At 45.1% G+C, this 65,242-nt stretch overlaps 4 protein-coding genes and 4 long non-coding RNA genes across 16 annotated transcripts in view; 3 read left to right on the forward strand and 5 right to left on the reverse strand.

The window, feature by feature from the left end:
* The first annotated feature begins 881 nt into the window (after nucleotides 1-881).
* LOC130527246 (uncharacterized) lies at nucleotides 882-2,359 on the forward strand. The gene is made up of 2 exons (XR_008950960.1): nucleotides 882-1,249; nucleotides 1,504-2,359. It is a non-coding gene; the product is annotated as an uncharacterized LOC130527246 (long non-coding RNA).
* An 8,827-nt stretch (nucleotides 2,360-11,186) lies between these two features.
* On the reverse strand, nucleotides 11,187-18,421 carry LOC130527213 (centrosome-associated protein CEP250-like). Of its 4 annotated transcripts, none has more exons than XM_057035479.1 (7): nucleotides 17,979-18,419; nucleotides 14,826-14,954; nucleotides 14,576-14,725; nucleotides 12,800-12,952; nucleotides 11,995-12,051; nucleotides 11,874-11,933; nucleotides 11,187-11,803 (listed from the first exon to the last, which is right to left on the reverse strand). In XM_057035479.1, exons 1-7 carry the CDS (start codon nucleotides 18,039-18,041, stop codon nucleotides 11,579-11,581), a joined length of 837 nt encoding a protein of 278 aa, XP_056891459.1. In that variant the 5' UTR covers nucleotides 18,042-18,419; the 3' UTR covers nucleotides 11,187-11,578. The 4 variants fall into 4 exon arrangements, with proteins under 4 accessions (XP_056891459.1, XP_056891452.1, XP_056891477.1 ...); XM_057035472.1 differs by having other exon boundaries at nucleotides 11,874-11,936; nucleotides 17,979-18,417; XM_057035497.1 differs by lacking the exon at nucleotides 12,800-12,952 and having other exon boundaries at nucleotides 17,979-18,421.
* Nucleotides 18,422-24,767: 6,346 nt separating this feature from the next.
* On the reverse strand, nucleotides 24,768-35,443 carry LOC130527207 (thrombospondin-type laminin G domain and EAR repeat-containing protein-like). The gene is made up of 9 exons (XM_057035457.1): nucleotides 34,782-35,443; nucleotides 33,163-33,245; nucleotides 33,057-33,092; nucleotides 31,182-31,246; nucleotides 30,925-31,086; nucleotides 30,553-30,785; nucleotides 29,762-29,852; nucleotides 29,532-29,679; nucleotides 24,768-25,247 (listed from the first exon to the last, which is right to left on the reverse strand). The coding sequence occupies exons 2-9, from the start codon at nucleotides 33,173-33,175 to the stop codon at nucleotides 24,973-24,975; spliced, it is 1,023 nt and encodes a 340-aa protein (XP_056891437.1). The 5' UTR covers nucleotides 33,176-33,245; nucleotides 34,782-35,443; the 3' UTR covers nucleotides 24,768-24,972.
* Nucleotides 35,444-39,210: 3,767 nt separating this feature from the next.
* On the reverse strand, nucleotides 39,211-40,468 carry LOC130529049 (uncharacterized). The gene is made up of 2 exons (XR_008951481.1): nucleotides 39,813-40,468; nucleotides 39,211-39,382 (listed from the first exon to the last, which is right to left on the reverse strand). It is a non-coding gene; the product is annotated as an uncharacterized LOC130529049 (long non-coding RNA).
* A 4,835-nt stretch (nucleotides 40,469-45,303) lies between these two features.
* On the reverse strand, nucleotides 45,304-58,665 carry ube2g2 (ubiquitin-conjugating enzyme E2G 2 (UBC7 homolog, yeast)). Its single transcript, XM_057052760.1, has 6 exons — nucleotides 58,516-58,665; nucleotides 57,988-58,023; nucleotides 54,775-54,820; nucleotides 53,952-54,070; nucleotides 51,479-51,619; nucleotides 45,304-45,777 (listed from the first exon to the last, which is right to left on the reverse strand). Exons 1-6 carry the CDS (start codon nucleotides 58,556-58,558, stop codon nucleotides 45,665-45,667), a joined length of 498 nt encoding a protein of 165 aa, XP_056908740.1. The 5' UTR covers nucleotides 58,559-58,665; the 3' UTR covers nucleotides 45,304-45,664.
* LOC130536676 (uncharacterized) lies at nucleotides 49,190-49,874 on the forward strand. The gene is made up of 2 exons (XR_008953431.1): nucleotides 49,190-49,310; nucleotides 49,592-49,874. It is a non-coding gene; the product is annotated as an uncharacterized LOC130536676 (long non-coding RNA).
* A 3,298-nt stretch (nucleotides 58,666-61,963) lies between the features above and the next one.
* On the forward strand, nucleotides 61,964-63,020 carry LOC130536665 (uncharacterized). Of its 5 annotated transcripts, none has more exons than XR_008953426.1 (6): nucleotides 61,964-62,045; nucleotides 62,191-62,307; nucleotides 62,450-62,582; nucleotides 62,637-62,800; nucleotides 62,856-62,888; nucleotides 62,933-63,020. It is a non-coding gene; the product is annotated as an uncharacterized LOC130536665 (long non-coding RNA). The 5 variants fall into 5 exon arrangements; XR_008953430.1 differs by having other exon boundaries at nucleotides 62,191-62,294; nucleotides 62,533-62,582; XR_008953429.1 differs by having other exon boundaries at nucleotides 62,191-62,281.
* Nucleotides 63,021-63,875: 855 nt separating this feature from the next.
* The window catches only part of mylkb (myosin light chain kinase b), a 20,831-nt gene continuing 19,464 nt past the window's right edge, over nucleotides 63,876-65,242 (reverse strand). For both annotated transcript variants that reach the window (XM_057052754.1, XM_057052745.1), the window contains 4 exons: nucleotides 64,821-64,911; nucleotides 64,612-64,740; nucleotides 64,413-64,525; nucleotides 63,876-64,309 (listed from right to left, as the gene is read on the reverse strand). In XM_057052754.1, the coding sequence (XP_056908734.1) occupies nucleotides 64,175-64,309; nucleotides 64,413-64,525; nucleotides 64,612-64,740; nucleotides 64,821-64,911 (468 nt within the window). In that variant the 3' untranslated portion in view covers nucleotides 63,876-64,174. The remainder of the gene's footprint in view (nucleotides 64,310-64,412; nucleotides 64,526-64,611; nucleotides 64,741-64,820; nucleotides 64,912-65,242) is intronic.

A 65,242-nucleotide genomic window follows, 5' to 3' on the forward strand; every position in this document is an offset into this window, starting at 1 on the left:
AATATATTACAGTTTTTCTCAATTGGTTTGGTACATTTCTCACATCAGAATTGAAATTCTCAAAAGTTCTTGTTCAATTGTCACATCATCATGCCATTTGTGCAGATGAAAAAGGCAGTTTCTCATTGCATTGAACAAATTGCAAATGCTTTTGTCCATCCATGCAAATGATTGTGTACAATTCTCAGTTTTTTCGTACATTATCAATTGCTTTTGTCATGCTAATCAAAATGCTTTGTTATAGGAATCTATCAAATAGTCTCTTTCCCCAAAACATTTAGGCTATAGTTCATCATATAAGTCTTCACATGCAAAATGATTTACCAAGCCATCATAACATGTCAAGCATATATACATTTCCATAAGACATTTGTCTGTAAATATGATCTAAATTGGTAAATTCCTCCCAGGTGAATCTAGACTTTCTCTAATGAAAAGAGTTGATCAACCAATGATCGACAGTTTTCTGAATGAGCTCAAGGGAGCATCTCATGAACAATCTACTGGGGAGTATATAGGTAACCAGAGCACAATAGAAAGTTACAATGTCTGACAATGGAAGGACAACAGCCAAGAAGAAGGAGAGGAAGAGGGGTGAGGCTGCGTGGTGGAGGAGTAGGAAGAGGAAGAGGCAGAAGAGGCGGACACATGCGTGTTCCTGATGAAATCAGAGCAACACTTGTAGACCATGTTTTGAATCATGGGCTGACTATGGCTGAAGCGGGGAGAAGGGTGCAGCCAAATGTTGGCAGAACAACTGTGTCCTCAATTATTCAAACTTTCCGCAGAGAGAACAGGTGTGTAATCTAACAGTATGTGCTGAATTACATGGAGTTTACTGTATTTACATGTCAATACAGTAATGCCCCATAGAAAATTACAGTAGCCTATTCCACTGATGCTCTATACAATGCCATTGTGTCTTCCTCAAATTTGTTTTGGTTGACATTTCTATTTCCCACATAGGACTGCAAGACAAGTACACAGGGGTGGTAGAGGGCGGATTTTCACACCACAGCAGGAGATGGCTATCTGCAACATTGTTGTGGAAAACAACGCCATTACACTAAGAGAGATACAGACTACTATTTTGCAGGACAACGACACATTTGCAAACATCCAAACAGTCAGTATCTCTACCATTGATAGAGTGCTAAAAAAACAACACATGCGCATGAAACAGCTATACACTGTCCCATTTGAAAGAAATGGTGAGAGGGTGAAGGAGCTGCGCTACCACTTTGTCCAGGTACAACTTTTATTCCAAAACCATATATAGATATGTCCTCGTTTGTAAGTCGCTTTGGGTTTACAGTAAAAGGTGTCTGCCAAATGCAATGTAATGTAAAGATGTACACTACACTACTGTAAGTGTGGCATTTGCACACATGCTATGGCTGTAGAAAAGAAGATGCAATATGTCATATACGTTTGATCTAACTTCTTTTGCAAATGCATGTAATGCAGTAATTCCAAAAATAACATTTTGTCTTCTGTATTTAGCGCATGATGGAACTGGAAGCTAGTGAGCCACCCTGTCACTTCATTTACATGGACGAGGCTGGCTTCAATCTGACAAAGCGCAGAAGACGGGGTCGAAACCTTATTGGACATCGAGCCACCATTGATGTGCCAGGCCAAAGGGGTGGCAACATAACTATGTGTGCCGCAATATCAGATAACGGTGTGCTGACACACATTCCACTGATGGGTCCATACAACTCTGAACGTCTAATAGCATTCCTAGACACTTTGTTCAGGGATCATATCCTAGGTGGCCCAGCCGAGAATATGGCCCAGCCCAAATATGCCATAATATGGGACAATGTAAGCTTCCACAAGTCAAACCTAGTAAGGCAGTGGTACGCAAACCATAACAGAATGGTGATGGAGTTCTTACCACCATACTCCCCATTCCTCAACCCTATTGAGGAATTTTTCTCAGCCTGGAGGTGGAAGGTGTATGACCGAGAGCCACACACACAAGTGACCCTTCTGGCTGCAATGGATGCAGCATGCCAAGACATTACTGCAGATTCCTGCAGAGCATGGATTAGGCATGCAAGAAGATACTATCCACGCTGCCTTGCACGGGAGGACATCAGGTGTGACGTGGATGAGAATTTGTGGCCTAACAGACAGGAACGGGAAGAAGCTGAAGATCAGGATTGAGATTAGAATTTGGGGAGTTGTTCATATTTTTTTGTTTACCTACTGTATGACCTATGTTTATATTTTTGACCTATGTTTACTTACGTATTGTATTTCACCTTTGTTATGTGCAGTGCTGTCTTTTTTTTTTCTTTACGCACTGCAATGTCAATGTTTGCCAATAAAGAAGTCATTCTGTAAATGTGAATCTTGTCTTTTCCAATCAATCTTACACATATACATTATATGAGGTCAAATGTACAACACTTGTCATCACACCTAAACCACATTTTACATCAACATGTCCCTCCAAAGTGCACTATTCAATTGCCAACATGACTAATGAATTTGACTGTCTTATCCGTACACAATGACACAATGATTAAACATTCTGATGGCACTGACAAGTATATTGACACAAAAACTTGCTTTTGAGGGATGGACTAAGGATTTTGAGCAAGAGACTGGCTTTTGCAGGTGATCCACGGTGTTTTGCTATTTGTTCAAACTGTTTTGAGAAATGCACTTGATCTTCTGCAAATTGCAAGAATGATTGGAAAAATGTACCAAAGTGATTGAGAAAAACTGTAAAACGGAGAGACACACGGAACTACGGACGGAAACCATGGGACAGCGGGAGAAAGCCCAACCGATAGTAGGATATGCATCGCGGAGGGGAACGCTCCCTACCACAAACGGGCCAACATCGGAAAATGACACACCAGAAACCTCGCCATATGCAGGACAACCACGAGAAGTTGAGGAGGAGCCCACGACAACGTGGGTAACAACCCCTTTTACAAGCCCCACGAGGGAAGGCATGCGGACGGTAATGCAGAAGCACTGCAGACATCCCGGTGGGGCGTACTACATCCCGTTAACCCCAGAAGGAACGAGCAGCGACACTACACCTGAAACACCACGATTGAAACCAGGACGATGAAACATTTAAAGACAAGGGGGTCGTAAACCTCTCCACCCATTTTCGGCCAAACCAACAACAATTAGCCCTCTTAAACAGGGGACTCTCTTTTGTCCCAACGACAACCGCGTCTAGGGCAACACGACAGGCAATAGCAGTAGACCTGTACAAATATCATAGACGCCTCAAATTGACCTCGTATTTTGGACCACAACCCCCACGGGAGATCAAGCCCTTTGTGGGACCATCCACATGGGAACCTGATATCTCCAAACTACCACCACAGTTACTGGAATTGATGAGTGAGGATGGAAAGACACTCGGTAACCTAAGATACATACCAGAAAGCCCCAATTTACCACCGGGGGAAGAGCAGGCACTGAAGGAACTGAGAAAAAACCAAGAAATAGTTATTAAACCTGCGGACAAAGGCAGCGCCATAGTTCTAATGGACTTACGGGACTATGTCACAGAAGCACTGCGCCAACTCCATGACAGACAATATTACATTCAATTAGCAAAATCGATGTACAGGCAAACGGCAGAAATGATAGCAACGGAACTGGAAGGTTTGTATAAATCAAAAATCATAACAAAAGATCAACATAAATACCTACTGGGACCAAAACCACCCCGCCCCAGGTACCTCCTCCCTAAAATACACAAACCACAGGCAAAATGGACAATCCCGGATCGCATCCCACCTGGCCGACCTATAGTTTCAGATTGTGGGAGTGAAAGCTATGGGATAGCGGAATACCTGGAACACTTTCTAACCCCCCTGTCAACACAACACACGAGTTACATAAAGAACACGCAACATTTCCTGGCCAAAATTAGAACACTGAAACTACACGAACCTTGCTTTCTTTTCACAATGGATGTATGCAACCTGTATACAAACATTGAAATCCCACTGGGACTGAGTGCCATCCGAAGAATGCTAGACCGCCATCCGGACCCCAACCGACCAGATGATTGCCTTATGAGACTGCTTGAAATAAGCCTCACGAGAAATGACTTTGTTTTTCAGAAACAATTTTATTTACAAATTAAGGGAACAGCTATGGGAAAACGGTTTGCACCGGCATATGCAAACATATACAATGCAGAATGGGAAGAGGAGATCTTCAAGAAATGCAAACAACGCCCCCTTATATATCTGAGGTACCTTGATGACATCTGGGGCATCTGGTCGCACTCCAAAACGGGCTTTGACGACTTTGTAGAGACGATGAATCAACACCACACCTCAATCAAAGTGGAAGCCACCCTAAAGGACAAGGAGATAGATTTTCTGGATATAACAACTTTCAAAGGTCCGAACTTCCTGCAGACAGGTACACTTGACACAAAAATGTTTTTCAAACAGACAGATTCACACGCACTCCTCCATAAACAAAGTTTTCACCCTAAACATGTGTTAAAGGGGATTGTTAAATCCCAATTATTAAGGTTCTCCCGCATTTGTACACACAAACAGGACTGTGACGATGCGAGGAAAGTTCTTTTCACAGCCCTCAGGAGGAGGGGCTACTCAAGAGGCTTCCTCCGTAAAATCAATCAGTCCGTGGAGATGACTACAACGAGGGAGAACCTTGAAACAAAACAGGATCTCCCTCTTGTGGTCACTTACTCCACTTTTGGAACACGGGCAACCCGCACACTACGGGAGAATTTCAGGAGAATCCTGAAAAACACAATGTTAGACAGATTATTTAGGGTGATCCCGGCCTACAGAGGAAACCCAAACCTCAAACAACTTCTGGTACGGGCGAAATTACCAGAAAGAACCGGTAGAAGTCTCCTAGGTTCACGAAGATATTCATCAATTACGGACCCAATTACAAACCACGGCTTTCAGTTACCAAAACATATCCCACTAACACAAACTAATTGCATTTACATTGTCAAGTGCACCAAATGTGGGAAGGCTTATGTAGGGGAGACAGGCAACGCGGTAAACACCAGACTCACCCAACATAGGTATACAATTAGGAAGAACGAGGGCCGATCATCACATTTAATCACCCATTTTCAGGACCACGGCATAGAACATTTTACCGGCTACCCACTGGAACATGATCCAACATGGACTCCAGCACAGAGACGGAAGAGGGAGAGGTGCTGGATCCACAAGCTTCATAGCTACTTCCCAGTGGGTCTCAACAAATGGCGCCCAGTGTAATTATCCTGGAAAGCAACAGGAATATGGAAGGACCAAACGGAGAGAGACACGTTATCCCCACAGATCTTTGGAATTGAGACATTGGGTTTAAACTGTGGCCCACAAGGACTGGGAAGGAGGGGTTCGGAAGGGTTTGTTTCGGTTTACGTTTGTATATAATACATATTTTAACTTTACTAACATGTTTAGAGATGTTTTCGATCCCCATACGTGGGTTGACTTGCTTTGTGGAATTCTGTAATTAAAAAAGTGATTACTGCGTGTACGAGATAGCAAGGGTAGTTCTATAGAGGTGGTTTGTACATTTGATAACATCTATAAGTTCCTATTGGGTGATTTTACAAGCACGGATCTGTATATACTGTAAAAGACACGAGTTAAGGCATGGTTCTGTTGATTTGCAATGAATAAAATATTAATAATAATAAAAAAGAGGAAAATTCAGTACCAATGAATCTTGTGTTGAAGGAAGATAATGATGGAGGATTGATCCTTACCACTCCTCGGTTAAAAAGTCTGGGGCAGGGTTTTCCATGACGACTCCTTCCGATAACTTTTCAACACATAGGACTGTTCCGACACTGATAATAAAAGAAAACAGATAAATAAATAAAATTGTTTTTTTTAAAAAAAAAAAAAAAAAAAGGGGAGACCACAGGTGCGTGATGATGAACTCTCAGGCCTTGCAGAGACAGAGGGTGTAGCTAGCTAACCATACTTACGGGTGCGACTCATTTCCGGAACTGCTCTCAGCAACTTAAAATACACACCCGAGAGTCCCAATTTACCACAGGAAGAGGAGCAGGCACTGAAAGAGCTGAGGAAAAACCATGAAATAGTCATTAAACCTGCGGACAAAGGGAGTGCCATAGTATTAATGGACCTACGGGATTATGTTATGGAAGCACTGCGCCAGCTCCAGGACAAACAATATTACATTCAACTAACAAAACCAATGTACAGGGAAACGGCGGAAATGATCGCAACGGAACTGGAAGGTTTGTATAAATCAAAAATAATAACAAAGGATCAACAAAAGTACCTACTCGGACCAAAACCACCCCGCCCCAGGTATTTCTACCTCCTCCCAAAAATACACAAACCGCGGACAAAATGGACGATTCCGGATCGCATCCCACCTGGCCGACCTATAGTTTCAGATTGTGGGAGTGAAAGCTATGGGACAGCGGAATATATGGAGCACTTTCTAACCCCCCTGTCGACACAACATATGAGCTACATAAAGAACACCCAACACTTCCTGTCCAAAATTAGAGCACTGAAACTGGAGGAATCTTGCTTTCTTTTCACCATGGACTTTTGCAGCCTATACACAAATATTGAAATCCCGCTGGGGCTGGGGGCTATCCGGAGAATACTGGGACGCCATCCAGACCCCAACCGACCGGATGACTGCCTGATGAGACTTCTGGAAATCAGCCTTACGAGGAATGATTTTGTCTTTCAGAACAAGTTTTATTTACAGGTCAAGGGAACAGCGATGGGGAAACGGTTTGCGCCAGCGTATGCAAATATATACATGGCGGAATGGGAGGAGGTGGTCTTCAAAAAATGCAAGCAACTGCCCCTAATATACCTGAGGTACTTGGACGACATCTGGGGCATCTGGACACACTTAAGGAAGGACTTTGACGGCTTTGTGCAGATCACGAATGAGCACCACACCTCAATCAAAGTGGAGGCAACCCCAAATGACACAGAGATAGACTTTCTGGACATAACAATTTTCAAAGGCCCGAACCTCCTGCAGACTGGAACATTGGACACAAGGATGTTTTTCAAACCGACGGACTCACACTCGCTCCTCCACAAACAAAGTTTCCGCCCGAAACATGTGTTTAGGGGAATTGTTAAATCACATTTAAGGACAGGTTTAGTTGAGCATTTTCGGGGCCACGGCATAAAATTTTTTACCGGCCATCTACTGGAGCATGATCCAGAATGGACTTTAATACAGAGACGGAAGAGAGAGAAATACTGGATTTACAAGCTCCATAGCTACTACCCAGAGGGACTCGACGAGCGACACCCGGGGATCCCGCCACAACCGAAGAAATAACCCTCAAAACGAATTCAAAGGGAGAGGGAAGGAACAAGCAAAACTTAACCCCCAGGACCTTCGGAATAAAGAAGTTGCCTATAATCTGAATATCACGAAGGCTGGGAAAATAATAATAATAATAATTTGGATTTGTATATACTGTAGGGTGCACAAAGGAAGGCTTGGTTATCATGGGGGGTCACGAGTAAAGTATGACTAACAAGAGGAAAATTCAATAGGTGGCATAGGGAGGTGGGACCCTCTAGGTCCCCACGCCACCTGGGGAAGAGCTGAGGAAAAACTATGAAATAGTCCCGCACCCCCTAGGTGGGACCCTCTTCCTGTGGGCTCACCACCTGTAGGAGGGGCCAAGGGGGTCGGGTGCATTTCAGGAAACCTCCCCCCGCCACACACACACACACACACACACACATCCAGCTTTCTCCTACCCTGTCCTCTTCTCCTGTCTTATGTGGCTCATGTTGGCAAGTGGGAATTGGACTAGGAACTAATATGCGTCGGCCAGTGCCTTGCCCTGGTCTCTCATAAAAAGCTATACTGACAGTGCTCTGCATAGTGAGAGACATAGGGTATATACATCATTCACCTCACCCTAACCCTAAGAAACTCAGGTGACTTCTTGCATTGTCCACTGCACCATGCACAAATGCGGGAGTCAAATTACGATCCTCTTTTAAACTTTAGCAGAACTAGCACTACAACACTATCTTCATCAGTGGGCTTTGTTCTCAAGCCTCCTATTCTAATAAGATCGTTCAGTGTTTCATTTTCATTGAATGTCTTTGGTTGTTTGTGATTTCCTTCCATTAGTTTACTTTAGTTTACTTCCTTTTGATCACTGCTTCTCCACATCGAAAGGAGTCAGCTGGGGTGGCTGGGGCATCTGGCTAGGATGCCTTCTGGACACCCTTTAGAGGTGTTCTGGACATGTCCCACCGGGAGGCGGCCTTGTGGCTGGCCCAGGACTAGGTGGAGAGATTACATCTCTCGCCTGGCTTGGGAGCGGCTGGGGGTCCCCCCAGAGGAGCTGATGGAAGTGGCCAGGGAGAGGGCTATCTGGGCATCCCTCCTGAAGCTGCTGCCCCCGCGACCCGGATTCGGATAAGCGGGAGAAAACAAAACAAGACGAGATTTCAGTTTTAAAGTAAGATAAACTAGAGAGAAGAGAACCGGTATTTCGGTTCATCTGTATGTTCAAAAGTGAATTGACAATAAAAGTATCTTGTCTTTATCACACACACACACACACACACACAACATTCCATTTTAAGTTTTTTTTTGTTGTATTCCATGTTTTGCTGGAGTGAATTTGTAAATTAACCTGTGACTTTTGTTGTTTTTCCATTCATTTTCTGTGGGAGAGAGACACCTGGGACTTTTGAGGAGGAGGCGTAACAACCCCCCGCCTGCACCAGTGAACATCCTGGGAACAGATGTTGACGTGGTGGAGTCCTACAAATACCTGGGTGTTCACCTAAACAATAACCTGGACTGGTCACACAACACAGACGCCCTTGTCAAGAAGGGCAATAGCAGACTGTTCCTGCTCAGGAGGCTGAGGTCTTTTGGGGTGCAGGGACCACTCCTGAGGACTTTCTATTACTCTGTGGTGGGATCAGCCATCTTCTACGGGATAGTCTGCTGGTCCAGTAGCATCACGGACAGGGACAGGAAGAGGATGGACAGACTGGTGAGAAGGGCCAGCTCTGTCCTGGGATGTCCCCTGGACTCGGTGGAGGTGGTGGGAAACGGGAGGATGATGGCTAAGCTGTCATCCATGTTGAACAACACGTCCCACCCCCTACAGGACACCCTGACAGCACTGGGCAGCTCCTTCAGTGAGTGGCTGCTCCACCCTCGCTGGGTGAAGGAGAGGTATTGCAGATCTTTCCTGCCGGCTGCTGTCAGACTGCACAATAAACATAACACCCGCTAGCACAATCTGAATATTATATATTCTGATATGTATATTGTATTCACCCTCTGTACTATGTACAGGTACACAGAGGCCGAGTATCCATTTATCTGGATTATTGTAAATATACAGTACATCCTCTTTGTATATTCCAAATCCTGTTCTATTTGATTTTATCTTATTTTTCTCTGCGTGCTCTTGCTGTTGTTGCACTGTAAATTTCCCCGTGTGGGACAATAAAGGATCTGAATCTGAGATACACTATATTTCCAAAGGTATTTGGCCACCTGCCTTGACTCACATATGAACTTAAGTGCCATCCCATTTCTAACCCCTAGGGTTCAATATGATGTCGGCCCACCTTTTGCAGCTATTACAGCTTCAACTCTTCTGGGAAGGCTGTCCACAAGGTTGCGGAGTGTGTTTATAGGAATTTTTGCCCATTCATCCAAAAGCGCATTGGTGAGGTCAAACACCGATGTTTGTCAAGAAGGCCTGGCTCTCAGTCTCCACTCTAATTCATCCCAAAGGTGTTCTATCGGGTTCAGGTCAGGACTCTGTGCAGGCCAGTCAAGTTCATCCACACCAGACTCTGTCATCCATGTTTTTATGGACCTTGCTTTGTGCACTGGTGCACAGTCAAGTTGGAAGAGGAAGGGGCCCGCTCCAAACTATTCCCACAAGGTTGGGAGCATGGAATTGTCCAAAATGTTTTGGTATCCTGGAGCATTCAAAGTTCCTTTCACTGGAACTAAGGGGCCAAGCCCAACTCCTGAAAGACAACCCCACACCATAATTCCTCCTCCACCAAATTTCACACTAGGCACAATGCAGTCCGAAATGTACCGTTCTCCTGGCAACCTCCAAACCCAGATTCATCACTCCAGAGAACGCATCTCCACTGCTCTAGAGTCCAGTGGCAATGTGCTTTACACCACTGCATCCGACGCATTGCATTGGACTTGGTGGTGTATGGCTTAGATCAGGGGTTGGCAACCCAAAATGTTGAAAGAGCCATATTGGACCAAAAAAACAAGAAACAAATCTGTCTGGAGCCACAAAAGATTAAAAGCCCTATATAGGGCTTATAATGAAGGTAACACATGCTGGAAGTGTCTTTCCAAATGATAAGTAGGCTACAAATACATAATGAGCATCCTGAAGAGAATGATGCACCACGTGGCCACTCTGCTGTACGATGGCTCTTTAAGTAAATCTTCCATTATGAGATGTTGAAATTAAATATTTATTATACACATTTATACAGCATTGGAAAACTTTAAGAATGTTTGTCACGTTTTTCCTCCTACAGAAATTATATTAAAACAATTTCCATTTTCATATTTTTGAAAAAGCTCCAGGGAGCCACTAGGGCGGCGCTAAAGAGCCGCATGCGGCTCCAGAGCCACGGGTTGCCGACCCCTGGCTTAGATGCAGCTGTTCGGCCATGGAAACCCATTCCATGAAGCTCTCTGCGTACTGTACGTGGGCTAATTTGAAGGTCACATGAAGTTTGGAGCTCTGTAGCAACTGACTGTGTAGAAAGTCGGCGACCTCTTTGCACTATGCGCTATGAGTTGCTGTTGTTCCCAAACTCTTCCATTTTCTTATAATAAAGCCGACAGTTGACTTTGGAATATTTAGGAGCAAGGAAATTTCACGGCTGGATTTGTTGCACAGGGGCATCCTATGACAGTTCCACGCTGGAAATCACTGAGCTCCTGAGAGCGACGCATTCTTTCCCCAAATGTTTGTAGAAACAGTCTCCAGGCCTAAGGGCTTGATTTTATACACCTGTGGCCGGGCCAAGTGATTAGGACACCTGATTCTGATCATTTGGATTGGTGGTCAAATACTTTTGGCAATATAGTGTATGTGCCAAACTTTTTGACAAAAAAGAAAACAAGATAATAATCTATGCGCCTAGGAGAATCACAATACCGGGCACTTTATTGAATCAGTAATCATAGTTTTACTAAATAAAAAGCAAAATACAGGTGACTTTTTTACAACTCTGAATGAGGAAAAAATGCATCTTTCTTGACAACAGAAATACACACCAAAACAGTAGCAAAAATAGAAAAATCAATTTGTTGTGAACATTAAAATATGTAGCACATAAAACCAATAAAGAAACTGACCTCTGAATGTGTAATTTTAACATTTAAAACCAACCAAGATGCCTTTGCGGTTAAGAAGGGAAATACATAAAAGAATCATTAAAAAAATACTTAAATACATTACAGATTACCCTTTTGATGATTTTTGGACCCAAAATGCCTGTGAACACGTCCGGTATTGCATTACGATCTCCTTGCATTATGGTTGGCTGAAACACATCTGAAACTCCTCCCTTAGACTACAGTCTAATCGTTGCGTCTCAGACTCGAGGACAGATGGGATTGGACATTGTGTGACGACAGTCAACGAATTAGTGAGATTATGATGAAGCGCAAGTAGTGATAAACTGTTTTGGGAGGATTGCTGGATAAACTCCACCCTCTCCTGGTGGGCCTCAGTGAATAAATGGCGTAGCTGAATTATCTGAGGGGACAAGACAAAGATATTATAAGTATCTGAATGACAACTGATGCGTGAACAACCAGGGTCTCACCTGGTCCTCCAGCTCGCTCACTTTTCGTCTTAGCACGTCTTCTTCCACAGTGCCTGCAAACTTCTGAGCAAAGACACACTTAATAACCCCTAACCCTTACTCGAACCTATCAGAAACTTACCTGAAATCTTTTTATCTCCATCAGCTGCTTTCTAAATCTTAATCGCTCTTCGTCCACCTATAATGGGAAAAATATGTATAAATCTATCGTCTGTCAATTATCCAGAGTTGGGTTGCGGGGCCATTAGCATAAGTAGAGAGGGCCCACTGGGTGGCATAGTCCTTCCAGTGTGTCTGGGGCCTTCCCCAGAACCTTCTCCAGGTGGGTTGTGCCTGAAAATGTTCTCAGACTCACTATTTCCCAACTCTTCTTCTAAAGAGTCTTCCATTGAGGTCAGGTGTTGCTGACTATTGTACAGTGAACCACAATGCCTGTCAGCTCTTCCTGGAGGTCTTTTGTAGTCATATGATCATTAGGTTAGGGTTAGAGGAGAATTTAATAGCATTACTTGACCATTTTCTGAACCAGCAACAATGCTAACAGGCTAAGGGAGGTCTGATAGTTTATCTGAAAGCTCAACTCTACTGGGGTTTCCTTTCTTTGGCAGATTACTGCATTACATTTTAAAACTGTACAAAACAAAATAATAGACTGATAGTTTGAAATACTGAAAGGATTGTTTCATGTTAATGTTTGCCATGCATGGGGATCCAAACTTTTGTTGAGGATCCTTTCCTATTCTGTTACATTCAAAATATAAAATATGGGAACAAGAACATGAGTTTCAGAATTTAAATGGAATGAGTCGCCTGTGACTTTTGGAGATGATTCAATATTTCACTTGCTGTTAACTGTTAAGGATTAATGGAAGTTTTGAACTGACTGCAGTATGTGTGCATGTACTCACATGGGTGTGTATATATACCTTTCTCAGTGTGTCTCTTAATGCGTGTCTTTCCCTCTTCAGGTTTTCATTCTGATTTTCCAGTTGCGAGTTTTTCCTTTTTAATTGTTTCTTTTGCAGCTCCAGCTGTGCTGCCAAATGCTGCAGAACCACCAGTCTGTCGGTCATATTGTGCTGAAATAGTGTTTCACAATGGAATTACATAATGTACGAATGGAGAGATCAAAAGTCATTGCATTTCAGATTGATGAGATGTCCCTAGGAGATCAAATGCAGTGTAATGTAGCAAGCAAATGAAAAATCATTGTTTCATGAGCAGGCAACTGCCTGAAGGTAGTGAGCATCCTAGGCTTAAGGGTGGATAAAAATCAATCAGTCAATCTTTATTTATATACCATCTATTAAAATCAAAATTGTCTCTAGGCGCTTTAGAGAATCCAATGGGCCTGGCCCCCAGCAAGCAACAGTGGCAAAACCTGTCTGGATTTCAGCCTTCATGGATTGGACTTGCCCATCAGAGGAGGTCAAATCCAGTCCTCGAGGGTTGAATTTAAACCGGGATTTGCATCCAAACCGCTTTCACCAAGATAAATGGAACCCCAGGTGAACGTGTTTACCTGTAGGACAGAAGGCCTGGCTTGGATCCAGCCATCGATGCCCACCCCTGATCTAGAGTGATCATGTGATCTAGTCTATCCCTGAGAGGTTCAGGACCAAATACCATGGCCTCAGTTTTTCCTGAGTTAAGGAGGAGAAAATTTGAAGACATCCAGGACTTTATGTCTTTAAGACAGGTCTGGAGCTTCACTAACTTCTCTGTCTCCTCTGGTTTCATGGATAAATAAAGCTGAGTGTCAACAGCATAACAATGAACATTTATCCCATGCTGCCGAATAATGTTCCCTAAGGGAAGCATGTACGAGGTGAAGAGGATTGGTCCAAGTCCAGAACCTTGAGGAACTCCATGGCTAACCCTACTGTATGAGGAGGGAACACCATGGACATGAGCAAACTGGGATCTATCAGATAAATATGATCTAAACCAGTCTAGTGCTGTCCCTTTAATCCCAAACATATATTCTGGTCACCCGTAACAGGATGTTATGATCAACTATATATGATCACATCAGTCAAATGATCAAACAAGAAGAAATGACATCAGCTTAGACAACAGTCAGTGTGAAGGGAGATGCATGGCCTCCCCCTTACAGTATCCATCCAGTTGTTTAGGTTAAGTAGCTACACGTAGCAAAAATACAGGCTGGATCAGATGGAAGGCTCAAGTAAAATAAGACAGGCTAAGCTAGAGCTAGCTGGTCTCAGCTGTGGCAGGTGGAAGGCCCAGCTAAGGCTATCTAGCTAATTCTGCTACCTGGTTGATTTGCAGATAGCGGAATGCCCGTTTTCAGCATAAGAAGATAGATTAGATTTTAAAGTCAATAAAAGCAGCCAGACATGCTTTATTTTGAAGTTTGAAAATGTAAACCTTTGGTTGAATATTTATTTTAGAAAGTAACCGAAACATAATTCGTATCGACAAGCGTATCAACAAGAGGATGGAGCTGGTGGCAATCTGGGGTTATCTGCTTTGACTCCTCCTATATCATGATTATATTTTTGTGCTATTGTTTTAGCAAACCTTAAGTTATGTATAAATGAGCATCAACAAATGTGCCAAAATATAAACTGGATCTTTTCATTTTGTTTTTTTCTTAACTGGTGAATTACAGATGGAAGTATGTTAACATTCTCTACATTTTCTAATTGTAGAGAAAAAGCCAATCAGTACAGATTTACCTGGTCTGGGATAGTCTTCATTTTCACACTTTGTTCCATTTGGTGTGGTCTTTCCATTTGGCCAATCGTATCTGCCTCATTTTGATCCACAGGCAAGGAGAGAGGATCCCTGTCTTTCTCCAGGACCTCTGTCTTCTGAGTGAGAGATCCCTTCAGAAACACCGGCAACAACTCTGAGTCACCTAACAATATTGGTATGCTCGTGTATTTAAGAAGTGTATCTGTGTGTAGCCCAGCAGCACATCTGTACCTGCAGAACTTTCATTTTGGTCATTTCATCCAGTGAAACTCTCAGAGCTTCTTTTACTTGCAGAAGCTCCCGCTCCTTGTTCTTAAGCTCCTGTCTTATTCCCTTCCTCTTTGGACTCAGATTTGATACCTAAAAAATAGAAGACCTCAGTGCGTTTAGCACATTCCTCACAATTACATTACTTTCTGGAGTACTATTCTGATAAACATGAATAAATGTGTAAATAAAACATAATACATTTTCAACTGAAGTTACATGTGTGTTGCCACCAAGATTACATTTCGACTATTTAAAGGAACCCAGCAGCTGGCCCCTGAACAAGCAACACTGGCAGGAAAAATACATTTTTAATCAAGGCATATATGGGGTGACCCTCCTGCTGATAATGGACAGCCATGTAAAGGAAGAGAAGAACGGAAAATAGAGCATGGGGAAAATGTCATGAAACTGACTCATGATTTAACAAAAACTATTTTTCACATAGGGGTCAAATAGATTTGGTTTGTTCCCATAATAATTATTCCCTTAATAAATTTAATCCAAACTACAGTCCGTTTTGTTTTGCCTTCTTCCCCTTTATCCAGGACCGGGTGACAGGGGCAGCAGCCAAAGCAGAGATGCCCAGACTTCCCTCCCCCTAAACACTTCCTCCAGCTCTTCAGGGAGTATTCTGAGGTGCTACCGGGCCAGCCAAGAGACATAGCCTCTCCAATATGTCCTAGGTGTGCCTTGGGGCATGCTCCCTGTGACACAGGCCGGGAAGAGCTCTCTAGGGAACACCCGAAACATACCTGAGCCACCTCAGCTGATTCCCCTTGATGCAAAGAAGCAGCGGCTCTACTCCGAGCTACTTGAACTCCGCTTGAGGCCAGACGTCTCCACCAACCTGGAGAGGTCAAACCACCCTTTTCCAGTCAAGAAGCATGACCTCGGATTTGGAGTTGATAATTCTCATCCCAGCTGCTTTGCACTTGAATGCAAACTGCATTGGTATATACTGGAGATCCTGGTTTGATGAAGCCAACAGGATAACAAACTCTGCAAAAAACTGGACTCCCTCCAGCCCCTTGCAATACCTAGAGATTCTGTCCATAAAGCTTATGAACAGAACTGGTGACAAATGGCAGCCCTGGCAAAGTCCAACATGTGCCAGAAACAGGTCTGACTTACTGCTGGCAATACGAACCAAGCTCCTGCTCTGGTGGTCCAAACACCAAACTCCCTTAACAGGGGGCAGCGAATCCCATACTTACGGGGCACCCCCCACAGAATACTCCAAGTGACACGCTCCAATGCTTTTTCACATGCTGACTGGTTGGGTAAACTCCCATGAACCCTCAAGTGCCCCTGTGGAGGCTGACTGATAGTCATTCTCAATGGCTTCCCCGAACTCCTCTCGGACAAGCTTTGCCTCTAGCACAGCCCAACCACGCTGCAACCTGGTACCAGGCAGGCCAAGCAGTCTGGGGAGTTCAACCATTTGGGGAGTTCCACGGCCCAACATGGCCCGATAGAACTCCTTCTTCAGCGAGTCGCAGAGAACATTGTCCACTCCGACTCAATGGGTCTCATTCAGGGAATGTTAGTAAATTGGCAAACAAATTTACACAAAAAAGCCTACTCCATTAAAAACCTACACTGGATTAAAGAACAAGTGAAACTGTGTTTGGGTCGGACTGTGTTCAGATCTGATCATAAACACGTGTGCAGATCATGAATGCCAAACGATCGTAACATGACAGCGCGCTCCTGGTAATCGGCTAATTTCCCATGAATTGGCAATGAGCACCATAAAAGGCGTAGACGTTGACGTGTCCGGTGTACTTGTCAGTCATGGCACAAGCAAAACGAGAGAGAACAAAAGTTGCTGAACTTACTGAAGTAGAACAAATTTTTCTGAAGCGGAGAGAGAGATTATTTTAAGTGAAGTTGAGTTAAAAAAACACATTTTATTGTCATCTCCAGAGTGGTGAAGGGTTCCGCCCCTCTCATTTAACTGGGTTCCAGAACCCATGCTGTGCGTGGAGGTGAGTACAACTATCTCTGGCCCAGGGGTGCTCCATATGCTGATCACGACCTACCAGTCGATCACCAAGATACTATTGGTAGATTGCATGACAAGAAAAAAAAAGTAGACATCAGCCTATCGTCCATCCCGTCACTTGATTGATCTACAGGGCAACCAGTCACATGGCCAGTTTGTTACTGCTAATTTTACCCTTTTGGTTTTTTTCTCTTAAACTTAAGAAAGGGTATCAAATGAGTGGGGGAGCTGGACCAAGTAAGAAGAATAAAACTTATCACTTTCATACAGAATGGGAGGAGGACTTTTTTCACGATGATATTTCCAAAGACCGTTTGCCTCATCTGCCAGTCTACCATCACAATACCAAAGAAGGGAAATGTGGAGTGGCATTTTTGGACTGTTCATGGAAAATACAAAAACAAAATCCCGCAAAAAGCAAGCTGAGAAAGAGAAAGGGGAAGGACCTAAAGTCCCAGTTGTTCTTCACAATGGCAAAAAATGTACATAGTTAATTATGTTCTGTTGTGCAACATATGTGGTTATGCAATGTACATCAAGATAAGTTGAAAGAATCCTCAATAGTTTTCTCAATAAATAATAAATTGCTCCATCCAGGATCATTTCCAATGCCTGTTGAGTGTTGATTCTCTGCATCTTCGTTCCTTGGAGAGGAGCTTCTTTCACCACAAAATTCTTGAGGGAACTGAAGCGATAGTCCATGTGCACTGAGGTATTTATCCATCAAACAATTGTCTGGTTGCAGTCACATGAGTCGTTATGGTCACATGGGACATTTACATGTTCACATTTTAGAATAGAATGTGTTTTTATTCCTCATTCTCACATTCACACAGAAGTAAGGTGTGACCCCCTCACCCCACACTGCCACTAACAGCCTCATTACCATAACAAAATGAGTGATTAGTGTATTCGGGAAAAGCGGTCGGGCCAAATGGCCCCTATGTGGGTCTTCTAGGTAGACAGAAAAATGCTGGGACTTCTAGTGTTAAATGTTTGTAATAGTGTATAAGACAGCCAGAACCAGGAGAGGGAAGGGAATTCTGACCCAAACTGATATAATAATCCTGCAAATACTCCAAAAACATACTGTCAAGAAGGTTTCTGACCTGTTGCTCGACGGTTTCTTTTTTCATGAAAGCAAAAAGAACACAAAACGATCTATGCAGCATTTTACTTTAAAAATTACATTTCGCCGAACATTTAAATTTTTCGTCGAAAACAAAACCCGGAAACACATCTGTCACGTGACTACGCTATTACTTCTTCCTTTTTCGGGGTTAATAAACAACTTCGAGGTGATTTACTGCCCCCGTCTGGACAGGAGTGAGGAATAGAAAATGTTATCGACTAAATTCTTTTAGCGACTAATTTCTTTTACCGACGAAATTCTTTTACCGACTAAATTCTTTCCTCCAGCCCCGTTTTTTTCAAGGAAATTTGTTTCTCTGCAAACCTACTATGCCAACAATCACCATGTGTAGCGAAATTTTCCTTTCCTAAGAGGAGTTTAGGGATCTCCGAGTCAAAAGGCTTTTATCCGATTAACTGACACACAAGCACGGATACGCGCGCACGCACATAGTGTTGAACCCAACAGTCACACATGGGGAAAGGAATTCACGATTAAACCCTTTTCTATTTTATTAATGTCAAAGACAGGAAGAAAATCAAATGACTAAAACTGAAACAACAAAGTGCCACCTGAAGGTACTTTAGTAATTTTTTTCCCCTCAAACACAGTAAAGAAATTACCTCAGAAGATAATTCTTAAATAATCAGGAAATATATTTGCTTGTTCTATTAAAATTAAACATAACATATCACTAAAGCTGTAAAGCTCTGTAAAGAATAGAGGCTGCACCACAATTTTAATAAGTAAAAGAGTTCTAAGCATTGGAAGGTGAGTAAACATAAAAAAAAAACAAATTGATGTCAAAATAAGGACACAGACTACATAAAATACATTAAGATAAAATACATTAAGTAAAAACATATGTGTTGGTATCAGAATTTTCCCTTGACATGTTTTCCCTTTTTCCCATTGATGTACAATAGTTGTATGGTTGTATGCCAGGTCAACAGGAAAAGATCAACTTCCTGAACAAATATTAGTCTTTCAATGAACATTAGGAAAGATTATAATAATCTGTAATAACATTCGACTATAGCAGAGCACTGAAGATGTTCTGAAAAGAAGAAACGTGATTGAGCGCTTTTCCTTCAATAGGTTTTGAGTTTAAAGACTTTACTGAGCCTTGAGGTGGCACTAGAGTACATTAGGAAGAAACCTTCTTCAGTCCTGAATTCTTCCCAGTCTTTGCAGCCAAATGTTGGGAGACTGTGGACTGGAACAAATCCCTCATAGCCCTGCCACCTGAAAACACATGTACAGTAAAATGATATTGATGGTGTTTTGGTCATTAGGACGAGAGCCCGAGGCAGACCCACGACTCATTTAACATGCACACATCTCCCATCTAGACACTGAAATCCTGAGGGTTCTTCTGGAGGAGCTGAGGGAGGTGACTGGGGAGAGGGGGTCAAGACCACCCTACTAAAATGCCTGGCACCATGATGCAAAGCCAGATAAATAAGATAATAGAACCCAAGGAAACTAAGAATAGATGCTACTAATGGCTGACTGGTAGGTCGTCCTACCTGTAGATGACACTATTGGGAGCGTAGGATTTTCCATCATGAGAGTTGGCCACGACCAAAAAGTTCTCTTCTCCAATTGTAAAGAATTCCCAATCCACAGCACTAAATACAACATTAGAATTCTCTCACAATCTTCAAATATTGACGTTACTTCTGTTAACATCTGGGGTACTTTATGAACAGCAACCTTGAAGATTTAAGGGGAGGATAGCTATCTATCTATCTATCTATCTATATATGTATAAATATATACAGTCTTGTACAAAAGTATAAATACCTTGTGTTCTATTATCATGTATGACCTGTGACATCACACTGCTAACGCTGTTTAATTTATCAATCTACCAAACCTTTTGCATTTATGACATAATTATAATGACCATAGATATATTTCTAATGCCAATGTGGATCTATGGCCATCTATTGCACATTTGTCTGCCCCAGGGAGAAGGATCCCTCATTTGTTCCTCTCCATCAGCTTCCTTTTCCTTAAAAGGGTGTTCTTGTTTGTCCCGACCCAGGTGGAGGGTCTATGGACTGAGAGTGTGAATGTTATTTTATATATACCTCGTCTATGGTTGGCTACCACCAAAAAACTGTGGTTGTGGATCTTAAAAGCTTCCCAGTCCAGGGCCGAATATGTCTCCAGTGTTTGGTGATGCAGGAATCTGTGTTGTTGAAGATTCCACTGATAGATAACGGAAAGTTGAGGCTCCACCTCCCTGGAATTCGCCACCACTATGAATACCTGAGCAAGAGCAAAAATCCGTTATTAAAATATTGGACTGTACTCCGACAATCCACTGAACTTCGAGCTGCTTTTTCCCTTGCAGAGTCACAGGGGGTTGCATGCCTCGTCCCAAGGACTGGCTCCAGGAAGGGGCCCCGGTGACCCTCATCCAGGCAAGGGAAACTTGGAACCAATATTGTTTCTTGTCATTAGGCGGTCCTGGGCTACACTTTGTCTAGTCTCTCACCTTGGACCTGTTTGCCATGGGTGGCCCTACTAGGGGCATAAAACCCCAGACAACGGAGCTCCTAGGATCATTGGGACACGCAAACCCTCCACCACAATAAGGTGGTAGCCCAGAAGGGTTCTCAGCATCCTGTACAATCAAAATAGTTTCTAGGTGATTTACAACAATCCAGGGCATGGCCCCCAACAAGCAACAGTGGCAAGGACAAACTCCCTTTTCACAGGAAGAAATCTTGAGCAGGAACAGGCTTTTATGGGGGACCCTCCTGCTGATGGCTGGCTGGGTAGAGAGAGAGGAGAGGAAAGGGAGGGGTAGAAAGGTAGAAGAAGAGAATAGGGTGGTAGGGATATCATGGAAGTAGATTATTTACATTGTGTTTTTAAAACTAGAGAGATACAGAGAGAGGTAGAGGATGGGGGAGAGAAGCACAAAAAACTCCACAAGAAATTGTGTTAATGACATCCTCGCTGATCGAGAGGAGAGGAGAGACAGTGATGAACGAGGAGGGTGACAGAAACACATCAGGTGATCAAGTTTCTGTACCTCAGCCTATAGCACACAAGAATAATGGCTGTAACTACATAATCACTAACTACTTTCCCAAAGAGAAAGCCAAAGCCACTGCCCCCATGGACCTTACTCCATCAAAGGCAGTCCCCTCCTCCTCCCCCCCTCCACTCACCATCAGTCCCCCCCCCATCACTTACCACCAGTTCCCCCCTCCTCCCCCCCCTTCATTCACCATCAGTGAGCAGGATGTGCGCAGGCAGTTCGCCAGGCTGAACCCGCGCAAGGCCCCTGGCCCGGACGGCGTGTCTCCCTCCACCCTGAGGCACTGCGCAGAGGAGCTGACTCCTGTCTTCACAGACATCTTCAACTCCTCCCTGGAGTCGTGCCAGGTGCCAGCCTGCCTCAAAACCTCAACCATCGTCCCTGTCCCCAAGAAGCCACGGATCACTGGGCTTAACGACTACAGACCTGTGGCGCTCACCTCTGTAGTCATGAAGTCCTTAGAGCGCCTGATCCTGCCACACCTCAAGTCCATCACCACCCCCCTCCTGGATCCACTGCAGTTCGCCTACAGAGCCAACAGATCTGTGGACGACGCGGTCAACCTGGCCCTTCACTCCATCCTGCAGCATCTGGACTCCCCGGGAACCTACGCCAGGATCCTGTTCGTGGACTTCAGCTCTGCGTTCAACACCATCCGCCCCGCTCTGCTACAGGACAAGCTGTCCCAGCTTAGTGTGCCTGCCTCCCTCTGCAGGTGGATCACTCACTTCCTGACGGATCGGAGGCAGTATGTGCGGCTGGGGAAGACTGTCTCCGACTCCGTCACCATCAGCACCGGATCACCCCAGGGCTGTGTACTTTCCCCCCTCCTCTTCTCCCTGTACACAAACTGCTGCACCTCAAGCCACCAGTCTGTCAAACTGATCAAGTTTGCGGATGACACCACCCTCATCGGTCTCATCTCCAATGGCGATGAGACTGCCTACAGGAGGGAGGTGGCTCGACTGGTGTCCTGGTGCGGACACAACAACCTGCAGCTGAACGCTCAGAAGACAGTGGAGATGATTGTGGACTTCAGGAAAGTTACAGCCCCTTTGCCCCCCCTTGCCCTTATGGACTCCCCCGTCACCATCACGGACTCCTTCCGCTTCCTGGGCACCACCATCACCCGGGACCTTAAGTGGGAGCCAACCATCAGCTCCCTCATCAAGAAGGCCCAGCAAAGGATGTTCTTCCTACGGAAGCTGAGGAAGCTCAATCTGCCTCCCAGGATGTTGGCGCAGTTTTATACGGCCATCATCGAGTCCATCCTCACCTCCTCCATCACCGTGTGGTATGCTGGTGCCACCGTCAGGGACAGACTGAGGCTGCAGCGCGTCGTGCGCGCTGCCGAGAAGGTGATCGGCTGCAGGCTCCCATCCATCCAGGACCTGTATATCTCCAGGACCCGGAGGTGTGCAGGTCGGATCACGGCCGACCCTTCCCACCCTGGTCACGGACTGTTTTCCCCCCTCCCCTCAGGCAGGAGACTACGGTCCATTCGGACCAGAACCTCCCGCTACACTAACAGCTTCTTCCCCTCTGCCATCAGGCTGCTGAACACCAAGTGACTTATCACTTAAGCACCATGTACAGCAGCCAGTCGGACTCACTAACAATACACTACTCCTCATGGACCTGCACTATTTCTCACACTCACTATTTATGTAAATACTGTATATAAGTCTTATTTTATTTTATTTTATTTATCTTATTCTAGTGTGGTGTTGATGTCTAATGTTATGTTGAATGTCGCAGCGGCACACCACGACAAATTCCTAGTTTGTGTAATACTGTGTATTACATGTACAATGGCAATAAACCCTCTTCTGATTCTGATTCTGATTCTGAAGAGGAAGGTTTAAAGTCTAACCCTGAGAGGTCCAGGACCAAACACCATGACCTCAGTTTTTCCTGGGTTAAGGAGGAGGAAATTTGAAGACATCCAGGACTTTATGTCTTTAAGACAGGTCTGGAGCTTCACTAACTTCTCTGTCTCCTCTGGATTCATGGATAAAGCTGAGTGTCATCAGCATAACAATGAACATTGATCCCATGCTGCCGAATAATGTTCCCTAAGGGAAGCATGTACAATGTGAAGAGGATTGGTCCAAGTCCAGAACCTTGAGGAACTCCATGGCTAACCCTACTGTATGAGGAGGGAACACCATGGACATGAGCAAACTGGGATCTATCAGATAAATATGATCTAAACCAGTCTAGTGCTGTCCCTTTAATCCCAATCACATGTTCCAGTCTCTGTAACAGGATGCTGTGATCAACTGGATCAAAAGCAGCACTGAGGTCCAGCAGAACCAGCATAGAGACCAGTCCATGATCTGAAGCTATGAGAAGATCATTAGTGACTTTAAGAAGTGCTGTTTCTGTGCTGTGGTGAGCTCTAAAGCCTGACTGAAACATCTCAAACAGGCTGTTCCTCTGCAGGTGCTCCAGTAAGTCACCAAACTTTAGAGATCAAAGGAAGGTTGGATATTGGCCTATAGTTTGCTAACAGATTAGAAGTTAATTCTTCCATCAGTATTACAAAGGCGTGACATTATGTTTAGGACAGGTCTCTCAAAAAACAATTTTTCTACACATTTTTCTTGCAAACCCGTGCAAAGCTTTTCTTACAAATTTGTCATTTAAATTGTGCCATAATGTTGCTATTTGCATCACCATTATAGTTATCATAACAAGGGTTTTTAATGGCTGTAGAAAATAATGGCAAATATATTACATATGAATAGAAATGAAAAATATCTAAAAACATAAAACTGTACCTTGCTGTTAATGGTAAAGTGTTTCCAGGCTCGAGCCTCACGAGTGCTGATGTTCTGGTATAGCTGGAAAGAGCCATTTCTCCATTTGTAAACAGCTGAGCCATACCAAGAGCCCCTGCAGAAGGAGGAATGATGGTTAAAATGGAAGCATGACAAGGTTGCTTACATTGGAGTTTAAGGTTGGAGAACCTGTTGGCGGTAGCCATAAAGAGGCCTTCGAATGGGATGGAAAAAACCTCAATGTCAAACGTTTCTGAACTGGTGTAGAGGTCTTGGTAGTCCTCCACGTAGTCAAGACGTTCAGTTTCTGCTCAAGAAACATCAGCATGCAAAGAATTCTCTTCAGTTTCACATGAATTTTTATTCATAATTTTCCCCTTAATTTGGCTTCAACAGTCTAGATACTATATGTCCATAATTGCTTATATATGTGGTATCCCTCTGGGCTGTTTTACATGGGAGAACATAGATAAGATAAAGGTAAACACTATTTGTCCCATGCACAATCATACGCGTGACAATGCAAAGTGAAATGTATTTTGTACCTTTAGCAAAAAGGAAATAAAAAGGAGCAGTACACATACAGTATATAGGGTTAGGGCTGTATAGGCAGGCCCAGATTAAGAGGACAAGGACCCCTGAGAGGGGTAATGTAATCTAGTGGCAGACTACAAGTATAACAGCTGCTTTCCAATTTGACCAAGGCACTGGTCCAAAACATCACTTTTTAAATTCCAAATGTGGGCAGAAATACGTTAAAGGTGTATGCATAAAACAAGTTAAGGTCTTAGTTAGCTTTGCTTGGTGAATCTGTCTCCTTTTGTATCACATTAAAATTTAATATTAGTCAAAAACATAATGTGTTGAACACATCCAGCTCTATGTTCCTGGCTGGATTCGTTCCTCAGCCAAAATGAAAAAAATAAAAACTAAAACCCAACACAATTGGAAGAGATACACTCCCAGAGATCTTCAGTTAGCAGATAGATCCAGTGTGACTCCAATAGTGACTTTGTTCAATGTGTATATCTACAGCAACTGCTGCTTGATTGGCTGTATAAATAAGGGTAAAATTAGTAAAATGTGATCAATATGTGGAGCTCATGAATGACATCGTCTTTAAGCAGCATTCAAATAAAAGTGTCATATTCTTCCTGCTGCTGAGACTTCGTGATTGACGATGTTTGCTGTAACCTGGAAATGTATGAAAAACTTGAAAAGGAATTAAAATGACTATTAAATATATGCTGAGAATGAATCTTCTGGTCCTCACTCTGAAGCAACGTTGTCCACATTAGACCGTCACAGATATGCAAGTCTTTCCTCAGACCATTAAACCACAGCTGGCCCATTTCCTGTCCAGAACAGGGTGGAGGACTTCCCAGAGTCACTCTGGCCTCAGCTTCTACAAAAAAATAAAATAAAAAAATAAGACTTGAAGTGAAACATCAAGACCACAGTGAACTATAAAAGAAAATATCTGTTCCCAATATTCAGAAAATGTAACAAGCCTGTAACAAACATTTTAACAAATAGAAGAGAATTTTTTGTCATAAAACACCAACTTTTCAAGGTCACTGCTTGTGCTGTTGACCAGTAGTGGCTCTGCACGTTTTTTTGTTATCCTATTTTCTTGATTTCAACTTTGTACTCATTAAGCTGGAAGCTTTAAAAGGTTGAGCTCATTGAAATTTTTTTGCTTTAACCTTCGTTCATCTTTCTTTCATTGATTCATGTGACGAGCTGCTAGATTACTCGGATGTACTCGGATGACACAGTCATAGTCGGGTGTGTGGAGAATGGACAGGAGGATGAATACAGGGACCTTGTGGAGAGTTTTGTCAGGTGGAGCAGGGAGAACCTTCTGCAGCTCAACGTGACCAAGACGAAGGAGATGGTGGTGGATTTCAGTAAAAGCAAGTCACCTCCCTCCCCAGTCTGCATCAGTGGGAAGGATGTGGAAACAGTCTCATCTTACAGGTTCCTGGGTGTTCAGCTGGACAATAAACTGGAGTGGTCCACAAACACCGATGCTGTCTACAAGAAGGCCATGAGCAGACTCTATTTCCTCAGGAGACTCAGGTCCTTCAGTGTTTGCAGCAGGATGCTCCACATGTTCTACCAGTCTGTCATGGCTAGCACCATCTTCTTTGCTGTAGTGTCCTGGGGTGCAGGCATTAAAGCAAAGGATGCCAACAGACTCAACACACTCATTAAAAAGGCAGGGCCTGTTGTTGGATTTAAACTTGCAAACTTAGACGAGGTGGTGAGGGACAGGATGGTGTTGAAACTGCGGACAATCATGGACAGTCCCTCCCACCCCCTCCATAACACAGTGGACAAACTGAGGAGCAGCTTCAGCAGCTTCAGCAGCAGACTCCTGCAGCCTCGCTGCTCCAAGGAACGGTACAGGAAGTCCTTCCTGCCGTCCGCCATCAGACTGTATAACTCATCCTAACCCAGCCAATAACAATAATGGTGTAATGTTTATGTTGTAATTTTATTTCTATTTTATTCTATATTTATGTATATATGCTTAGAATGCTTATAATATGTATATATTAAATTATGTATATATATTATATATGCTTATAATATATGCTGTATATATGCTTATAACGTTCTAATCTTATCTGTATTTATTTATTCTGTTTCTATACTTTGCATCGGTTGCTATTATAATTCAATTTCCCCACGGGGATGAATAAAGTACATCTTAATCTTAATCTTAATTATGCCTGAGATCTAGTCACATGGATGCTGCCATGGTCCTGATCCCGGACACATGGAAGCTGCTGCAACACCGATGCCTCTGCTTGCTTCCAGCTCCGCCCACACTTGACTTGCTAGCCAACAAGATTTGCAAACCAGAGTCACACATAGGCACAAAACAAAGAAGCAACAAATGATAGGCATTGAGCTCCTGGCTGTGTCTCCGTCCAGTTCACATCCATCCCAGAGCAAAGTCCAACACAGCAAAACGACATAATCATAACCACCGTTAACACCCTTTAATTGATAGGGCATTTCAACCACTGCAAATCCAGAAAACCCCCTGAAAAGCCCCGCTCAGTATATTAAATGCAGCAGCTGCCTGGGGACGTGACAGGACAGACGCTACTGTACCATCGTCTATGCCTACTGGACTGCCACTCTCCCCAGGTTCTGCTGATCTCCAGCCTGCTTCCAGCCTTGCCCTGGCTCCCTCTTTCTGTCTGCCATAACCTCATCCTGTTCTCCAGTATAAACGTTGCTCAGTAAAGAGACATGAAAACTGATTCATTTTTCCCGCATCTGCAGTTGGGCTTCAGGTTGTACCGGGTTCGGATTCCTTGACATAACATCACCACCGCCATTGATCCTGTCCACATCACTGACATGAGTACTGGCATTGTCTCCATGCTGTGGAACCACTCCACCATCATCCCCATCCCCAAGAAAAGCCCTCCCAAGACCCTGAACCATCTCTGCCCAGTGGCCTTCACCTCCCATGTGACTCTCCCCCTGGACTGCTTCACAGCTTCACTCCCTCTGATCTGCATATCAGGCATATCAATATCGATATCATCCATACCTGAAGCTTCTCAACATGAAGAAAAGTCCTCTATTTGTAAACTACCCCAAGAGGCTCCACCAGAACTTCATTTTGGTTGACCACCTCATTCTCTGGATCCTGGACTTCACCAGTGAAAAATGGGTCACCAGTGAAAAATGTGACGGAGTGCACATACCCGGAGACCATCTTTGATGACCATCTGAGGTTCTCCTCCTACACCGAGGTGATCTTGAAGAAATGCAACAAGATGATTCACCATCTGAGGAAATTGATCTTCATCAGCAGCAAGATCCTTCTGACCTTCTTCTACACATTCATCGAATCAGTCTTACTGTGCTCAATGATTCCACTCCTTCCACCTGCAGGTGGATTTCAAGCAAAGTGGACTTTCCACTCCTTGAGTGAGCAACAGGTTTGTAACATGGCTGCCCAGAACACAAAGGACCCCTCACATGAAGTTGCCCTGGGCGTGACACCAGGTTCTGAGGTGGAAAGGAGCTGCAGAGTGGAAGAGAGAGCCAAGAGTGGCCAGCAGAGAGCTCCCCCAAACATGAGGAGAGATGTTGGGCAGCTTTAACACGAATAAAATAAGTCTGAATGAATAAATTCAATAAATGGGGAGAAAGAAAATAGAGATCCATAGCAGCCATGCAGTAGAAGCAGCAAAAGCTTAATAGCAGAAGATATAATTACATTTATTGTGTTTTGTTTTAAGTGATTTATGTGTTTAAAAGGGTGATAAACAAACAAATAAAACAAATAAAGTGTGCTAATGTTAATTGTTCAGAATGCTCAGAAAAGAAGTGTGTGATTTTGTAAAACAATGGCCTAGAAGATGGAACTGGGCCTCAGATGGAAGAATAAAATTGGAGCTTGTGGCATCTCATCGGACGGGTTTTGATTTTCACAACAGGAAACTTGATGATGGAGGACCGAAGCTGCTAAGCTATCACAACTTATTCTGAGCATCATCGTGACAGCAAGAGTCTGTCAGGCAGCAAGAAAGAGGCCTGGGAGTTATGTGGTCATGGCAGCCTGTTAGAAATGGTGTTACAATCCACCTACTTCATACATGCTTGATGAATGAAACTCGGCCACTGCCATGTTTTGCCTTGTTGTGCCCTGAATCAGCATTGTGCATCAGGTTTAACACCTCTTTGACATCATTCTTCTCGGTTACTTCAGCCCATTTGCAACTGCAAATATAACCCTATTAGCTCCTTGAGCCACAGCAGCAAAACCTTTTTTCTAGCAGGAATCAAGAGCACTTGGGGATCTAAAAGCCTTTGTCTAGCTGAGATTACCAGACGTGACTGAAGCAGGTACTCAGTTTTTCTCAAAGCTGTTTTGAGGTCTGATCAAAGAAAGCAGGAGAAGCAGCTGGATGAAGACAGGCAGCAGCTCGCTGAACCTTCTCCACAGCAGGTTAAAAAGGCCTCAGAGCATGAGTATATCCTCTCTTAGGTCCGATTGAGGAGCTGGATGCTTACTCCTGACACAGGAGGGGATCTAAAAGCCTTAGTCTAGCTGATTACACTTAACGGTGATTCACGAGAGAAACTCCCCAATGACAGACCTTCAGTGTCGTAGTAGCCTTAAAATCCATTGCAGGCTTAGAGGACAAGAAGTCTCAAATCCCACCAAATTAGCGATTTTTACTCGTGTCTCTCTCTGCCTTTCTGTGCTTGTTTTACAGATTAGAAATCAAACTATTTGCACACCAATTAGTGATAGTGACAATTCTTCTGCTACAAAACCAATTCCTAACCTCTGAGCCATGAGGAGCCACATGTGCACAAGTACGTGCGCACACACCCGCACGCACCCCCACACGTGTACACAAGCTGAAATGACCAAATCACAATTTCCATAGCAACAGTGTGCTCCTCATGTGTAGTGATGATAAAACATAGAGGAGTCTGTCACACACTTGGTTGATTAGCGTTAGGGTTAGCATTAGCGTGGCGGGAAAATCTGCAGGAGACATTTATTCATCTGAAGCCACTCATTCCTCTGCAGATTTGTCAATAGTTTGTAAAATATGTGATCTTTTAAATTACTCTTTCCATCACCAATGTCAGATACAAAACACCCTTTCTTCAGTCCATACATGTATTTAAGATGTATCCTTACCATATGAGTAAACATGTCCATGGTAGCTTGGGTAGATAGATTTTAGGACATGTGGTATAGAGAGTTCAGCAAGGCTGGGGTCAGAGTTCACACAGAGTTTAACAGTGGCATCTGAACCAGGAAGTAGAACCAGCTGTCGCAGTAAACCCTTATGAGGAAAAAGGCATCAGAAAGCAGATTTTGTAGATCCAAAGTCATGAAGCCGTTTCTAATCAAGATAAAGTACTCACAGAGAAACGTCCCTTTGCTCTCCCTCTGCTTCCAATAAAGAACCGAGACCCCCTGGTGCTCAGAGCACTGGGAAACGACTGGCCCTGTTTACTGGGAGAAAACCATCTGCTATTATTCACAGTTTGAAGTGGTCTGAAAGCAAGATCTTCAGTTGTGGATATTATTTATTAATCCGTTTATATTGTGTGTATATTGGATCAGGCAGAATTAAAAGTGTGAACTTCGGTTCAGTTAATGTTCACAGTTATACTGGTTGAACAACTCTGATGTTCAACTTTAAATTGGCTTCTTTTCCTGATTTAAAAAAACAAACATGAACGTATCAATTTTGTGCAAGATTGAGAATTAGGGTTAGGGTTAAGGTTAAGGTTAGGGTTAGGGTTAGGGTCAGGGTTAGGGTTAGGGTCAGGATTAGGATTAGGATTAGGGTTAGAGATTGGGTTAGGGGTTAGGTTAGGGTTAGGGTTAGGGTTAGGTTAGGTTAGGTTAGGTTAGGTTAGGGTTAGGGTTAGGGTTGGGTTAGGGTTAGGGTCAGGGTCAGGGTCAGGGTTAGGTTAGGTTTAGGTTGGGGTTGGGTTAGGGTTAAGGTTTAGCTGAGATTGATGTGTGTTGATCCTAGACATGCAGAGTCACTGTACAAAAATGATCCGAGTCCCAGTGGGAACTGATCAGAGCAGATTAGATTTGTTTGAAGGTTATGTGTTACTGAATAATGCTCAATTAAAGAAATATAGTCGACTCAGCTGAACTAGACTGGTTAATGATTTTGACCCAGTAGAATTGGACTCACAGCTCGACAGGAAGTCCACAGTCAATGGTCAGGGTTGTATAAGGACCTGTAACGGCCAGTGTGACCGTGTGCCAAGAGTCATCATCCAACCCAACATCTTTAAAGTTCAGCCGTCTCTGCACACCACCACCACCAGTTGTGACCAGGAGGTGGATCTGATTTCCTGACACACATAATCCTAAAAGTGGTAAACGTGATTCTTCATTTACCACAGAGAAGATGAACTCTTTCTCCTTGAAATGGGGAGGAGAACAGGTATATTCAATTTTAGACCTCATTGGAGGAGAACAAAGCAGACTAGACGGAGACACAACACCTTTTTCTTAATGGGAAAGAGGTTTAATAGGTCAGATTGAACTTTGACTAATTCACCTTTCGTCTCAATCTTGGTGTTTTTAGTGTGACAACCAGTGAAAACTCAGCAGGGAAGAAATCACAGTTGGTGAAGATTTGGGATGCAGGAAAACTGAGTGATGTCATCGTGGCTTCAGACAGTCGGAGCCCCCTGGATCCTGTGGACTGGACGACCTGCAACTGACCAGACACTTCTTTCTTTGATATCGACTAGAAGCAAGTATGGTTTCATTAGTGACTTCTTTCAAGCCCCTCAATTCCTCTGAATTCCCTACCTGTGTAGACGGGCCTTGGACCGGATTAGGGAGCGCTTTGGTCAGGAGATCCAAAGGCGTCAAGTCTGAGAGAGATGACAGAGGTGAGATATGGATACAAGACCCAAGTGGTAGCAGTAGTACTAGTACTAGTAGCAGCAGTAGTAGCAGTACTAGTAGTAGTAGCAGCAGCAGTAGTAGTAGTAGTAGTAGCAGTAGTAGTAATACTAGTACTAGTAGCAGTAGTAGTAGCAGTAGTAGCAGGAGCAGTACCAGTAGTAGTAGTACCTAACCCTACCCTAACCCTACCCTGACCCTAACCTAACCCTGACCCTAACCCTAACCCTAATCCTACCCTGACCCTAACCTAACCCTGACCCTAACCCTAACCCTAACCCTACCCTAACCTTGACCCTAACCCTGACCCTAACCCTGACCCTGACGGTGCTCACAGGGTCCAACAACAGCCAAGTACTGACCAAAATGAGATCTTCATATTTTGGTGAAAGGAAAAGGGAAACAAAGAATCTTACATAATTTGAGATTCTACCCACTTGTTTCATTGCTTCCAGTGTTGAATAGTATAACAGAGTTTTTATCCAATCATATTTCAGCTGTTGTGTTGTCAAGTTCTATGAAATCTACCTGAACTCCAGATTTTTGGTTTCTGGTCTTGATGCCTGCATGTCATTGGATCAGCACTCAGGAGAACACAAAGGTGCCAGTTTACTAAAGATTTAAGCTAAATCTGGAGATCTGTTAGCGCCCAACAAGTGTCACTGTATTTTTAAACCTGATGAGCAGATTTGGTTGCAGATATCTCTGAGTCATTCAGAAATGAAACAATGAAGCAGTATTATTATCATATTATAATACTGACGACTCAGGTGTCAGGACTCGGTGAATTGTGACGTGGATCGGAACGTTGAGGAACAAGAGAGCAGCATAAATCCAAACAAGCATGTTTGTGCTGCCTCCAGGATTTTCTCCCGTCTTTTATTTTGTGTTAAAAATGATCCTCCGTCATTCCCACTTTTGTGTGTCTTCTACTATTTTGCGTGTTGTGTTTTCCAGTTGTTGCCAGTTGTTTCTTCTTGGTTTTTGTCAGATCTTGTGTGATCACACTAAATTCCTGGCTCGGAGATCATCACACATGGTCCGATCAGAACCGTTCAAAGACTGATTCTGGTCCACCAAACCAGAATTTTGATTTTTTACTCAGTTGTGTTTGGTTCAATTCTACATTTTTGACGTCAAGACTGTAAACCAAAAATCTATAGTCACAAATGTAATCATTCAAATCTATATTATTTACTGAGGTTTGATGTTTCCAGGAATTCCATTTTAAGTTTATGATGAATTAATGTTGTTTAAATGGAAGGAGGCAAAAGTGTCCTCACAAACTGATCTCAGACAGGAAAAAGAAACATGAAAAGATCATGACTGTTTCCATCTACTGGAAACATCACACACACACACACACACACACACACACACACACACACACACACACACACACACACACACACACACTTTAACAGGTTTGATAGAACATACTTCACAAGTAAAACATTCACATTACAGGCCAAGTTTACCATTCAAAGACCCAAATATGTGAGTGAACACATACTTTCATGTTACCGGTTAAATTACCTTATGAATTTCACAGTTAGAAAATACAGAAATTATGTCACATTTTCTACACAAACACCAACTTGTTTACAAGGAGTCTCCAAAATTCTCTGCCAGAATCATAAATTGAATCGACCAACAACCTCTGGAATTTTGCAGACACCAAATATGAGCAGAGTTTCATGGTGTATGGATTTAATATTTAATATAAACTGTGAATTTGTGACTAACATGGTAAAGCTCCTTAAACATGTGTCACCATACCTGTGCAGGGTCTCCAGTTCTGACTTTGGACTCTCGCTGCAAGCAGCACCCAAACAAATATCAGAGTCCGATAAGCCAGCATGGTGTCTTAGAATGGTCAACTCACCAATCTGTTTCATAACCTTCTTCCTTCAGTGAACATTCAGATGGAATTTGGAAAATATCAGTCCACAGATGTGTTGCCTAAACCTAAAGAACAGAAAACAAAATCAAGTTTAAAACCAAATCTGACTCGAAAAATCACATCAAATTTGATGTGATTTCAAAGTTGATCACATTTTCATGTTAGACATCAGCAGGGCAAGGTAAGCTAACACATTAGCAGTCGAGGCCCTGGGGCCTGGACCACACAACAAGCCATTAATATATGAGGACAGGGAATGTTCTTCAGGCCCCTCAGGCTCCCGATCAATTAGGCAGCAACCCAAAGAGATGGTGGTAGAATGGAACCAGGGTTTACCATTATATAGGACAAGAGCAAATGTCATTTGGTCCTGACAAATTTAGTCAAATGCTAAGGAAATGCAATCATGACTGAAGGAATCCAAATATCTCCTGGGAACATTGCAGATATCAAAGTCAGCTTGGAATCTCACAGGCAAATGCCAAGAGTGTACAAGATAATTCAATAAGAAGAGTCTACAAAAGAGTCCAAAAGATAATTCAGCCAAATACATCCAAAGAGGAAGCCTAGTCTTGTGAATGGAAACAACAGGGTCAACGTAATAAAGACTTTGTCATTCATTGACTACTGTGCTGGTGACAAGTGGGAGGGGCAAGGCTGTGATGAAGGAACATGAAAGCCAACCAAAACACCTAACCTCAAGGTAGCAGCTAAAACAGCAGAATCCCTCTAAGGAATAACAGCCAACCCTAACCCGAACCCTTACCCTAACCCGAACCCGAACCCTAACCCTAATCCTAACCCTTAACCCTAACCCTTAACCCTAACCCGAACCCGAACCCTAACCCTAATCCTAACCCTTAACCCTAACCCTAACCCTTAACCCTAATCCTTAACCCTAACCCTAACCCTAACCCTAACCCTAATCCTAACCCTTAACCCTAACCCTAACCCTAATCCTAACCCTTAACCCTAATCCTAACCCTAACCCTTAACCCTAACATGGTGTACACTATGCCAAGTTTGGATTGGAAAGTCCCAACGATGACATTCCTCTAATGGTGACGAAGGATTGTGCCGAGATCATGTGGGACCTACAAACAGGTAACAGTAAACCAGCTGACATTGTGATGGTGGCTAAAAATGAACTAGCAGGGTGAGATGAAGCAGATGGAGAGGGGGTGGGGAGTGAAGACAACAGTGATCCTTGCAATTTATTGATTTTACTGTTGTACAGTCTTCTTGAGTCATGAAAGGCACTTCTAAATAAAATGTATTCATATCGCTATTATCTCCGTAGTTATCAGAGTACTTGGGGTGTTGACCCCCCCAGAGCGGGAGGATTGGCTCCAGCAGATCCCAGGGACAATACCTAAGCATGGAGGAACAACAAGACCGCCAGACGAGTGGCAGATTTTCTGTCTATATGTGTATGTATAGAATGTATATGCCCATACATATAATAGAACAAAACATCATCATCAAACTCATTATTATTAGAACTAGCAACGTTCAGCTTTCTAAAATAATCTAATGAAAGCAAACCTGAGTCAGAAGGTTATGAAGACATCTGGCCCAGGAAGACATTTTAGAAGGCTTACCTGTGAAGGTTCTACAGGTGGAGATCTGTCGTAATCCAGAGGGAAACTCCCGTCCTCCTTGGGGCGTTCAGAAATCAAAGTTCGATTTACATTACAGCTGATGATGTCTGACCTTCTCCTAAATGAAAAACACTCTTTCAAAACAGAACAAAAAAATTTTCTCTCTTCACAATCACTTGTTTTGTCCTTTCCAGGATGGAGAAATCCATTCTTTGAATATGAGAAGGTCAGAAATAAAGAGAGAGGAGGTGGAAAGAGACAAAGAAAGAGGGGTGGAGAGCTCAGGCACTGAGATTGGCCGGTTCATGCTATAGGGTTAGCTATGAGTGGGAGGGTTCGGATTAGCTATGAGTGGGAGGGTTAGGGTTCAGGTTAGCTATGAGTGGGAGGGTTAGGGTTCAGGTTAGCTATGAGTGGGAGGGTTAGGGTTAAGGTTAGCTATGAGTGCGAGGGTTAGGGTTAGCTATGAGTGGGAGGGTTAGCTATGAGTGGGAGGGTTAGGGTTAGCTATGAGTGGGAGGGTTAGCTATGAGTGGGAGGGTTAGGGTTAGCTATGAGTGGGAGGGTTAGGGTTCAGGTTAGCTATGAGTGGGAGGGTGAGGGTTCAGGTTAGCTATGAGTGGGAGGGTTAGGGTTCAGGTTAGCTATGAGTGGGAGGGTTAGGGTTAAGGTTAGCTATGAGTGGGAGGTTAGGGTTAGCTATGAGTGGAAGGGTTAGCTATGAGTGGGAGGGTTAGAGTTAGCTATGAGTGGGAGGGTTAGGGTTAGCTATGACTAGGAGGGTTAGCTATGAGTGGGAGGGTTAGGGTTAGCTATGACTAGGAGGGTTAGCTATGAGTGGGAGGGTTAGCTATGAGTGGGAGGGTTAGCTATGAGTGTGAGGGTTAGGGTTAAGGTTAGCTATGAGTGCGAGGGTTAGGGTTAGCTATGAGTGGAAGGGTTAGCTATGAGTGGGAGGGTTAGAGTTAGCTATGAGTGGGAGGGTTAGGGTTAGCTATGACTAGGAGGGTTAGCTATGAGTGGGAGGGTTAGGGTTAGCTATGAGTGGGAGGGTAGGGTTAGCTATGACTAGGAGGGTTAGCTATGAGTGGGAGGGTTAGCTATGAGTGGGAGGGTTAGGGTTAGCTATGACTGGGAGGGTTAGGGTTAGCTATGAGTGGGAGGGTTAGGGTTAGCTATGACTGGGAGGGTTAGCTATGAGTGGGAGGGTTAGCTATGAGTGGGAGGGTTAGGGTTAGCTATGACTGGGAGGGTTAGCTATGAGTGGGAGGGTTAGCTATGAATGGGAGGGTTAGGGTTAGCTATGAGTGGGAGCGTTAGGGTTCAGGTTAGCTATGAGTGGGAGGGTTAGGATTAGCTATGAGTGGGAAGGTTAGCTATGAGTGGGAGGAGACACGGCAACAGAGCGAAAAGAGGGACAGTATGAGAAGCCAACATTTTCTTGATCAACCTAATATTAATAGAATTCTCAAATATAGCTGCAGTACATTTTTTGTTGACATCACATTCATACTTTTCTTTGTGGAAACCTCAAACTGTTCGGTTAGTGTGTCAAATACAAGGCTTCACAATCAATATGTCAAAGTATAACATCAAATGTTTCCTTACATTTTCCGTCTCATCTGCATTTATGTGGATGTGACTGTGAGTCCATTCAAATGTAACAAATGTTTTACACAAGAATAAAGTTAAAACAATATTTTCAGCTTGGACTGTTTGAAAGGATCTGTTGATCCTCGTAGGTTTTTTAGCTCGATTGAGATGCAGAAGCCTTTAAACAGTGAGCAACATCAATCAGGAAGATGAAAACAGATGAAGGGAAAGATTAAAGACAAGAAGTGACTGATCTTCGCTCCGTCTATCCCTCAGGAATTTCCCAGTTAAACCAGAGCCCCATATTTTACCTGTTGGCCCCACCTTGTTTTTCTCACCTGATGTCCTCAGGATCAAGTTGACTGATTTGAGAATAAAGAGAGGTTTAGACAAAAAAACATCAATCATCTGTAAAACAAGATGCATTTAAAAACAATATAACAAGAAGAATATAAATTTAAAAACCAATAGATTAGCTGTGAAGGCTAAAAGCTACAGAACAGGCTGAGTTCTGTAAAAAGAAAAAAAAGAGTTATTTTTAAAAAACTTTATTAAATAAAAACTTTTTTAAATAAAAAGTTTAAAAACTTTAGATGGAAAACTACTTTTTTTTTTACACTGCAAACCCAAAAAGAACAGAAGCACATGGAATCACTGTGGGAGAGGGTTCGAGGGAGGAAGCTGCCCTGGACATGTGCCCTGAGCATTGAGGGCACCTTGAAATGGAAAAACCCCAGAAAGCTCCGGCTCCCAACCCTAACCCTAACCCTAACCCTAACCCTAACCCTAACCCTAACCCTAACCCTCACCCTCACCCTCTAACCCTCTAACCCTCACCCTCTAACCATAACCCTCACCCTCTAACCCTAACCCTCTAACCCTAATCCTCACCCTCTAACCCTAACCCTCTAACCCTAACCTAATCCTCACCCTCTAACCCTAACCATCACCCTCTAACCCTAACCCTCTAACCCTAATCCTCACCCTCTAACCCTAACCCTCACCCTCTAACCATAACCCTCTAACCCTAACCCTCTAACCCTCACCCTCTAACCCTAACCCTTTAACCCTGTGACGGGTGCAATTAGGACCCAAAAGCAGCACTCTGGAAAACTGGACCATGGTAGTGACTTTTATTAACACACGGGCAAACAGGAACTCAGGCAGACAAGGAAACACAGGAAATAGTCCGTTCTTCAGGCTCAGCGTCCGCACAAAGTCTATGGGTTGCAGGCTGGGGAGTGGGTCGAGCAGAGATGGAATGCAGAACCAAGGGGGAAGGACATAAATCCTCGGAACTGTGCAGTTCCACTGACAGCGGGCAGGAGTGACAGAAAGGGTCTTACAGGAGAGGAGGCTGATGATGTAGCGGAGCAGACTGGGGACGAGCAGCAGCGAAGTCGGGGACAGGTGGCGAAGTCAGGACCAGGTGAGCAGACAGGAACCAGAAACGCTGAGGCAGAAGTCGTAGTCAGGGGCAGAAAGCAGGTAGGTTGTCCGGGGAACAGGCGAGGCAGGCAGAACGGAGACAGGCAGGGTCGATAACGGGGAATCTGGCAGGGAAACAACGCTGGAAAGTCTCGCATCAAGGCAGAAGAACAATCTGGCAAAGACTGAGAGTGCAGGGGAGGCTTATAAGCAGGGCTGATTGGGAATGAGCTGCAGCTGTGCTGCAGGTGAGTGGAGTTGAGCTGACGGGGTGGGAGTGGCTGGCAGGTAGAGTGGAAAATTACTGGGGCAGAGGGACAGGAGGGAACTGGGGAAATGGGGCTGTGACTAACCCTAACCCTAACCCTAACCCTCCAAACCCTAACCCTCTAACCCTAACCCTCCAAACCCTAACCCTCTAACCCTAACCCTAGTAACCCTAATCCTAACCCCAGAAAACTCCAGCTCCCAAGCCTAACCCTAACTCTAGTAACCCTAACCCTAGTAACCCTAACCCTAACCCCAGAAAGCTCTGGCTCCTAACCCTAACCTTAACCCTAACCCTAGTAACCCTAACCCTAACCCCAGAAAGCTCTGGCTCCTAACCCTAACCTTAACCCTAACCCTAGTAACCCTAACCCTAGTAACCCTAACCCTAACCCCAGAAAGCTCTGGCTCCTAACCCTAACCTTAACCCTAACCCTAACTCTAGTAACCCTAACCCTAGTAACCCTAAGCCTAACCCCAGAAAGCTCCGGCTCCCAACCCTAACCCTAACTCTAGTAACCCTAACCCTAGTAACCCTAACCCTAACCCCAGAAAGCTCTGGCTCCTAACCCTAACCTTAACCCTAGCCCTAACACGTGTGTAAGCGTTAAACACTGAGATACTGCTGCCGCCGATGAGTGTTTGCTCATTCAGAAGATGATTTATTCCCAAGTTAGGACTTTCCAGTTTGGCACTGTGGTCACTTTAACCTCACTTTGACTATTTTTAACAACATTACCACAGCACAGTAAAGAAAACATCCTGATATTAATGTAGCAAGAACAATTTCCTCAGTTGCGGGGGATGACTGGCAGCTTTTGGATCAGCCTGTTGGATCTGATCCAGTAAAGGTTCACACCTGGATGATTTGGGTTCAGCTGAGGGTTCGACATGTATCACATCAGAGCAACTCTATCGTTGAATGTCTCCACCTTCCACCACTAGACACCTAATTACAGCAATAAACCCACCTTGATCCAGACAGTAAAAGATTAAGTTACCCAGATAAGAGCTCTGTGTCCCCTGGTTCAGAACTGAAGACGCCTTCTGGAGAGAAGGGGAAACGTCTTCAAGAAAAAGCCCCAACAAGTCCAGCTGATGTAATTTAATGTAAGTTAGTGTAGCTATGTTATTACAGTCAATCAATCAATCAATCAATCTTTATTTATATAGCATCTTATACAATCAAAATTGTTTCAAGGTGCTTTCCAGAATCCCAGGGCCTGACCCCAGACAAGCAACAGTGGCAGGAAAAACTCCCCTTTAACAGGAAGAAACCTGGAGCAGGACCAGGCTCATGTAGGGGGACCCTCCTGCTGATGGCCGGCTGGGTAGAGAGGAGAGGAGAGGAGAGGAGAGGAGAGGAGAGGAGAGGAGAGGAGAGGAGAGGAGAGGAGAGGAGAGGAGAGGAGGGGAGGGGTAGAGGAGAGGAGAGGAGAGGAGAGGAGGGGAGGAGGAGAGGAGAGGAGAGGAGGAGGAGAGGAGAGGAGAGGAGAGGAGAGGAAACCATGACCCAGTGGGGTGACAGAGGCCTGTCAGGTGATCATGTTTCCGGACCCCGGCAGCCTCGGCCTATAACAGCACAGCTAAGATGTGACCTAACGATTAGACGACCCCCTAAGTATGATAATCTGTCTGTCTATGATAGTAACTGGAACTACAGAATTAGTAACAATAAGCTTTTTCAAAGAGGAAGGTTTTAAGTCTGATCTTAAAAGTAGCGATGGAGTCAGCCTCCCGTACCTGGACAGGGAGCTGGTTCCATAGCAGGGGGGCCTGGACAGGGAGCTGGATCCATAGCAGGGGGCCTGGACAGGGAGCTGGTTCCATAGCAGGGGGGCCTGGACAGAGAGCTGGTTCCATAGCAGGGGGGCCTGGACAGGGAGCTGGTTCCATAGCAGGGGGGCCTGGACAGGGAGCTGGTTCCATAGCAGGGGGCCTGGACAGGGAGCTGGTTCCATAGCAGGGGGGCCTGGACAGAGAGCTGGTTCCATAGCAGGGAGGCCTGGACAGGGAGCTGGTTCCATAGCAGGGGGGCCTGGTAGCTAAATGCTCGGCCCCCCATTCTACTCCTAAAGACTCTGGGAACCACAAGTAGACCAGCATTCTGAGAGCGGAGCGGTCTATTGGGCTGGTAAGGTGTCACGAGCTCCTCCAGGTAGGATGGAGCTAGGCCTCTGAGGACCTGGTAAGTCAGGAGGAGGGTTTTAAGGCAGCCAATGAAGAGATGCCAGTACAGGAGTCATGTGACCTCTGTGGTCAATACCTGTCAGAACTCTGGCTGCAGCATTTTGGATCAACTGGAGGCTTCTTAAAGAGTTGTTTGGACACCCTGATAATAAAGAGTTACAATAGTCCAGCCTGGAAGTAACAAATGCATGGACTAACTTTTCAGCATCATGGTGGGTCAGCAGCTTCCTGATCTTTGTGATGTTCCCCAAGTGAAAAAAGGCACTTCTAGAGACTAATTTAATGTGTGAGTTGAAGGAGAGATTTGGGTCAAAAGTTACTCCTAGATTCCTCACAGAGAGACTAGATGTTGAGATACCATCTAGAGTGATCATGTGATCTAATCTATCCCTGAGAGGTTCAGGACCAAACACCATGACCTCAGTTTTCCCCGGGTTAAGGAGGAGGACATTTGAAGACATCCAGGAGTTTTGGGTAGCGGCCGGAGGCAGGGACCTTGGTGGTCTGATCCCCAGCTGCATAAACTGGCTCTAGGGACATGGAATGTCACCTCTCTGGTGGGAAAGGAGCCTGAGTTGGTGCGCGAGGTTGAGAAGTTCCGACTAGATATAGTTGGCCTCACCTCGACGCACAGCAAGGGCTCTGGAACCAGTCTTCTCGAGAGGGGTTGGACTCTCTACCACTCTGGAGTTGCCGATGGTGAGAAGCGACGGGCAGGGGTGGCAATTCTCGTTGCTCTTTAGCTCGGTGCCTGTATATTGGAGTTTACCCCGGTGGATGAGAGGGTAGCCTCCCTTCGCCTTCGGTGGGGGGACGGATCCTGACTGTTGTCTGTGCCTATGGTCCAAACAGCAGTTCAGCGTATCCACCTTTTTGGAGTCCTTAGAGGGAGTGCTGGAGAGTGCTCCTTCTGGGGGCTCCCTCGTCCTCCTGGGTGACTTCAATGCTCACGTTGGCAATGACAGTGTGACCTGGAGAGGTGTGATTGGGAAGAACGGCCCCCCTGATCTGAACCCGAGTGGTGTTTTGTTATTGGACTTCTGTGCTCGTCTCAGATTGTCCATGACGACCACCTTGTTCAGACATAAAGGCGTCCACATGTGCACTTGGCACCAGGACGCCTTAGGCCCCAGATCGATGATCGACTTTGTGGCTGTGTCATCGGATTTGCGGCCGCATGTTCTGGACACTCGGGTGAAGAGAGGGGCGGAGCTGTCAACTGATCACCACCTGGTGGTGAGTTGGCTCCGATGGTGGGGAAGGATGCCGGACAGACCCGACCGACCCAAACGTATTGTGAGGGTCTGCTGGGAACGCCTGGGAGAGTCCCCTGTCAGAAGGAGCTTCAACTCACGCCTCCGGGAGAGCTTTGACCATGTCCCGGGGGAGGCGGGGGACATTGAGTCCGAGCGGACCATGTTCCGTGCCTCCATTGTTGAGGCGGCTGACTGGTGCTGTGGCCGCAAGGGTGGTGGTGCCTGTCGTGGCGGCAATACCCGAACCCGCTGGTGGACACCAGCGGTGAGGGATGCCGTCAAGCTGAAGAAGGAGTCGTATTGGGCCTTACTGGCCTGTGGGACTCCTGAGGCAGCAGATAGGTACCGGCGTGCCAAGCGGAGTGCAGCTACGGCCGTTGCCGAGGCAAAGACCCGGGCGCGGGAAGAGTTCGGTGAGGCCATGGAGAACGACTTTCGGATGGCCTCGAAAAGGTTCTGGACCACCATCCGGCATCTGAGGAGGGGGAAGCAGTGCACTGTCAACACTGTGTATATTGGTGATGGTGTGCTGCTGACCTCAACTCGGGATGTTGTGGATCGGTGGAAGGAATACTTCGAGGACCTCCTCAATCCCACCAACAGGCCTTCCAGTGAGGAAGTAGGGCCTGGGGACCTGGAGATGGGCTCTCATATCTCCGGGGCTGAAGTTGCCGAGGTAGTCAAAAAACTCCTCGGTGGCAAGGCCCCGGGGGTGGATGAGATCCGCCCGGAGTTCCTTAAGGCTCTGGATGTTGTAGGGCTGTCGTGGTTGACTCGACTCTGCAACATTGCGTGGACATCGGGGGCGGTGCCGCTGGATTGGCAGACCGGGGTGGTAGTCCCTCTTTTTAAGAAGGGGGATCGGAGGGTGTGTTCCAACTATAGGGGGATCACACTCCTCAGCCTCCCTGGTAAGGTCTATTCAGGGGTACTGGAGAGGAGGGTCCGCCGGACAGTCGAACCTCGGATTCAGGAGGAGCAATGTGGTTTTCGTCCTGGGCGTGGAACAGTGGACCAGTTCTACACCCTCAGCAGGGTCTTCGAGAGTGCATGGAAGTTTGCCCAACCAGTCCACATGTGTTTTGTGGACTTGGAGAAGGCATTCAACCGTGTCCCTCGGGGGGTCCTGTGGGGGGTTCTCGAGAGCATGGGGTGTCGGGCCCGCTGATACGGGCCGTCCGCTCCCTGTACGATCGGTGCCAGAGTTTGGTCCGCAGTGCTGGCAGTAAGTCGAACTCGTTTCCGGTGAGGGTTGGTCTCTGCCAGGGCTGCCCTTTGTCACCGATTCTGTTCATAATTTTTATGGACAGAATTTCTAGGTGCAGTCGTGGTGTTGAGGGGGTCCGGTTTGGTGACCTCAGGATCGGGTCTCTGCTTTTTCCGGATGATGTGGTCCTGTTGGCGTCATCGGCCCGTGACCTCCAACTATCACTGGATCGGTTCACTGCCGCATGTGAAGAGGCTGGGATGAAAATCAGCGCCTCCAAATCCGAGGCCATGGTTCTCAACCGGAAAAAGGTGGAGTGCCTTCTCCGGGTCAAGGAGGAGATCCTGCCCCAAGTGGAGGAGTTCAAGTACCTCGGGGTCTTGTTCACGAGTGAGGGAAGAATGGAGCGGGAGATCGACAGGCGGATCGGTGTGGCGTCCACAGTAATGCGGACTCTGCACCGGTCCGTAGTGGTGAAGAGAGAGCTGAGCCGAAAGGCTGAAATGAGCTTCCTCCGTAGGGTGGCTGGGCTCTCCCTTGGAGAGGGTGAGAAGCTCTGCCATCCGGGAGGAGCTCGGAGTAGAGCCGCTGCTCCTCCACGTTGAGAGGAGCCAGATGAGGTGGCTTGGGCATCTAGTTAGGATGCCCCCTGGACGCCTACCTGGTGAGGTGTTCAGGGCATGTCCCTCCCGTAGGAGACCCCCGGGAAGACCCAGGACACGTTGGAGAGACTATGTCTCTCGACTGGCCTGGGAACGCCTGGGGATCCCTCCGGATGAGCTAGAGGAAGTAGCTGGGGAGAGGGAAGTCTGGGCTTCTCTTCTTAGGCTGCTGCCCCCGCGACCCGACCCCGGATAAGCGGTAGAGAATGGATGGATGGATGGATGGATGGAGTCCGCCAAGGAAGAAGAGGCCTTCAGACTGATGCACGTCAGTGTAGCTTGACTGAACTCTTAACATGTCTGGGATCCATCCATCCCTCCCTCCCTCCCTCCCTCCCTCCATCCATCCATCCACTCATCCATCCATCCATCCACTCATCCATCCATCCATCCATCCATCCATCCACTCATCCATCCATTCATCCATCCCTCCATCCACCCACCCATCCATCCCTCATCCATCCATCCATCCACCCACCCATCCATCCATCCACTCATCCATCCATCTATCCATCATCCATCCATCCCTCCACTCATCCATCTATCCACTCATCCATCCAGCTATCCATCACCCACCCACCCACCAATCATCCATCCATCATCCTTCCACCCATCCATCCATCCATCCATCCATCTTCCGGGGTCAGGTCGCGGGGGCAGCAGCCTAAGGAGAGAAGCCCAGACTTCCCTCTCCCCAGCTACTTCTTCCAGCTCATCCGGAGGGATCCCCAGGCGTTCCCAGACCAGTTGAGAGACATAGTCTCTCCAACGTGTCCTGGGTCTTCCCGGGGGTCTCCTACCGGAGGGACATGCCCTGAACTCCTCACCAGGGAGGCGTCCAGGGGGCATCCTGACTAGATGCCCAAGCCACCCCATCTGGCTCCTCTCAACGCAGAGGAGCAACGGCTCTACTCCGAGCTCCTCCCGGATGGCAGAGCTTCTCACCCTCTCTAAGGGAGAGCCCAGCCACCCTACGGAGGAAGCTCATTTCAGCCGTCTCACATATTTACAGGAGTGATGTCCAAGTTCATCTTTCCTCTTCCCCTTTACTCATCTGTTCATCAGCAGGAGAGTTCTCCCACATGAGCCTGGTCCTGCTCACGTTTCTTCTTGTTCAAAGGGAATCCAGGATGTCCTCCAAAGTTCCTCATTTGTCTTTGTAAAAATCTTTAATTACTAAAGATTACACCTTCTTCTAATGTGATGGTGTCACACACACTCACATAATAACACGTGTGAACACACAGCCATGATGGTTGAGTCTCTTTGATAATGCAAACAGGTCCAGGCATGAAAACAGGTCGACCGACACCTTCCACAGAGGTGACTGCAACACGCTCGGGCCTGAGCCGAAGAGCCACTAATCCACAGGCTGTTGCTCGGTTTCCGAGGTAATAGCTAGCATTGAATTTTATTGATTTTTGGGTAAAGGAATTCTCACCTAAATTTAAATGATAAACTGTCCAGCGTGAAAAGTGTGAAGCTCACAGCCTCTGAGCTTCAGGAGCAAACCAACAGACCAGCAACAGACAGCAGATCAGTCAGAAAGACTCCAGACAACAGAAACATAACAGCTTTGATACGGTTAGGGGTTAACCCTTATTAGGGTTAGGTGAAGGGTTAACCCTTATTAGGGTTAGGTGAAGGGCTAACCCTTAACAGGGTTAGGTTAAGGGTTAACCCTTATTAGGGTTAGGTGAAGGGCTAACCCTTATTAGGGTTAGGTGAAGGGTTAACCCTTATTTGGGTTAGGTGAAGGGCTAACCCTTATTAGGGTTAGGTTAAGGGCTAACCCTTATTAGGGTTAGGTGAAGGGTTAACCCTTATTAGGGTTAAGGGTTAACCCTTATTAGTCCATTTTCCCAGGAAGTATGAGCAGCATGTAGAACAAAAATGACCAGAACTTATGAACAAACACCTCAATGTTTTTGTGTCTTTATTGTGAAAAAGATCACAAGAAACGAACATATTCACATCATGTAACAGGAAGTGGTATTCCAGTAGTGATGAGGATCCAGGTCAAAGGTCGCCTTACTCTAACGGCAGCATAAATCTGATGAGTTTCATGATCATAATGATAATATCTTTATCCTTCTCACTAATTGGTTGCTATCAGTGTCAGAACGATCATACTCACAACCTGATCCAATTACTTGTGTTTGCTTCCATGGCAACGAGGACTAATCAAGCATCTTCATTAAGCTCACATATGTTGATAGATGCGAAGTGACAGCAGAAAAGCTGGTGAGAATAACGCAGCTGCAGCTTCAACCAGCATCTCTAGAGTCCCAAAGACTTGCGTACGATCTTGTGTGCTCGCTTGTTAAACTGGTCTCTGTCCTCTCGCCACATTTTTGAGGCATCAACATTTGCACCACTTTCGTCATTTGGCTCTGAGAAGAAAAAAGAGAGGGAAGAAAGATCAATAGTCAATACAGTAGTTAGCATTAGCGACCAATACCAGCACCGAGATTGGGTTTGAATGGAACTCTGTAGGTATGTTATTACAGTCAGTGGTGTTATTACAGTCAGTGGTGTTGTTACAGTCAGTGGTGTTGTTACAGTCAGTGGTGTGGTTACAGTCAGTGGTGTTATTACAGTCAGTGGTGTTGTTACAGTCAGTGATGTTACAGTCAGTGGTGTGGTTACAGTCAGTGATATTGTTACAGTCAGTGATGTTGTTACAATCAGTGATGTTACAGTCAGTGGTGTGGTTACAGTCAGTGATATTGTTACAGTCAGTGATGTTGTTACAGTCAGTGATGTTACAGTCAGTGGTGTGGTTACAGTCAGTGATGTTGTTACAGTCATTGATGTTATTACAGTCAGTGTGGTTACAGTCAGTGGTGTGGTTACAGTCAGTGGTGTGGTTACAGTCAGTGGTGTGGTTACAGTCAGTGATGTTGTTACAGTCAGTGGTGTTGTTACAGTCAGTGTGTTGTTACAGTCAGTGGTGTGGTTACAGTCAGTGGTGTTATTACAGTCAGTGGTGTTGTTACAGTCAGTGATGTTACAGTCAGTGGTGTGGTTACAGTCAGTGATATTGTTACAGTCAGTGATGTTGTTACAATCAGTGATGTTACAGTCAGTGGTGTGGTTACAGTCAGTGATATTGTTACAGTCAGTGATGTTGTTACAGTCAGTGATGTTACAGTCAGTGGTGTGGTTACAGTCAGTGATGTTGTTACAGTCAGTGATGTTGTTACAGTTACTGATGTTACAGTCAGTGGTGTGGTTACAGTCAGTGATGTTGTTACAGTCAGTGGTGTTGTTACAGTCAGTGATGTTGTTACAGTCAGTGGTGTTACAGTCAGTGATGTTGTTACAGTACAGTCAGTGGTGTTGTTACAGTCACTGATGTTATTACAGTCAGTGGTGTTGTGTTACAGTCAGTGGTGTTGTTACAGTCAGTGGTGTTGTTACAGTCAGTGGTGTTATTACAGTCAGTGGTGTTATTACAGTCAGTGATGTTACAGTCAGTGGTGTTATTACAGTCAGTGATGTTATTACAGTCAGTGGTGTTGTTACAGTCAGTGGTGTTGTTACAGTCAGTGGTGTTGTTACAGTCAGTGGTGTTATTACAGTCAGTGGTGTTATTACAGTCAGTGGTGTTGTTACAGTCAGTGGTGTTGTTACAGTCAGTGGTGTTTTTACAGTCAGTGGTGTTTTTACAGTCAGTGGTGTTGTTACAGTCAGTGGTGTGTGTTACAGTCAGTGGTGTTATTACAGTCAGTGGTGTTATTACAGTCAGTGGTGTTGTTACAGTTAGTAGAGGACAAACATGTCCCTTTGATCATTGGATTCATGTGATTTACATCAGGGAAAATAAACAAGCATAAAACTAAAAAGTAAACATGATCCTCCATTGGAAACACTCTAAATGATGTCCGGCCTCTTGATTGTTCTGTTCCGTTTGTAGCGTCCTCTGCTCCTCTGACAGAAGCAGCTCTTCCTCAGAGGTCAGGTTTAGACGTGATTTTACCAAGGTCAGAGGTCACATGCTAGTCAGAGTCGTATGGATCCCCGAGACAGAAATACAGGACCACATCATCATTAGGAATCGTATAGCTTAACCTCTTTCCCACAGTTAAACAGACCTACCGTATTAACCGGACTATAAGCCACTACTTTTTTCCCCATGCTTCGAACCCTGCGGCTTATTTCTTCGCTAATGGCCATCAGGGGGCGCCGGCGGTACAAAAACAAGAGGTGCAAGAGGTCAATGCAAGACTTTCTTTTGGAGTAAAACTCCACACAAAACTCTGCAGGACACACAAAACATTTTTACCAGTGTCATCATGGAAAGTACACAAAGAAAAGCAATGTCGCAGATTTTAAGGTGACAACAATCGATCTGTCAATCCAGGAAGGCGTTAGAGCGGCTGCACGGAAGCTTGGCGTGAACAAATCCATGGTGAGACACGGAGACACCAGCGGGAAGAACTGATTCAAAAAACAACAGAAGCTTTCAGAGGTCACATGAGCAGATGGCCTGAACCTTGAGGACTGGATCAGTGCAGTGAGCAGCCGGCCGAGGGGCCACCAGGCAGATCTGATCGGAAGGGTTAAACAATCACCAGAGAAGTGTTTCACACCGTAGTGTTTTAGATTTAGGAGACGAAAGGATCCGTCATCAGGGCGCAGACGGCCCTCCCTCAGCAACGCCCTCCCATTGCAACCCTGACCAAGCTTAACCCTCTAACCCTAACCAACCCTAACCCTGACCAACCTTAACCCTCTAACCCTAACCAACCCTAACCCTCTAACCAACCCTAACCCTCTAACCTGAACCAGCCCTAACCCTAACCAACCCTAACCCAAACCAACTCTAACCCTCTGACCTGAACCAACCCTAACTCTAACCCGAACCAACCCTAACCCTCTAACTCGAACCAACCCTTACTCTAACCAACCCTAACCCTCTAACCCGAACCAACCCTAACCCTCTAACCCAAACCAACCCTAACTCTAACCCTAAGCAACCCTAACCCGAAGCAACCCTAACCCTCTAACCCTAAGCAACCCTAACCCTCTAACCCAAACCAACCCTAACTCTAACCCTAATCAACCCTAACCCTCTAACCCAAACCAACCCTAACCCTAACCCGAAGCAACCCTAACCCTCTAACCCAAACCAACCCTAACTCTAACCCTAAGCAACCCTAACCCTCTAACCCAAACCAACCCTAACTCTTACCCTAACCCTCTAACCCAAAGCACCCTAACCCTCTAACCAACCCTAACCCTGACCAAGCTTAACCCTCTAACCCTAACTCTAACCTAACCCTCTAACCAAACCAACCCTAACTCTAACCCTAACCCTCTAACCCAAACCAACCCTAACTCTAACCCTAACCCTCTAACCAAAGCAACCCTAACCCTAACCCGAAGCAACCCTAACCCTCTAACCCTAACCAACCCTAACTCTAACCCTAACCCTCTAACCCAAACCAACCCTAACCCTAACCAACCCTAACTCTAACCTAACCCTCTAACCAAACCAACCCTAACTCTAACCCTAACCCTCTAACCCAACCAACCCTAACTCTAACCCTAACCCTCTAACCCAAACCAACCCTAACTCTAACCCGAAGCAACCCTAACCCTCTAACCCAAACCAACCCTAACTCTAACCCTAAGCAACCCTAACCCTCCCCAGTAGAGGAAATTGTTGCAAATTCCTGAATAACACATCTAGGTTAAGATAATGTGCTTCACAGTATCTTGAGCTTTTTCCCACCCTGTTTCTGAAACCCTGATCAGTGCTAGAAATGACTTTCTCACATTAGAGTCTTTAATCAAGAGATCAATGGGCCAGATTCACGAAGCGTTCTTACGAACAAATTTGTTCTTAAGTCCCACTTACGAACAGTTGACGAAGATTGTGGCATTCACCAATTTCTTCTTATCCTGGATTTATTCGTAGGTAAGAACAAATCCTACGAACACTCAGGAGTACTCTTACGCACATTTCAGTGCCGACATGTTGGCATGGTTGGGTTTTCTTCTCTTGTGCAGTTCAATAAAATTCAATATTACAATGATAATTCTGTCATATTTATTTATTTGTTTATTTCCTATTTTTGGTGATTTACGGAGAATTTTAAAATTACGTAAATGTGCCAATGACTTAACATTAATCAACCAAATTGGAAACCATGCCAAAACTGTCTTTTTATTTGATTTTATCTTGATTTATTTTATTAGGGGATCGAGGATATGCCCTGGCTCCCTGGTTGTTGACACCACTGACCAACCCTCAGACTCCACAGGAGTTTTATTCAATCAGATGCATGCGCGCAGTCGCTCCACCATTGAACGCACCATCGGCATGTTAAAGGGCCCCTGGATGTGTTTGGACCCAGAGCCACGACCCCGTGAGGATGTGCGTCCTGACGCAATGATGGGGCCAGACTGCAGGCACGCGGTTCACGTTCGAGCGCGATTAATTGCCCGTTTGTGAATAAAATGCATTATTGTCACAATCCGAGCACAGCTTTTACACGTTTATTTTTTTTTACATTCTTCTTTTTTTTACATTCTCGTTGATTTCTTTAAGCGTGTTGGCTATAGTCATCAGGGTTGAGGCAATTTTATCAAGCGTGTTAGCCATCCTTTCTTGATTGTTCAACACGGCGTCAGAAATCAGCCGGGGAGAGGCAAGCTTTGGGCATTTCGCTTTGGGCATTTGGCTGCTTTTTGCTCTGTCTACAGGGTCCTGCTGCAGTTCCTTTTATGGGCATTAGTGGGCGGTGACTTATGCTAATCGTATGTTAATTAGACTCACCTGGCACGCGCTTTCAACTTACGAACAGATGGCATTCATCAATCTAAGAACACAGCTGCGAACAATTCTGGGGCTTACGAACGCGTTGATGAATCCGACGTAAGGTTTTCTTAAAAAACTTCTTAAGGACAACTTAAGAAAGAATCTAAGAAGATTCGTAAGAACATATTGGTGAATCTGGCCCAATGACTGCAGGTAATGTTCAGCTATCATTAGTTCATCACAGTCAGACCTTATTTGCAGGTAGCTGTAAAAACTCTTCAGTTCCTGTTCAGTTCCTTCAGTTCCAGCTCGTTAAAACACCTCTGAGCTGGCACAAATGTTGCTGCAACATTATTTCTGAATCCTGAGATGAAGTCGGTCCCATAAGTCATTTAAAGCCATCCTGCTCCATATGCGTCATAGCAGATTTTTCATAATTTCATGATGACTTTGTTTACTCATTTTATTTTTCTGTCCTCTAAAGACATCTGCATTTGGCCTCTATAGCTCTCCATCTTGCTGATGGAGCCCCGACTGCATCATCAGAACAATCAGAACCACAATCATAATACTAATAATAGTAGAAACAATAATTCGTTTGATTTAAAGGCCCTTTTCTGAAACTGAACTTCATCATATAAACTATTAAAAATAAAAGCACACAAGAAAAAATTGAAAATAACAAATTGCAATCAGCTGTGGGTGACTTGGAAAAGGCGTAGCAGTGTCACTAGCATAGTTTTATTAGCTCAATTAGCCATGTTGGGGGTAGACCACCTCCCATGACCCTGCTGATCTGATCCTTAAACAAGCATCAGGTGACACAAGTATTGTAAAAAGGTGCGTGGCACCCTAGCAAGCAAGACGTCCCATCATTCTTTGTGGTCACACAAGACATCACCAAACATCTGGTGTATTGTACATGTAGGACAAAGTCCTGGCAGACCGACCGGTTGCCTGCCAACCCGCATCACCCCGCTAAGCTCTCAGGTCCACTGCAGGGTCATTGGACTGCAACAAGGCTTTCACAGTGCTGAACGGGCCCACGTCCATCTCCTGCAGTGTGGAAGGGGCTGTCCAAACTGCATTTGACTTGCTGACGATGGCACATTTGAGTTGCAATAAAAATGTCTAAACGTGTAGACCAGCGTTTTGAAATAACCTTCTCTTTCTATGAAAGATATTAGTTTGTCCTCTTTAAAAATTAGGGAAACATTTGGCAAGACAGATTGGATGAATTTGTGTTGATTACAGTGATGTGACATTGATTAGCTTAAGCTAATGGCAACCCTTCCTGTGAGCCGTGGCCTCAGTGACATCTTTACCTGCCAACATGCTGACAACGGACAACAGGATCTTCTCCACACTCTGAACAGGACTCCATCTTTCTGCACTGCTTTCATAACCCATAGGATCATCACCAGGAGCATGAAGGATGGAGATACAAACTCTGCCATCTGGATAAACTGAAAGAATGGAAAAAAAAATGCAGACGAGGTTTTGTTGCTGCAATGTTGCAAATGTTTCATGTGTGGTTCTGATTTGGCTACAGGCTACAGGCTGAGGCTACAAGCTGAGGCTAAAAGCTAAGGCTACAGGCTGAGGCTACAGTCTACAGGCTGAGGCTACAAGCTAAGGCTACAGGCTGAGGCTACAAGCTAAGGCTACAAGCTAAGGCTACAGGCTGAGGTTACAGGCTACAAGCTGAGGCTACAAGCTAAGGCTACAGGCTGAGGCTACAGGCTAAGGCTACAAGCTAAGGCTACAGGCTGAGGTTACAGGCTGCAGGCTGAGGCTACAAGCTAAGGCTACAGGTTGAGGCTACAGGCTACAGGCTGATGTTACAGGCTACAGGCTGAGGCTACAAGCTAAGGCTACAGGTTGAGGCTACAGGCTGATGTTACAGGCTACAGGCTGAGGCTACAAGCTAAGGCTACAGGTTGAGGCTACAGGCTACAGGCTGATGTTACAGGCTACAGGCTGAGGCTACAGGCTAAGGCTACAAGCTAAGGCTACAGGCTGAGGTTACAGGCTGCAGGCTGAGGCTACAAGCTAAGGCTACAGGTTGAGGCTACAGGCTACAGGCTGATGTTACAGGCTACAGGCTGAGGCTACAAGCTAAGGCTACAGGTTGAGGCTACAGGCTGATGTTACAGGCTACAGGCTGAGGCTACAAGCTAAGGCTACAGGTTGAGGCTACAGGCTACAGGCTGATGTTACAGGCTACAGGCTGAGGCTACAGGCTAAGGCTACAAGCTAAGGCTACAGGCTGAGGTTACAGGCTGCAGGCTGAGGCTACAAGCTAAGGCTACAGGTTGAGGCTACAGGCTACAGGCTGATGTTACAGGCTACAGGCTGAGGCTACAAGCTAAGGCTACAAGCTAAGGCTACAGGCTGAGGTTACAGGCTGCAGGCTGAGGCTGCAAGCTAAGGCTACAGGTTGAGGCTACAGGCTACAGGCTGATGTTACAGGCTACAGGCTGAGGCTACAAGCTAAGGCTACAGGCTGAGGTTACAGGCTACAGGCTGAGGCTACAAGCTAAGGCTACAGGCTGAGGTTACAGGCTGCAGGCTGAGGCTACAGGCTACAGGCTGAGGCTACAAGCTGAGGCTACAAGCTGAGGCTAAAAGCTAAGGCTACAGGTTGAGGCTACAGGCTGATGTTACAGGCTACAGCTGAGGCTACAAGCTGAGGCTAAAAGCTAAGGCTACAGGTTGAGGCTACAGGCTGATGTTACAGGCTACAGGCTGAGGCTACAGGCTAAGGCTACAAGCTAAGGCTACAGGCTGAGGTTACAGGCTGCAGGCTGAGGCTACAAGCTGAGGCTACAAGCTAAGGCTACAAGCTAAGGCTACAGGCTGAGGCTACAGTCTACAGGCTGAGGCTACAAGCTAAGGCTACAGGTTGAGGCTACAGGCTGATGTTACAGGCTACAGGCTGAGGTTACAGGCTACAGGCTGATGTTACAGGCTACAGGCTGAGGTTACAGGCTGCAGGCTGAGGCTACAGTCTACAGGCTGAGGCTACAGCTAAGGCTACAGGCTGAGGCTACAGGCTACAGGCTGATGTTACAGGCTACAGGCTGAGGCTACAGGCTAAGGCTACAAGCTAAGGCTACAGGCTGAGGCTACAGTCTACAGGCTGAGGCTACAGGCTACAGGCTGATGTTACAGGCTACAGGCTGATGTTACAGGCTACAGGCTGATGTTACAGGCTACAGCTGAGGCTACAAGCTAAGGCTACAGGTTGAGGCTACAGGCTACAGGCTGAGGCTACAGCTAAGGCTACAAGCTAAGGCTACAAGCTAAGGCTACAGGTTGAGGCTACAGGCTGATGTTACAGGCTACAGGCTGAGGCTACAGCTAAGGCTACAAGCTAAGGCTACAAGCTAAGGCTACAGGCTGAGGCTACAGTCTACAGGCTGAGGCTACAGCTAAGGCTACAAGCTAAGGCTACAAGCTAAGGCTACAAGCTAAGGCTACAAGCTAAGGCTACAAGCTAAGGCTACAGGTTGAGGCTACAGGCTACAGGCTGAGGCTACAGTCTACAGGCTGAGGCTACAGCTAAGGCTACAGGCTAATTAACTGAGTGCTCCATGTGGCAACATTTATACATTTGAAAAAAAGCTGCTGGATTGATGGATTTCTGACCTGAAGACAGACACAAACTCTAATTTTGATTGTGAATGTGAAAAAGATGAGAAATAAATATTCAAGATCAAGACAGTCGTGTCCATTGTGCTGTTCAAGACCAGAAGCTAAAATGTTTCAGAAAGACACAGAGGTGATTGGACTCACTGTTGGGGTGGAACATCTCACACGTGAACCTCATCTTTGGAGGACTGAGGGGATAATCGGATGGGAAACTGAGGACTGCAGGAAAAATACCACCTTCAAAGCACGTGTCCTGAGGGCCCCTGAGACAGAGAGAGCATGTTGGCTTTGATCTTGGAGTTAGATCTTCATCACTTTCTTCCTCCGCCCAGGTGGAGGAGGCTCCATCTCTAGCAGATCAGACCTCAGACCTTCCTCTCTGAAAAGGCTGATAGTCACTAGTTCTGTGGTTCCAGTTACTAACATAGACAGACAAACTATCATACTTAGGGTGTCGTCTAATCATTAAGTTATATAATAATTATATATAATAATATAGAAATAATTATCTAATCATTAGGTCTTAGCTGTGCTGTTATAGGCCGAGGCTGCCGGGGTCCAGAACCATGATCACCTGATCACCAGGATGCTGGAACCCTGCTGGGTCATGGTCTCCTCCCCTCTCCTCTCCCCCCCCTCCTCTCCTCCCCTCTCCTCTCCTCCTCCTCCCCTCTCCTCTTCTCCTCCTCCTCCTCCCCTCTCCTCCTCCCCTCTTCTCCTCCTCCTCCTCTACATCTACAGGCTGCCTTCATAGCTGTCCGCTGACCTGCTTGATATTTTTACTATATTACTTTCTTACTATATTTTTACATCCTATCAATTCATTTAGAAATAGATATTTGCCACTCTCTCTTCTCCAAGGACAGCAGCAGGGCGACACCTGTCTGCTTCATCTGTGATGGGACCCCCCCTCCCCCCGATCCAGATCCCATGGTCATGTTGCATATAGGCAGAGGTTCGTACTCACATGATCAGAGCCTCCCATTCAAAGAAGTTCTCCTCATTGGCTGGGCCTGCACAGGAAACACACATGCACACACAAACAATTGACCTTTGTTGGCCCACTGCAACATTAAATCTCGTCAGCAGAATTGGAGCAGTCTCGAACCATCAGGTAAAAAAATCACATGCTAGACAGAGTCAATCTGTCTTTCAGGCTTCGTACCAGTCGTTGAACGCAGCTGGAATTAAAGACTGAATGAAAACACCTTCCCTTGATGCAGACACCCAACTATAGGCTGAGGTCCTGCCTTCTCTTTTGGTCTAAGATCCTACGTAAAGATCCTACGTACCCCCAATTATAGGACGCCCTCTAAAGCAGACTCATCGCAGCGTGATCAGAGTTCAGGAACAAGCCTGAAGCCTCTCCCCACACTAAAGTTTATCATGGAGCTGGAGCTAACCCTAACCCTCTAACCACTAACCCTCTAACCCTAACCACTAACCCTCTAACCTAACCACTAACCCTCTAACCCTAACCACTAACCCTCTAACCCTAACCCTCTAACCCTAACCACTAACCCTAACCCTCTAACCCTAACCACTAACCCTCTAACCCTAACCCTCTAACCCTAACCCTCTCCCCACACTAAAGTTTATCATGGAGCTGGAGCTAACCCTAACCCTCTAACCCTAACCACTAACTCTCTAACCACTAACCCTCTAACCCTAACCACTAACCCTAACTCTCTAACCCTAACCCTCTAACCCTAACCCCCACACTAAAGTTTATCATGGAGCGGCCCAAGGTTCAGTGCTCGGTTTTATAAATACTCCCTCTCGGGGTTAGGGTTAGGGTTAGTCTAAGTATTCAATAAAGTTCCATTGGTACGATGATGACACCCATTTCTATTCATCAATGGAGCCAGACCAAACTCATCTGCTCTTGAAATTCCAATCTGCCTCAGAGGCCTGGATGAACTCTGATCAACCTGAAATGATCCCACTGGGTGGAAACACCTTGGGAGAACAGTCTCTTCTGCTCTCCACTACCACTGTCAGGTGGTTTATTCTAGCAGAATCATTCCTTGGACCCTCATTAAGCTCGTTACAAGGTCTGCCTTTAAGCACCTACGCAACATTGCTAAAATGTGGCACTTTAATGCAGAAAGAATAGTCCAGGCAATTATTTCTTGCAGGCTGATTATTGTAATTCACTCTTTTTGGGCTGTCCAAATAAGTCATTAAAGACTGTCCAAGTGGTCCAGACTAGAACCAGATGAATCCAGTAGGGCATGTCCTACATTGGTAGAGCAGACATTAAAATTCTCCTCCTCACGTCTACGGCCGTTCATGGTCTCGTGCCCTGTAACTCTTATAACCCTGTATTATCCGTCCAGAGTACTAAACTCTCAAATGTAGGCTGACTTGTAGTTCCCTGGGTTTACAAAAGCAGAGCCCCCGGTTCTGTGGAAGCAGCCACCCGTCTGGATCTGGGAGCTCATCACAGAGTCGGTGCTAAAGCGAGGCTTCTTATGTTGGATGGAGCACAAGGTGCCTGAGACCAGGCCTTCAGTGGAAGTGGTGCCGGCACATTCGCAGTGCTCTTTCACATGAAGGTTGCTTGTGCACCTCGTAAGAACATCAGCTACGGTGGACAACTGAGCTGCTAATTGTGCTATGCTCGTTATTGCTCCTCCCACAAAAAAGGATTTGTGCAGCAATACTCAGAACAATCTTAAATCTAACTTTAACACCGAATAGTGGCTCCGTCTTCCTTGAGTGAAAAAACTCAACTTCAACACCTGATTAGGATTCTGCATTTCTCCACATATTGCCAACAGCATAGCTGTGCACGTACGTGCCAACCTGACTCCACGTACCTGCTCACTCTAGCATTGATAGCTCGTTAAGGTATCTGCCTGATTGATGTCTAGTCTCCCCTTTCAGCCATCTCCATCGTTCAAAGACATCTCCTACACAGATCTTTGCTTTCTTTCTGACTTTGTCACAATGTTGTTGGGAAGTATAACGAGGTATTTTATGCATCGTAACATCGGGCATTTGGGATTGGAAACGTTCATATCTGTGCTAACTAGTAATCTGGGACTCTACTGGTTGGTACGAGCAGAGCAAAGACCATAACGCAACAGACCAAACATCACCAATAGTTACAGGCTGACACTTTACTTTGGAAATAAAAAATATTCTGGCTGGACAATTGTTGCCATATATTTGCAATTAGCATGATTCCTTAATGCCTGTTGATATCAGGGTACATTTTTGATTACTTTCAGTACATTTCTTAATAATAGTTTCTTTAAGCATCTACACAGCGTATAATTGAAACACGTAAAAACAACTTTTCAACCAATAAAATGAGTTTGCTCAATCAAATATTGGTCCATGGTGGATTGTTTCGGATAATTATGGATGTGGAGAAGTTTTTCTTCTTTCAAACTCATCTTTTCTACAGATGCTTTTGTTGACTTCCACATTTTATCGTAAAACTACTTATGGAACACATTTTAAAACAACCAGGATTGACCAAAGTGCTGTATAGAACGTGGCCATAGTATAAAAATAGTTGGAATTTAACTGAAACAATTGAAATACTCCCCTTACCACTGGCTGATGGATTCACCCCAGTGCCTCACAGCCGGACACCGATTTCCCCAAAGTTGGTGCCCTTTGTTCTCCAAGCATTCTCTCGCATATTCTTCTAATCAGTTCTATTTGAAACTCCCAGGTGCACAGGGCTTGTTTCTAAAAAGCATCAGGCTTGTCTGGATGTTCTTCCTGCAGCACAGCTTTTCTTCTCATGACTCCTCCATGAAGGTCATATCTGTGCAGGTCAAGCTGAACATTTGAACACTGAACCAAACCGTCAGACTCTGTCAGATCTTCCTGGAAGTTCTGTCAGCCATTCTAAAGGGAGGAAATGGTTCCTACGACCACTATCGTATATGAGCCGTGACCTCGACTAACTACGGTCTGACTCTTGGCTCCAAGTTATCAGTGGGCTTAGACCTGCAGTTTCTTGCCGTTGCAGATTGTTACTTTCCCTTTTCACTTGAAAAGTGTACAACTCAAACATGGATATTGCTTTTAGAATATTGAAGAGTGTTTCATATTCACTTAATGCCTTTTGGAACTCATTTTCTCTTCCACTTTACATTAAAGACATTAAAGGGAGGTTGGTGAAAGTGCAGTTTAGTCCTGTTTAACTAAAGATGCTCACCTGCGAGAATCCCCTCAGGTGGATTCAGGGTCAACTCTACAGACACACAAAGATTTCAGGTTATTTTCTGCAACAGAAAAAACAAATAGAGGCAAAAGCTGAGAGTAAAATAAACCTCTTCTCACCCAAAGATTTGTCTTTATCAACCTAAACATGTCATTTATTATAATGTAATACGCGAAACTTAAAATGCTCGTTTAAACTTACACAATTTGAAGCTGTTAAAGTTACAGCCCACTAATCAGCAATGTTTTAAAGGAAAATTCTGGAAGTACTAACATTGTTCCGTCTATCGATTCCGTGCACACAAAAATAAGCTTTAGGTCTTTTCGTGAATTCGAGTCTTTATTTACAGCCACGAATCATCCCAATTTAGCAGAACACACTCAATCGCCGGTGTTTCAGCTGGAGTAAAAGTGTTTTTTAAGCCGATTGATTTTCCCTGTACAGTAGTGAAGGAGCCGTTAGCTTAGCATGTTGCTAGCGTGGAGCGCGGCCGTGAACGCAGCAGCATTACGGTTCACTCACGTTTGTACTCCGCCATGAGTCTCTTTAAAGCAGTGCCCGCCATCGCGGTGTCACGGACACGAAAAATCGGAACGCAGAAATTTCCACTCTTCTACTCCCAAACGACAACGTAGCGAAATCGCGCATGCGCACACGCCGCCCTGCTTCTCTGGCCATTATCGGTTGCAACCATCTTATATTTCACACGTTAGCGCCACCTTCTGGGCTGGAGTGTGCAGCGAGCGTGACCGACGGCCTAAATCCGACCGCTAAACCGTCTAACAATCTGAAGGCAGCATCGTCTGAATTTCTCCTTATTAACTCTGTAAAACTGAACGGTATCTTGTTTTTTTAAGTGTTTCTTTGTGCGTGAATCTTCTTTGTTGTTGCTCCTATGGCATATCTTCTTCTACATTCTTTTGTATGTTCTAAAACATTCAACCTTAATGCTCTCTGTCCCAATGCTTCTGCCATTTCCTCTTCATTTCATTTAGCTATACGTTTAATCTCAGGTTTACTGTATGTTACAGCCATTACATTTGTTATACCCATCCACCATTTCATTGTCTTCAGTTCCTCTGTGCCGGAAGCTTGGCCTCCACCTCTGCTCTCGTTGGCCTTGCAGCATATCTCCCACATTATGTCTTGTCTGGTTTCTAACTGGTTTTATTTAATGCTGAGCAGTGACTACTGGAGTCTGATAATTTGAGTGATTTTGGTCTGATGTCTTCTATCCAGAAGGCAAATAGCTCACCTGCATACACTGTTAAATTATCATTGATTCTTTTATTTAATACAATTTGTAACTCCAGAACTACAAATGTTATACCTGCCCTGTTTTGCCCTAATTTGGATGCATCGGTGATCTGTGTATACTTTAATAAACTGCCAGTATTTTTTACTTATATAATTGTTGACTTCTTTCACACTTTACTCTTTATCTTTTTTCCAATAAACTCAAATCAATACTTGCCTCTTCCACTATCCAAGATGGGATGGCATAGAAAGGGCCCATCTTACTAACCCTTTGTCAGCAAACCTATTCTCTCTAATCAGGTCTTCAGTTGTCCACCTTTCTTCCACTGACATTTGAGCATTTCACCCACCTCTACTTGCAAGGCTGACATGAGTGAGTGTGTTTGCACCACAACACACTCTTAGTGCATGACATTTCTAACATTGTCTTTGATTCATATACCCCAAATCTAACACAGACCTGATTAAACCTACCTACACCATTTTAAATGATGCTCTATATGCCCCCGATCTCTAACTTTTAAAAACATATTAATATTCAGAATCTTTTTACACCTCCCCACTACCTTCTCGATGTGTACTTTCCAATTACCAGTATAGCCATTCCTTAACTGGCCGACTGTGATATGTTGGGGGTTAGGGTTAGGGTTAGGTCTTTGACACAGTGGAATAAATGCTCATTTTTGGTGATCGATTTATTAGTTTAACGTGAAGAACTTCAGTCCAAGTGTTCGTACATCAACATTGACATACATGGAACAAGTACAGAACACATTAACCGGGAGTGATTCATGTGACTTAACGAGGAGCAACTGTGACAAACCAAACCCCTCCGACAAGATTCAAATGCAAAACTTCATACTTGGTGAATTAAATAAACACAAACACACAGTGAACCCTTGTTTCTGCTGAGTCAGCCTTTCAGGTTAATGATGACACACACAAACAGCTGGAATGTGAGGATCAAACGTTCACCGACAGACATCTGAATGTTAGTATGATACACTACACAAGGGGAGAGCAGAGACTGCCCTAGGGCCTCCCTGAACCAGACAAATCTCAGCAGCCCACTTGAGAACACAGCAAATCATCATAAAATGAAGACATTATGCTGAAACATTCTGCAGATGAGAACCTTAGCATCTTCATCTCATCATGATCAAGTCCTCTTTGATCTCTTTGGTTGTTTTTATTGGCTATTAGGTAACCAGAATTAATAAAGTAGGCAAAACATAGCTGTCAGGGTGGCTAGCATAGCAAAACCAACATGCTATTGCTAATTCCTCACAGCTGACCACTGATAGCTAACCCAGTAAGGCTAACATGGTTGAATCAACACAACATGGCTTACCCGTAAAAGCTGACATGATATGTCTCACATGGTAAAGCTGACATGGTATGCATCACATGGTAAAGCTGACATGGTATGCATCACATGGTAAAGCTGACATGGTATGCATCACATGGTAAAGCTGACATATAGGCTAGCACAAATAGGGTTCAAAAAGATTTAATGGAGAAGTGATTCCTCTACTAAGTGCTTATCCAGGGTAAATGAACCTCTATTTTTAGGTTAGTAGATATTTTATTTTTCATGACAAAAGCTTTTTCAGTTCTAAAAATAGTCAGGACTGCCTGGAAGGTTTTATTCTTTGTCTGTATGACCGGCTTGAATCAAAATGGTTGGCTCTGACCTCAGTGCACCTTTATGTAAGTTGTTAAGACCACCTTGGTTGAGTTCAGATAGGGGAAGGAGTCATTTGGTAGGCTCTAGACAATGTTGTGTTAAATGGCGTTTTAGGGCGCACTCACACGAGGCACTCACATTTGCCCCTAAAGTCTGCATCATTGGGCTCGTGTGAGTGCAACTGCACCACACTTGGGCACAAGGCATTTTTCAGGCACGAGATGGTTGCAAGAGGTGTTCTTGAGCAGGTTACAGTTGCTGGTGCATGTGCACAAGCATGTTACTTATGCAGTGCATGTCACACAGGACCACACAAATCAGTGCATCTGCAAGGGTAGAAGATAGTAATAATAATAATAATAATAATAATAATAATAATAATAATAATAATAATAATAATAATAATAATATCATCAATGCTTGAGAGGCAAGATGTGAGTGCCGGCCAGCGATGGCCAGAGGTGCAGCACATCAGCGATCAGCTGGTCCTAGTGTGAGTGCACCCATAGGTGACCAGGAGGTGTCTGGCCTGGGATTCAAACATCTCCTGTCTGCTTGAGGACCGGAGTGTTCAAAGCACAGGGTCACTTCATGCCCTTTGTGTGTTTCATAAAGAAAAAAAAATCACTTTCCCAATTTCCTATCTACCAAAGTGAGTTCAGCCAAGACACTACTTTGTTCACACACCCGTCAAGTTATCATTTAACAAAATGTTGAGCAAATAAAACTCCAAATTAATACAAGCTGATCTGGAACTGCTCGGGGCGAACATTAGAGAAATCCAACATCACATTTCTAGGTCATGATTTCAATCAGGATGCCTCGCTGTGAGAAGCAAAAATGCATCTAATTAGCTTGTGTCAGTCCTGAAAATTCATATTCTCACATTGTATCAGATCACATTGTTCTGGGCTTCAGCAGTTAGTTTAGCATGTCAGTTAGTTGCAGTACCGACATGCTAAACTACTTCTAGGTGATACTGGGACGTGTTGTTAAAACAAGGGAATGACCTGGACTGAGACAGGAGTTTGGGTTAGGGTTAGAGGGTTAGGGTTAAGGTCAGGGTTAGGGTTAGGGTTAGGGTTAGAGCGTTAGGGTTAAGGTCAGGGTCAGGGTTAGGGTTAGAGGGTTAGGGTCAGGGGTTAGGCTCAGGGTCAGGGTTAGGGTTAGAGGGTAGGGTCAGGGTTAGGGTTAGAGGGTTAGGGTTAAGGTCAGGGTCAGGGTTAGGTTAGGGTTAGAGCGTTAGGGTTAAGGTCAGGGTTAGGGTTAGAGGGTTAGGGTCAGGGGTTAGGCTCAGGGTCAGGGTTAGGATTAGAGGGTTAGGGTCAGGGTTAGGGTTAGAGGGTTAGGGTCAGGGGTTAGGGTCAGGGGTCAGGGTTAGGGTTAAAGGGTTAGGGTCAGGGTTAGGGTAGAGGGTTAGGGTCAGGGGTCAGGGTTAGGGTTAGAGGGTCAGGGTTAGGGTTAGAGGGTTAGGGTCAGGTTAGGGTTAGAGGGTCAGGGTTAGGGTTAGAGGGTAGGGTTAGAGGGTTAGGGTTATCTAGGGTTAGGGTTAGAGGGTTAGGGTCAGGGTTAGCGTTAGAGGGTTAGGGTTAGAGGGTTAGGGTTATCTAGGGTTAGGGTTAGAGGGTTAGGGTTAGAGGGTTAGGTTTATCTAGGGTTAGGGTTAGAGGGTTAGGTTTATCTAGGGTTAGGGTTAGAGGGTTAGGGTCAGGGTTAGCGTTAGAGGGTTAGGGTTAGAGGGTTAGGGTCAGGGTTAGGGTTAGAGGGTCAGGGTTAGTGTTAGAGGGTTAGGGTCAGGGTTAGGGTTAGAGGGTTAGGGTCAGGGTTAGGGTTAGAGGGTCAGGGTTAACGTTAGAGGGTTAGGTCAGGGTTAGGGTTAGAGGGTTAGAGGGTTAGAGGGTTAGGGTTAGAGGGTTAGGGTCAGGGTTAGGGTTAGAGGGTCAGGGTTAGGGTTAGAGGGTAGGGTCAGGGTTAGGGTTAGAGGGTTAGGGTTAGAGGTTAGGGTTAGAGGGTTAGGGTTATCTAGGGTTAGGGTTAGAGGGTTAGGGTCAGGGTTAGGGGTTATGGTTAGGATTAGGATTAGAGGGTTAATGTTAGGTTAGGGTCAGGGCTAGGGTTAGGGTTGCTTGACTACTTCTACTAACCTGATGTGACAGAAATGTGACATTAACAACCTTGACTATTTTAACTATAAACATACAAAATCATTTCTTAAAACTTACATTTTTGAAACTATATTTTATTCAGAAGCAGCATGACCATATTTTGCATCATACTGTTCATGTGTGCACACAGTGATATCATTTAAAAAAATATTTTTTGAAAATTGTTAAATGAAATTCATTATTGAAAGAAAATTCTGTTTTTAAAAATGGAAACGTAAAATAATCCCAAAAATCTTTTCTTTTTCTTTGATATATTAGATACTCTCTTTCTTCATTTACGTCTGTAGTAGGGAAACTTTCTTATTTAGATTGTATCCAAATCGTGTGTAGTTAGTTAGTTAGTTAGTTAGTGGGTTAGGGTTAGGGTGTAGTTAGGGTTAGGGTTAGGGTGTAGTTACCTGTTGCCATTAGACTGTCACATGTTTTTACACGTTGTCGAGCACAATGGGAGATCGACACATTCTTAGTAAAAGTTATGGCTCAGCTGGAAGGTGCGGAGGTACTGGGTGGTTTGAAAGGTGAAGTGCCCCTTCCTATAACCCTAACCCTAACCCTCCTCTAACCCTAACCCTCTAACCCTAACCCTTCCTCTAACCCTAACCCTCTAACCCTAACCCTCCTCTAACCCTAACCCTTCCTCTAACCCTAACCCTCTAACCCTAACCCACTAACCCTAACCCTTCCTCTAACCCTAATCCACTAACCCTAACCCTCTAACCCTAACCCTAACCCTCCTCTAACCCTAACCCCCTAACCCTAACCCTAACCCTCTAACCCTAACCCTAACCCTCAGGTGTGACAGGTGCAGGAAGAGCATCACCTTCAGTGCCAGTCCAGAGCAATGCTTCTGTAGTCTGCTTGGGTCCCCAATCATCTCCAAAGGTCAGCAGATTTTTCTCATAATGTAACTTTGCAGACAGCTTCCAAATATTTATCTTGGTTTTTGCTCTGTGATTTTTTTCTCTAATACACTCTCTTTATTTGGAATATTATTTTAAATCATATTTAGGCACTCTGAAATATGAGTTTGGACAAGTGCTGGATAATGAAAATGTTCTATGTCGTGTTCTATTCACTCCTCCTCCTCCTCCTCCTCCTCCTCCTCCTCTCCAGCCATCACCTCCACCAGCAGCTCGGCTGTGCACGTGGCCTCCCCCAGACTGTTGACGGCTTTCACAGTGTATTTGGCATCATCATCACCTGATACCTGGAGGGCACATGTCACAGTGCACATGTGGTGCGTCACGTGTTGCATCACAGCTACACATCTTCACAGGGTTGTTGTTACACCTCGAGTGTGTTCAGTTCACCTCTGAAATCACCAAACTGCAGTTTCCATCTTCATCGTAGTCAATTTGAAAATGTCGTGTCTCTTTGATTGGCTGATCGTCTTTGTACCACACCACCTCTGGATCTGGGTAACCTGCATCATTCCAAAAACAGTCTCACTGCTAATAGACGTGTTTTATTCAAGGCCTTATTTTCATGTTGTGTTCTTGGTTCTCATACCTTCAATTTTACAGTCGAAACGAGCGGCGCTCCCTTCTACCACCTCCACATCTTTGATGACTGTGCTAAAAGTTGGCTTACACTCTGCTTTCTGCTCATACTCCAAACACTCCAGAAACTGATTGTCCTCTACACAAACACACGTAAACACACTCGTCATGTCCAGATTTTTGCTGTTCTACTCTTGAGAGAAGGCCAGCTTGTTCTACCTTCAGTCGGGGAGCCCTTCTTGGCACTGACCCCAGCCATCATGGCCATAGACGACAGCCTGCCGATGGCCCGAACAGCGTGACCTGTTTTCTGCCACAGAAAAAAGAGGCCTGTCACAGCTGGCTGCCCTGAAGGCCGACAGACGATTCCCGTAATCGAAGGCTTGATTCGGTGTTGTTGTGTGTTCTGTCATAGGTTAGGGTTAGGGTTAGGGTTAGAGGGTTAGGGTTAGAGGGTTAGAGGGTTAGAGGGTTAGGGTTGAGGGTTAGGGTTAGGGTTAGAGGGTTAGGGTTAGGGTTAGGGTAGGGTTAGAGGGTTAGAGGGTTAGGGTTAGAGGGTTAGGGTTAGGTTAGGGTTAGAGGGTTAGGGTTAGAGGGTTAGGGTTAGGGTTAGAGGGTTAGGGTTAGGGTTGAGGGTTAGG

Source organism: Takifugu flavidus, chromosome 1 (assembly GCF_003711565.1).
Source record: "Takifugu flavidus isolate HTHZ2018 chromosome 1, ASM371156v2, whole genome shotgun sequence".
In the NCBI taxonomy this organism is placed as follows: domain Eukaryota; kingdom Metazoa; phylum Chordata; class Actinopteri; order Tetraodontiformes; family Tetraodontidae; genus Takifugu; species Takifugu flavidus.

Coding starts and splice junctions, on each gene's coding strand:
- LOC130527213 (XM_057035472.1), bottom strand. CDS start 18,041: ATGCTGCATAGATCGTTTTGTGTTCTTTTTGCTTTCATGAAAAAAGAA. Junction 12,052..12,799: donor TAAGAGACACACTGAGAAAG/GTATATATACAC, acceptor TTCCCATTATAG/GTGGACGAAGAGCGATTAAG. Junction 11,804..11,873: donor TGAGCGAGCTGGAGGACCAG/GTGAGACCCTGG, acceptor TTGTCCCCTCAG/ATAATTCAGCTACGCCATTT.
- LOC130527207 (XM_057035457.1), bottom strand. Junction 29,853..30,552: donor TGTGGACTTCCTGTCGAGCT/GTGAGTCCAATT, acceptor GTTTTCTCCCAG/TAAACAGGGCCAGTCGTTTC. Junction 29,680..29,761: donor GAGCAAAGGGACGTTTCTCT/GTGAGTACTTTA, acceptor TTTCCTCATAAG/GGTTTACTGCGACAGCTGGT.
- ube2g2 (XM_057052760.1), bottom strand. CDS start 58,558: ATGGCGGGCACTGCTTTAAAGAGACTCATGGCGGAGTACAAAC. Junction 58,024..58,515: donor ACTCATGGCGGAGTACAAAC/GTGAGTGAACCG, acceptor GTGTGTCTGTAG/AGTTGACCCTGAATCCACCT. Junction 54,821..57,987: donor ACCTGAGGGGATTCTCGCAG/GTGAGCATCTTT, acceptor TTTCCTGTGCAG/GCCCAGCCAATGAGGAGAAC.